The sequence below is a fragment of the Anastrepha ludens genome, chromosome 3 (assembly GCF_028408465.1).
Source record: "Anastrepha ludens isolate Willacy chromosome 3, idAnaLude1.1, whole genome shotgun sequence".
In the NCBI taxonomy this organism is placed as follows: domain Eukaryota; kingdom Metazoa; phylum Arthropoda; class Insecta; order Diptera; family Tephritidae; genus Anastrepha; species Anastrepha ludens.
Window position 1 is genome coordinate 97668969 of NC_071499.1, and position 51966 is coordinate 97720934.

Genomic DNA, 51966 nt, shown 5'->3' on the forward strand with positions numbered 1-51966 from the left:
AATTAAACTTAGTTGTCCATATAGTCACATATATATAAATACGTTTCTTTAAAGTTTTCCTTTATTTATTTCAAAGTTTTATATTATCTAGAAAATGCATGCATACATACATTCATATGTATGTATATTATTCCCTGTAATAAAATGTAAATTGAAAAAAAAATTCGTTTGCCATATACCAAAACACTTGTATGCTCTATGAATTAATTTCGACTCAAAAAATTAGTAAAAATTTTCATCAAATTTGTATAGTTTTAAATTTACTAAAACACACATACCAAAATGTGAGAGGTCGTTTTATAATGTATTTTTTTTTAAATTAAATCAAAACATTAAAGTTACTTTGATTTGAAATGTTGGCGCATATAATAAATTCAAATCATTTTCTTCATTCATCAATCAATTTAGTTGTTTGAAAATACAAATTGAATAAATTTTCGTTTATCAAGGGAACATAAAAATGCACAAGCAAATACTTTACAAAATGCCGTCGGCTTTTCGTCAATTTGATTTCCTACAGAAGCCAAAAACTATGCAGAGCTAATAAACTAAAGAGAGAAATCGCTGTAAACAGCTCTGTTAAAAGTTTCACCACACCCCGGCGGTGGTTAGACTTCATTTTTGACAATTCACACTATTCGTAGCTCGTGACACTTCTCTATACATTAACGTTCTCTGCTATAAGCGCTAATTCATATGCGCGTCAAAACCAAACACGGCTAATATTGAACGAATGTGGTATATCGTGAGCGGAACCTATCAATATCGACTTTTTTCGTCAATCCAAATATCGAAAATGTATTGAACATTTGCATTCACCTTAAGGTTGATGTTAAATTTAATCCAAATTCTGCAATTATTATTCATCAGCTGTAAGTGACAGCGTTGTGTGCAAATTTTTCCCATTGTGGCAGTGAATTATTACATATGTTTTGTTTAAGAATTGATAAAATTGGTTGCAGAGAAATTTAAAATCTATTTGTGACCATCACTTAATTTTCACAAGCGCACACCAATTTTTTAGGTGTCTAGGTGCCGAATACTGGGGGATATGTCTCGAAATTCAAAGAGTGGGCCTGGTCCGATACCAAATCGCTGGCTGCATTGCCCTCGAAAAAGTGAAAAGGTTATTGCTGAACGTTTTTTGGCATTTAAAACACCTTTAAGCAGCGCATTTGACTCGCAGATGTCAATAGAATGCATGTTTCATCCAGAAATGATTTTTGACTATTGCAAATCAATAAAGGTAAGCGAATACACAGGTACCTGCAACGTGTCACCCATACTGCTTACACACTACATTTGTTAATATATATATTTCATATTCATTGGTTTAGCGGTATTCCTTCCGCTTATATCTTAAGGAATTGAGGCATTAATTACTTTCCATTTCAGTTAAAGTTGGGCCTTTGGATCGATTTGACAAACACAAAGCGTTTTTATGATCGCCAAGTGGTTGAATCACGCGATGCTCAGTATGTAAAATTGCAGTGTCGTGGTCATGGGGAGACACCTTCACCAGAGCAAACACAGTCATTTATTGAGATTGTGGACAATTTCATTAATGAACGTCCATTTGATATTGTGGCCGTACATTGTACGCATGGTTTTAATCGTACAGGATTTCTGATTTCTTCATATCTAGTAGAGCGTCTTGATTATTCAATTGAAACTGCGTTAGCCATATTTGCAGAAGCACGCCCACCCGGCATATACAAACAGGACTATATAAATGAACTATTTCGTCGCTACGAGGATGATGAAGATGCTATGATGGCTCCCGAGTTGCCAGGTTGGTGTTTGGAGTACGATGATAGTGATGGTAGCAATGATAATATGTATGATTCGCGTAAGCGGAAAGCATCTGAAGTGGCTTCCAGTTCACAACACTCTGATTTTAATCATGTCAAGGTTGGTCAGGTGGGTGATGAAACCCAAAAAGATTTCAATAAAAACGATCACACAGAAGGCGCTGTCACAAATGCGAGAAGTGGTGAAGTTAATGTGACATGTACTTCCAATGTAAGAGGTCATAAGCGCCGCAAAGAGATTATAATTAAAAATGCAACATTCATGAGCGGTGTGCCAGGCATAGTGCATGTTACAGATGAACTAAAACTGAGTGAATTGCAGTCTAAGCTCCAAGATATGTGCGGTTGGAAGAAGAGTGGGTTCCCAGGGGCTCAACCAGTTTCTATGGACAAAAATAACCTAAAACGTTTATATGAGATACCATATCGTGTATCGTGGAAAGCCGATGGAACACGGTAAGTAAAATGCTTTTATTATAGAGATGCTTATTGAATTATTTGTAACATTTTCTATTACAGGTATATGATGCTTATTAATAAACGTGATGAGATTTACTTTTTCGATCGGAACAATTCATGTTTTCAGGTTGAGAACTTGACTTTCGTTAAAGCTGGAAATTTAAATCAGCATTTAGAAGACACGCTTCTAGATGGGGTAAACTATACAATTTGGATTTCATGAGAAACTATTTAAATTTGTTGTGCTTTTAGGAAATGGTAATTGATAAACTTAATGGTCAATCCATACCGCGTTACCTGATATATGACATAGTTAAGCTTTGCAATATTGACATTGGTTCTCAGCCATTCTTTCCTGACCGGTTGCGTTGCATCAAAGATAAAATAATTGGTATGCTACGGTAGAAGTGAAGTTTTCTTTCAGACAAAATATATCATTTTTATTTTAGATCCCCGCTATGAAGCCATAACAAAGGGTTTGATTAATAGACCGCTAGAACCGTTCAGCATACGCCAAAAAGAATTTTGGGAAATAGAGCAATCTGCCGCTCTACTAGGTGAAAAGTTTGCTAAAAGTTTGTTACATGAGCCAGATGGCTTAATTTTTCAGCCCTCAAAGCAAGTAAGTTCTTTAAGAAGAGAGTATTTCAGCATATAGGTAAATATTAGTTGAGGTATGCACTTAGACACATTTTCTCTTCATATTACTTCTTAAACATATTTCTCAGCTGCCAGCTGTCATTTCGTTGTTTGACAATTCAATATTCATTTGAATGAGAAATTAAAAACATACATTTGACAGAGTTAAGACATCTACAATTAGCAAAAGGTGTAGTTGCGGGGTTACGTTCCCCGTCAACATAACATTATGCTCAGAAGGTAGTTTCTGTCGAGCTACTTACTACACACATCAGAAGTTGTCTCTGTGATCTTAGAGACGAGCTTCAACAATATGACCACTGGACCGAAAATTCCTTAGCACCTTCATGAGCTCTCGCTCCTCGAATATCCTTATGCGTCCAACACTCAGCGCAGATAATGAGTTTTAGCGACATTCACCGGGAGACCGTCACCACCTTCTTAAGCTCCCGTCCTGTGAATGCCGTAATCGGAGTCCAACCACCATCTATAGCAGATGAATAGCTCCAGCTTCCTCGTGAGACACGTGTGACACTGGCACAATTACGTTCTGGATACTGTAGCATGTTAAACTCCTACTTATCCAGAATCGACCCCAACATACCAAACATATGTCCGGCATGTGAAGGCATCCCCCACGACACTAACCATCTTTTCACATGCCCTCTAAAACCGACTCATCTAACACCCCTCTCCCTCTGGACCCAACCTGTCGAAACACAATGTTTCCTGGGCCTACCTTTAGATGAGCTAGACGAAGATGACCGGTGATATGCCCTACACTGGCGGGGCTTCTATTACTGTGAACAAACAAACAAAGTTTTAGCTGTCACATGGAAAACGCGTTACTCTAACAAAATTATGAATTGAGCTAGGGATACTCAATATATGTCCACCATGTGAGGGCACCGCGCATGCCACTAACTATCTCTTCACATGCTCACTTAAATCCGCCCACCCCACCTTTTTCACTCACAGTCTGGGACTATCGTTAGATTAAATGGACGACGACGGCCGATTTCATCATTGCAATTGGCATTGGTTTTTGAACTGCTAAATCCCTGATTTATATCCAGCGAAATACTGTAATTTTGGCAGCATTCGCTGAACATTTATCCTATTTTAATGTTTTTACGACAACCATCTACCGACAAACTGAAAACGATTACTACAATCCTATATTTGCTGTTAGAGCAACAACAACCAAACAGTGCGTTTCGCAGATACTGGCATAACTACGTTCTGGAATGCATCTCTACATAACAAACGTATACCATTCATGAGAAAAATCTTCCCTCTGACTCGGTCCCGTCGAAATAGCGCGTTCCTCGAGTCTACCTATAGATGAGAATGCAACACTTATTGGAACACCCATCTGCGTAGGGTTTCATAAGGTTGCTGTAACAGCAATAATGCGTCGGTTATCGAGTCATAAAACCTATCCATTTGTACATACTATTAATTACACAAATCACTATTATTTCAAAGTATACTGTATTTTTAGCCCTACAAAGCTGGTGTATGTCCGGATGTACTTAAATGGAAACCGTTTCATATGAATTCTATAGATTTTCGACTCAAAATTGCAGTAGAAAGTGGCATGGGGTTAGTAGAGAAATATGTTGGTTAGTAGTAAATGCTTAAAATTGTATTTGTTGCAGAGTGGTAACACAAAAAATAGGCCTATTATATGTTGGCGGATCTGACCAGCCTTACGGAAAAATAAAATGCACTAAGGTCTTGAAGGATTTGGATAATAAGATCATTGAATGCACCATTAATTCGCAGGGGCAGTGGGAATTCATGCGTGAACGTACGGATAAGCTATTGCCAAATAGTTACAATACAGCAGAATGTGAGGAAGTAATGAGTAAAGAAATAATAATGATTTAGTAATTTTTCATCTCTATTATATATTAGCGGTTTTGGAAAGTATACGTCATCCGATAACGAAGTCTATTTTACTGGGCTTTATTGAGAACTATAGATTTCGCGATCATAATAATGTAATGCCGCCACCCCAACAACGTCATTTGCCACCAAACCAACACCACCCACCACCTATGCAGAAACAGCACCAAAACCATCATCAAAAAGAAGAACATCAGCGACTAAAATAAATGAAGTTATTTTAGTTTATATTTAAGACATGCAGTTCGCAAAGCACTTCTATTAAAATTGCGAAAAATTTTGTCAAATACTTAATAGTAGAAACATATTGGGAAAATAGATTTATTTAAATTCATTACGCGTAACTGCCAAGCTATACGCATCCGACAAACTATTAAAAAAGAATCCAAAAAAATTTGTAGGCAGTTATCTTACACTTTTAATATTTTTCTATTTATTTTCAAAACTTGGTGCCCAATTATTACGCTATGGTGAAGAGTAATAATTAATTGCATTGTGGTAAATAAACGTCTGAACGTTTCTGTATTATATATATCAATTTTATAGGAATATATTCAGCGCAATATACTACCGTTCTTAATCAATGCATCTTCAGGTATCACACCTATATCGAGTAGACACACTAGTGCTGCACCTTGTTCAGCCTGTTTTTTATTTTTTTCCCAAAATGAACTTGCATATCTTTTTCCGTCAAAACTGCAAATTGCACGGAATAGTTTGTCAATACATTGCGTTTCGTATAGCGGAATATCCTTTCTTTTACGACCAGCATAAGAGTACAGCATTGTTTTTGGTAGTTGAGTATCTGTTTTAAAAATAAACTGTACGCTAATAGATATGTAAAGGTTATTACTAACCAATGCTATAGTTCGAGCGAAGAAAAGCGATGTTATGTTGTATAACATCTGCATCCAATGGCGGGGCGTCTACCTTTCGTCGCTTCATTTCTGGGCCATCCGCAGTATCGTCATCAGGTATCACACCAGGCGCCACCTCACGTCTACCGAAGTTACCAAGATCTTTCAACTCTAATTGTTTGCGATAACAATAACTGCCAAGCGACCAGATTTCACTGCGATAAGAAAGTTTTACTTCCAAGAAAATTATTATTGAAACTAAATTAGAGTCTTACCACATTTGTTGAAGCGTTTGACATTGTAAGAACTGTTTACCTCGTGGCGTCTCTTGCAACTCTTTTAGTATATTTTGCACACAGTATTTAGTATTGTGAGCTGCATTGTCATAGTCGACGCAAAGTTTCAAATACTTCACAATAATATTATCCATTGGGAGCATGCCTTACGTGTGTTAATGTTACTTTATATTGTAATTGAATTGAAAATATATAATACGTAATGAAAAAAGGCTCACCTTCTTTCCGAAAAATGGAAACGTTTGACTGTGCTGCTCTTCCCACCATAACACTAGTGGCGCCGCACAAATCGCGAAAATTTAATATATCTTTATATTTTTGAAACTCCCTGGAACCACCATTCGCAATCACTGGTATATCAACAGCCTTCGCAATTTCACGTATAAAATCTGTTAAAAGTGAATTTATGATTCGAAGCTCTGTAAAATATCAGTAGGTCTTCAGGAAAACTCATTTTCTACTCACCTGGATGAGGCGGGTTTTGTGGTCGCTCGTCGCGGGTACGTGCATGCACCGCAATTGCAGCGATTCCAGTGGCAGCAAAACGTTGTACCAATTTGATCGTATTATTCAAGTCCGGTAATATTCTGCAAAAATGCTTGGAATATATTTTTATTCATGTCTTCGCTTTTAAACTCAAAGCTCACCTAATTTTGCAGGTTACTGGAACGGATAGGTTTTTGCATAACGTAGATAAAATATGTACCGCCTTATCTGGTTGCCCGAGAAGCGCTACACCCATACCACCTTTTATGGAGAACTCTTTCGGACAGCCCATATTTATGTCTAATCCTCCAATATCATACTGCACCAACTTTCCTACGGTTAAGGCACGTTCTGCATCACTAGTTCCTAATTGTAGTACGACTTGTTGACGTTCTTTTGCGCAAGTACGAAATACAATTGTGCCATCGCTACGATCTATAAAATCGACGGTACTCAATGCAGCTACAAAGTTAGGTAAATATTAAACGTGAATTAGACTACTTCACTATTCCTTTACCATTAAAACGCCTTTTGCAACGTATCAGCTTCAAGTCGATTAATTCCTCTGTATAGACAAGGTCGGCACCGAATTCAAGAGCCAGCAAACGCATTGGTAGTGTTCCTACTCGAACCATTGGCGCCAATATCACCTTATTGCGGTAATCCAAAGCTGCGTTCTTTCCTTCCACTGTCATTTTAGACATAAACAAAGCACGCTTTTAAAGTTCATTTACCTCAGTTGTAAATCATTGAAATTTATATTCCGTGTCAAATAAATCAAATTTGCTCCCCTACTGCATGTCTTTTGAATAAACAGCTGACCACCCTATGTAAATATGTACAAAGAACGTAGAAGGCACAATCCCGGCCCGTTCCTCATTTTGGGCTCTAACAAAACACGGGTAAGAAATTTAACTCTGAAATTACTTCACCACAAGTTAACAGTAGCAAATTAATTAATATGGTTGCCGAAGAGAAATGAGAGGTGATACGCAAGTGTGAAAAAATGTAGTTTACATTAGCTTACATTTGCTTGCGTACAGAATAGATTTCTTCATTTGATATGTCCATATATGATCATGAATACATATACAGTGGCACAGTAAAGTCTACATACCCCATTGAAAAGCGAGGTTTGGAGATTTCTGTGAACATTGTAGCATTAGAATATATTCCAAACAAATCCAATCTAACAACAAACAATAAATTTTAACAAAAAAATTTTAATCCAAAAATATTTATTAACAAAAACAAACAAAATTCATTTTCCAAACACAGAAAAGTCTGCATACTTTGTAAAAAGAATGTGTTTCACTTAAAAGGGAATAAAAAGACAACAGAATTAATACTTGGTGGGTGCGCCACGACTTTCTAGAACAGCATTTAATCTATTTTGCATGTCATTTACCAATACTTTTGTGTAATTATTCGAAATTAAATTCCACTCTTCAAGTAAAGCATTTTTGAGGTCCTGTTTATTTTTAATTGTCCTTTTCCTAATGCGACGATCCAATTCATCCCATAAATTCTCTATGGGGTTCAAATCCGGCGACTGGGGTGGGGAATGAAGTTGATGGGGCACATTTAGCCATTCTTTGACAACACCAGCGGTATGTTTTGGGTCGTTATCTTGCTGAAAGTACCAACCCGCCGTAAGACCCAGTTTACTCGCGGATTGCTTCAAATTATCTTTGAGAATGTCCAAATATACCATGCGATCCATATTAATATCAATAAATGTTAAATTACCCACCCCAGCTGCTGACATGCAGCCCCAAACCATTATGGAGCCACCACCGTGCTTCACCGTAGGAAGCAAGTTTTTGGGCAATAATGCTTCATTATTTCGACGCCATACTTTTTGTTTGCCATCATAGCCAAACAAGTTGAACTTGCTTTCGTCACTAAATAAAACATTAGCCCAAAAATCTTCGTATGCATCAATATATTTCTTAGCAAATTCGACTCGTTTCTCCATATTTATTTTGCTGATGAATGGCTTCTTTCGAGGCACACGGTTGTGGATTCCATTGCTTCTCAATAAATGTCTCACCGTTTCTGGATGCACTGAAGCAATATCCTGATTTTTCAGGGTTTTTGCAATTTCTATTGCTGTTATTCTTGGATTTTCTTGCACGTCTAACAATATTTTTAGCTTAGCACGAGGAGTCAGTTTAGGTGGGCGACCACTTCTTGGTTTGTTTCCTACACTATTAGTGTGATTATATTTCCGAATAATTCTTTGAATGCTTGATTTTGGATGTCCGACCAGTTCTCCAATCTCTCTTAAAGATTTTTTTCCTTATAATATTTCACAATTAGCTCACGTACTTTAACACAGATTTCTTTACCCATTTTGGTTAAATTAACACAGCTACAATATTAATATCGAAGAACTAAACTTCTTTCTAACTAACGGTATCTAGTAAAGATCCCTGAAGTGATTGGTAGCACTGTTTGAGTACAGAACTGCATTTTGTGTACTCCACTAGAAAGCCGTATGCAGACTTTTCTGTGTTTGGAAAATAAATTTTGTTTGTTTTTGTTAATAAATATTTTTGGATTATAATTTTTTTGTTAAAATTTATTGTTTGTTGTTAGATTGGATTTGTTTGGAATATATTCTAATGCTGCAATGTTCACAGAAATCTCCAAACCTCGCTTTTCAATGGGGTATGTAGACTTTACTGTGCCACTGTACATATGCATGACATATTAGATTTGTTCTTTTTGGTTTTTTTATGACATAAATAAAAAATATTACCATACATTTTTCGTTCATCTATCTATATATATAAAAATGAAATGATGTTCGTTTGTACGCATTTTTTTGGGCTGATACGAGGCCAATTTTATTCGTTCTTTTTTCATATTATAGGGATCCACTAGGGGAAGGTTTTTAGCAAAAAAAAATTTCTTTTAAATATTTTCTTCATATAAAAAAAAGAAAAAATCAAAATATTGTACAAAACAAAACTTGCTCGATTCTTAGATTATAGTAAGTTTCGAATCGACATTCATTTTATGTGTACAATTTTTTTTTAATTTTTCGTTATTGTATTTTCACAAAAATATATGTATTAGAAAAAAAAATATTATAGTTTTTCAAAACATTTCATTTTCAACTATTAACAAAGAAGACATTTCATTTAGGTTGAATTGAATTCACGTTGAACAAAAATTTATTAGTGTGTGCATCGACAACAATACATACATATTTGCTGTGAAATTATCTTCGCTGTTGCTTTGTGAGATTACATTAATGTACTATTCAATATTTTCGTTATTATAGTATTTATTGATGCTTTTTAATGTTCCTTATTGCGAACAGGTGAACATTTTGAAAGTGTGGTTTTCGACGATTTTTAAAAATGCCGAACGAAATGAAGAGACTGCAGAGCAACGAAGTCAGCATAATGAGCAAAGTAGACAACGTATGGACAGATCACGTTCTGCTCATTCGAATGAAAAACGGGAAACAAGTAATAATAATGATCGTGAAAGAATGAGAAGAAATCGTGCAGTGCAAGGTCAACAAAATACGAACATGAATCAGCGTATTAGGAGACAGAGGTCAATTGTACAAAATCGCAACAGAGCAGCGTTTGCATATAATCATTTGTATGACTATAGTTTGCACAATTCTGTTGTAATTGGAACCATGCCTAATGTTTGCAAACATTGTAAGGCACTGAAATTTCAAAATGAAACCGATAGTCTTTGTTGTTCCGGTGGAAAAGTTAAACTACCGGAATTAAAACTTCCCCCTGAACCATTACGTTCATTTGTATCGGGAACAACACCATTATCAATTCATTTTTTTGAAAAAAATTCAAACGTATAGTTCCTGTTTTCAAATGACATCGTTCGGTGCTTCGAAAATAATCACAGAGAATTTGACGTCCTTATTTTTCCCATACAAATATTGCGCTTTCGTGTGTGTGCGTGTTCGCGTTGGAGGATCTAATGCATTTACACAAAAGTGATAATATCGTGAACCCGACCAAATTGAAAAGTCAAAAAATGTAAGAGCTATATATTTGATTGGCCTCCCGAGACATCACCATGATAGGGCGGTGTGTGAGGGTCAGCAGAGTAAAAACATCTTAAGGTCGAAATATAAACTGCCACATTCAAAATCTATTTGACAGAACGAAGTCTGTCGGGTCCGCTAGTATATGTATAATAATAAATTAATAATAAAAATCTTAAAATATCTGGTATTATTAACAATTTGTCGTCACTAATTATAAATTAGGTAAGTATGATGATGATACAATTGGTTTTATTTTAAATTCTTCAAGCATATCTAATTAATAATCCCCATAGAGAAATGATTCAGGCACACAGGAAGATGGCAAATGCAAATACAACTATGTGAATTTATATGTATTCATATGCGCATATATACATATATGATGTGTGTATGTATGTGTACTTGCCACAGCAAAAATATTACGATTCCCTAAAACTTCTCACCAAAAACCGCGGCGCATTCATAGGCACAGCCTTGTATGCACAGCTACCTTCAAATATGTACAGTAATCTTCAAATGCTCTGATTTCAGAGTAAGTTTCTAACCTTGCAGATATATGCATATGTTTTTGTGTACTTTTTATCAATTGAAGAACTGCGACCATTCGAAATGACAAAAATTCACGACTTACCAAATATTGGCAAATAATTCAACGCGAAATATCCCAATCATAGGCACAGCCTTGTATGCACAGCTACCTTCAAATATGTACAGTAATCTTCAAATGCTCTGATTTCAGAGTAAGTTTCTAACCTTGCAGATATATGCATATGTTTTTGTGTACTTTTTATCAATTGAAGAACTGCGACCATTCGAAATGACAAAAATTCACGACTTACCAAATATTGGCAAATAATTCAACGCGAAATATCCCAATATTGACTATTTTCAAATGGTCGAGAAAATTGGCATATGGGCGGCTCGTTTTATGAATGAAATGAACTTGTTTTTGTTGGGCTTTTTAATATTTGAAACTGTTAAGCGCCGACGCGGGTAAATAATCACAGCCGCTACAGCTGCCTATAAATGCATTTTGTTCTTGTAGTCGCTAGGCTTAGAATTTTAGTTTTGGAAGCATACGCATGTAGAGGCATAAAGTATATACATACATATGTATGTATATACGAATATGCATACATACATATGTATATGTAAACGCATACGGTTTAGAGAGAGAGATGAGATTTTTGCATACATATATATTAGAAATATGTTTGCATATGTTTGTCTATTTGCTCTTGAATTTTTTATATGTAGATGCATATGAGCTGTGTTATAAGGCAAGTCAAGATTTTTTTCTGCCCACATAAATATGGATGGTAGATGTTATATGTATTCAACACTTTGTAGTATATGAATATACATACAGTTTGTCAAGAATATCTTTGCACAGTGAAGAAAAATTTAAAATTTTAGCTTTGAATTCCAACAACAAATAAAAAAGCAAACAAAAAATGTATACACACATTCCATTACTGTACTTGTATACGACTATTAGGCGCCAACAGTTATTAAATAAACACACACATTACAAAAACAACAAAAAAAATGTTTACTCTATTTAAAAAGTGTCAAAAAAATCTTTGCATAACTGATGAAAACAACAAAAAAAGCAGTTATTTTCCGCGAATTTCATTAATTTGGGTTTTTTGCAAATGGTATGGAATGTAAAAGGGGTAAGAAATTATTTAGTTATAAGTTTAGTTGTCTTCAGTGCTACAAGTGATCTTAAATTTGAATAAAAAAAATGCCAGGAAAACGAGTTTCAAAAAATATTATTCAATTAGTGTATTTCAATCACTACAAAGGCAAATCAGCCAGAGAAATCGCCGATATGTTCTCCCTCAAAATTAGAACTGTATATAATATAATAAACCGTGCTGAAAATGAAGAAAGACTCGAGTTGAAAGGATCTACAGGCAGATCAAAAAAAGTGACGCAGCGAATTGAACGTAAAATTATTAAAACTATTTATATTAATCCGCAAAGCAGTACAAGAGGATTAGCTCTTCAAGTGGAAAAAGACTACGGGTTAAGAGTTTCTCATGAAACTGTTCGAAAAGTATTGCAAAAACACAAATATTCTTCAAGAGTGGTTAGGAAAAAACCCCTGATATCAGCACAAAACGTTGATAAAAGATTGCGATGTGCCACCGAGCACATATCACTTCCCACAGAGTACTGCGAAGACGTTATTTTCTCAGATGAGATGAAAATGATGCTCTACTACCATGATAGACCCCAGAGAGTTTAGCGTAAGCCTCTCACAGCACTACAAAACAAAAATATTAGCTCTACGGTAAAGTTTGGAAAGCTGTCAGTAATGGTTTGGGGTTGTGTATCAACAATGGCAGTGGGTGAAATCAAAATTTTGGACGAAATAATGGCCAAGGAAGTATATCTATTTTAAAAAACGAATTGACTTCCAGTATTAGAAAATTCGGCTTTGTTGACCCGGCAAATTCGAACACATTTAAATACAAATACTATCAAGATACTGATCCCAAACATAAATCTTATTTATGCAGGTCCTGGTTACTCCACAACTGCACCCAAGTTATTGATACTCCCGCCGAAAGTCCCGACATTAACCCAATCGAAAATTTGTGGGTTCATTTAAAAATAAAAGTAGGAAAAAGATCGCCAACTAAAAGAACTGAATTAATAAGATTCATCAGAGAAGAGTGGGGAAAAATAGCATTGGAATATGATATTCCGAAACTAATTAAATCAACTAAATAATTGTTCACCCCTTTCACATTCCATACCATTTGCAAAAAAAAAACCCAAATGAATGAAATTTGCGGAAAATAACTACATTTTTTGTTGTTTTCATCAGTTATGCAAAGTTTTTTTTGAAACTTTTAAAATAGAGTAAACGTCTTTTTGTTTTTGTAATGTGTGTTTTTATTTAATAACTGTTGGAGCCTAATAGTCGTAGACAAATAGAGTAATGGAATGTGTGTAATTTTTTGTTTGCTTTTTTATTTGCTGTTGGAATTCTCGATAAAAGCTAGAATTTAAAATTTTTCTTCACTATGCAAAGATATTCTTGATAAACTGTATATAATAATTTAAAAAGTACAACACATTGTTGAATAATTACCCTTGATGTAAATGAATGGTTTACAAAATTAATTTTTTATGTGGATATTTTGAAATAATTTTGATAATACACGTAATATCAATACAATTTAGTTAATTAGATACTTAAAATTTCACATTAATGCATGCATATACTTAGAATTAATTTATTCATCTCACAGGAAATAATACATTTGCGCATGCAAAATGCCGACGGCAAATAAGCATGAAAGAAAAATGTACAAGACTGCTGTTATTTTCTTTTGCCTAACACCAAATCATGCCACTTTACATTTCAATCCAAACGCTATATTTAATTCTGTTGACTACGCTCCGCTATGATTTGACCTTATCAGTGTGGCTTTAGACCTGGAAAGTCCACCATCGACCAAATATTTACAGTACGCCAAATCTTGGAAAAGAACCATGAAAGGAGAATCGACACACACCATATTTTCATCGATTTCAAAGCTGCATTCGACAGTACGGGAAGGAGTTACTTGTATGCCGGGATGTCTGAATTTGGTATCCCCTCAAAACTAATACGGTTATGCAAGATGACGTTGCTCAACACCAGCAGCGGCGTCAGAATTGAGAAGGACCTCTCCGAGCCGTTTGATACCAAACGAGGTTTCAGACAGGGTGACTCGCTATCGTGCGACTTCTTTAACCTGATGTTGGAGATCATCGTACGAGCCGCAGAACTTAATCGCTCAGGCACATTTTTTTATAAGAGCGTATTATTGTTGGCATATGCCGATGATATCGATATCATCGGCCTTAACAACCGCCCTGTTAGTTCTCCAAACTGGATAAAGAGGCAAAGCGAATGGGTTTGGTGGTGAACGCGGACAAAACGAAGTACCTCCTGTCTTCAAACAAACAGTCGGCGCACTTGCGTATCGGAACCCACGTCACTGTAGACAGGTATAATTTCGCGGTTGTAAAAGAATTCGTTTATTTAGGAACCAGCATTAACACCGATAACAATGTCAGCCTTGAAATTCAACGTAGAATCTCTCTTGCCAACAAGTGCTACTTTGGACTAAGTAGGCAACTGAGCAATAAAGTCCTCTCTCGACGAACAAAACTAACGGTCTACAAGGCTCTCAACAGGCCCGTCCTAACGTATGGCGCAGAAGCTTGGACGATGACAACATCCGATGAAGCGACGCTTGGAGTGGAAACAATCAAACACAAGAAATTATACAAAAAATTCTTGTCACGGCGTCATCCGCATAAAAACACAAACGAACTGCATTTGGAGGCTATATTTGTTTTCACATCAACACATGACACTTCGTTTTCATCAGTTTCTTTAGTTAAAATCTTACAAATCACAATATTACCAAACCATTCACTGAATTTTCACAAACACGTAATTTCTCCTCCTTTTGTTTGTTGTGTATTGGTAAGACAGACTTCTCAAAATAGCGAAAAATAAAGTAAAGATTTGACAATACGCCACCTATAGTACTCAATTCGTCGTGGTTATGGGTCAAGAAACTGAAATAACCAAGGCGCATTTATTAAAGGTGGTGGCACTAGACCAACAACAATGCTTTGCACGTTTGATTGTCACGGAAAGTATTGGAAAAGTAGAAAACAAAAAATTAATTCGCTTTGCTTTATTCTGTGCTTACAGCTGCATGGACAGAGAGAAAGAAAAAAAATAAACAAATCAGCTGATTTACCTTGGTTCTAACCACTACAAGGCGTATATATTCAAGATGATGGCAGTTGTACAAAAACACACGGAGACATCCGGAAGGGTGACACTGGAAATTCTCTTTTCATGTCTCATTCGCGGCCACACGGGCAAAATTGTTTTCGGCAACATTTTGACGTTTACTACTTTAGCATCTTCTGTTTCGAATATATTCTACAACCCGCTAACATGTAAAGCGGAAAACGTTCGTCAATAATTTCTTAAATATATGAATGAAAAATGCAAACTGGTTAAATAATAAAGAATTTGTTGTTTTTTTATTGAAATATATTTATAAATTGTTGTACTTGAATAAAAAATATTAAATTAAAAATACTTCATATATAAATAATAAACTTAAAATTAACTTAAGTATCTAGAAATGCGGGGAAAAATTAGAATTCAACATAAACATAACCCATAACTATTTTAAATTATACCTACTTTACTAGGAAAAATACATTTCCCAAGCAGTGTTCGGATTTTTATCATCGTTGTTATCTTCCGTTTGATTGAAAACCAACACATAACTCAGAACTTTCTCCCACAAAAGAAGAAAACAAATGAAGCAACTGCCAAAAATTGCTTTAAGATAAGAAATACGAACAAGAAGCACAAAGCGTGTCGCCAGTACAGGAGACAACTTCCCTTCTCTCTGCCGCGGCCGTCCTTTTCCCTGGAACAAAATGTTTCCCTTCCAAACGTGTCCGTGTGTAAATGGGCACTTAGAAGAACATTTGTAATAATAGCATTTTAATAGAATTTGTAGTATTATTTAGTAAAAATAGTTTAAATCGAATCTTCAATTAATAAAGAGTGTTTATAAGTGAATACTGATCCTTTTCTGTGTTTATATTTAAGTAAAATAAGCGTGTGTAATAGGGCATTTTTGCATGCTTATGCAAAAAAGATGCATTTTTAACGATATATTATAATAAATTTATAAAAAGTACAATAAATCAAAAGGCTGATATAGTGACTACATTTGCGTATTATAATTTTTAAATTCGGTCCATGCACTTAGACGTTATAAACAATTTTATCGTGATAGAAATGGAAAGCCAAAACAAATATCTAAACAAAGCGAGTTTATTTTGGCAGTTTATTTCCAGCGCTGACAAGGTATGGTTATTTATACCAGTTGCTCCATCTATGCGCTACTTGCTAATGCCAGGCGAAATGAAGAGGCCTTAAGGCAAGAAACAATTACCCATCTATTAAAAAGAACTCAGCAGTAATCGAATTCTATCGAAATGCCAATATAAGAATAAATAAATACAATATCATCACTAGTTTTTCAAAGCCATTCAAATAAACCTACATATAACAAACCAAAACCAAAAGTAAAGGATTCACACAATTGGAGTTTTCGTTTTAGCGATTAAGCTGGCCGAATAGGTCTTCAATCCTTCCAGAGAAACATTGAAGCAACCTTTAATAGAAGAGGAGAAAATGGAAAGTATTCTGTTGTCGAATATCGCGGCCATTATAGTCAAAGATATTTTAATAGATAATAATACGAAGAACAAGCCTCATGAATGTGAAACAAATGATTTTCCTCTGCTGTCAAGAGATACTGAAGATGAAGCACTTGTTTATTTTTTTAAGCGGAAGCGTAAGAAACCTCAACGAAGCTCTGTAGAATCGGAAATGCAGACTACTTCTAAATCAAGACAGTATATTTCTATAAAGGACGCTGCGAGCAATAGTACACATACACACATAACACAGTACGAGCCCAGCAATCGCCGTATGCCACTCGAAATTAATTTGATTAATGAATTTAATAGTACTATTTTTGAGGGATATTTACACATGAGCAAAATGACTTTCTTGGTAAGCTCTACATATAAAAACAAAGACAATGTTATGGTTAACAAAACTTTTTTTTAACTTGCAGCGCATTTTTAAGAGATTGCGGCAATATTTACCCTACAACCATTATCCCACCGCAGCGCCGCCACAGTCAATTTTCTCACTCGCACTCTGGAAATTGTCCACCAACGAGCATTTCGAAGATATTAGTCGTAAGTTTAGCATTACGAAGCATGTATGCCAACAAGTCATACGTTTGTTTTGGCGACGTATTTCCGCACAGTACGAAGCGTTAATAGTGTGGCCAAGTACGCCAGAAAAGCGCAATTACACTATAAAAAACTTCCAGTCACATCAACAGTTACAAAGGTTTAACCAAATATTCGGAATTATTGCCATAAAACAGTTAGATGTATTCCTCACAGCTGAAAACGAAGAGCGACAAGTTATATTACAAATCATTTGCGACGCGGATAAAAAAGTCATTGATTGCTTTTTTGTGCTTGCCAGCGAATACTCGTTCGACGCTTCTCCAATAGGACAAACATTGGCGCTTAACGTGCAAACAATGCCAGCAGGCAGTTATCTAATTGGAGATCAAAACTTTCCACTAAAACCTTATCTAATGCGCCCAATAGGGGCGCCTAGTGATGACAGTGAGAGGGCGTTTAATGCTGCATTACTGCCGGCTTTACAGATTGGCGAACAAGTATTAGACGCTATGGCAACACGTTTTAACGTTTTGTATTCATTGGAAGCGCGTAACTTACACGAAGCCCGTAAAATTATAGATACCATTTGTGCTTTGCATAATCTGTGCGTAGAAATGGAGGACGATTATGTTGATCGCAAACTGAAGGACATTCAATTTAATTGGGCAAAAGTGGCGGTTGGAGTAATCAAGAAAACGGAGGTCGAAGAAGACACGCAAGGCAGGCAGAAGCGAAATGCTCTAATGGAATATTACTAATTTACCCCTAATTTACTATTAGTCACCCCGGAAATTTTTAATACATCAAATAAAGAGGGATCTTAATTATCTATATGCATTCCTAAATTATTTCTTTCGCGTAAAATATGCACTGAATTTAGTTTTTGTCTGACAACTTTTGTTGTTGTAATTTATTTTTTTGTTGTTTTCTAGTGATTAGTAGAGAATCAAATACTAATTTAAAAAACATGAAATTAAAATATATTGTTTTGTTATAAAAGACTGAAATAAAATCCATATTGTAACAAAATGCTTTGTACACTTTATTTTGACGCTCACAGTAATTTTAGACAGCTCCATTGCAGCGCTGCCAAGATATTGTTACGAATTTTCTAGCGATAAAATTCAAATAAATCTCTTTCAATAACTCTCTGACTTCGATCATTGGATTGTTGAATAAAATTTTGTATTGTTTTCATTTAATTTAAGTTTGTTTATTTTTAATCATTTGGTGACTTCGTCTCATCAGCTATTATTTTATTTTTACATTGCTCCTCACTTTCTCCTTTGTTGATTTTATTGACAGAATAATAGCAAGGGAGTCAAAAGTGGTGGTTAAATTAGAAGTAAGTTTGAAATTCATGTACATACTTATCGAGGTGGATTTATTAAGGTGATGGCAACCACCCAGCTGAATTTTTCGCCGTAGATATGAACAACGTCAAAATTACGTATTGTTTGTATTTGTGTGCTTACATTCGTGTGTTTGCAAATTTCCACGTATTAATAGTTTATCTATTTTTATTACACAAATGATGTCACTGGTTCAAAATTGATGTTACCTGTCATGTCCGACCGACTGTCGCAGTTCCTTCTGTCACTAAGCAGAGGGGACTGTAGGAGGCTGGTTGGGCTGATGACGGGCCACTTTCTATGGGCAAAGCACATGGAAAAGGTGGGCATCTCAGACAGTGCACTTTTCCCGCTTTTATTTCGTTTTTAGAAAAAACCTTTTATATCCTTTGGTGTTTCATGCACACACAGGGTTCCGAACCCAGCTCATAACTCATTTGGCTATGGCGGCTGCTATACTTCTACCAAAAGTTAGAAAATTTGTATGAGAAACAGAATTTCAACAGTTAAAAACACCCATGAATGACGTACGATATCGGGTTTGTTAATTTAGTAATACGTAATGTTGATAATGTTTAAAGAGTCTCAATCAGCCTGTCTCCTCCTTTCTTAAGCATTGCTGGATATATTCCGTCAGGTCCAGGGGTCTTAAAGTTTTCAAAGGAAGATAAGGAAACACTTATCGATTCTTTTGCCACTATCCACCAGCAATATACCAGCTGTTCCTAGAGGTTCCACCGGAAAATGGGTTTTGGGTAGAGTATTAAACGTTTCCGATTCGGAAATGATGTATGAATCATCAGGTTTTCGAATGGAATCAAGCCTTACTGAGAGGTCTAGAAGAAAAACCTTACAAAGTCTCGCTATTTCCCTCATTCGTCTACTTTGCCTCAAAGCAATTGATTAAAGTGACTTCTAATTTCTCGCAGCATCTTCAATCATTTCTATTGATTTGAGTTTTTTCAGGTTTGGTAATCGCTCTCTTACGAGCTCCACATTCTGAGGATTCCCACCGCAAGGTATTGATATTGTATCAATCCCCAGTCGGAATTCGATAAAACGATGATCAGAAAGAAAATCCTCTTCCAAAACCCACCATCGGTTTAATTTCCAACTGACCTATTATACTCGTATATATATAATTGGCGCGTACAATTCTGTTAAGTGTTTGGTCGAGCTTTACCTCCAATTTGTCGCGTGCATCTTGGTGTTGTTCCACAAATGGGGGGACCTACAGTTTCAAACCGACTCCGAGGGGCGACCGCTATTAGAAAAACCTCTTCTCAATTTTGGTGTTTCACCGAGACTCGAACCTACGTTCTCTCTGAATTTAGAATGATAGTCACGCACCAACCCATTCGGCTACTGCAGCCGCCTATTGGTAAGTGTTAAATCCATCATCTCTTGTCTCCTTTTGGTCACAAAAGTTGGTTTGTTACCAGTGTATTAAATGACCAAATCAGATGACAGGATAAAATCCAGTAACTTGAGAGCTCTGGGGTTGCATTTGCTGCTTCCCCATACAATGTTCTGTGAATTTTCATCACAGCCCACTATAAGCAGCAAATTATTGGATTTTACATACTTGACTACTTTCTTAGCTCCTTCGAAAGAGGTGTCGGTAAAGAGTCGTAAGGTAATTAGACTATGATAGCTTTGGCACTGTTTCCACTCTACCAGTACTTTATTTTTGCAACAACGATATCTTCGGAGCATAGCTCTTTTAACATCGTGTGTTCGATCAACCTTGCCATGATAATACATGCTTGTGGACTCACATTCCTTTCGCAATGAAGAATTTGTCCCACGACATAGCATCTAGACCACAGATACGCTTGTGACACACCCATAGTTCATGTATTAGTATTATGTGTGGGTTTGTTGCAGTTTTGCATGCGTACCGCACCGGAGAGTCGTAGACGCTTTGCTATGCTGCAGATGTATCTACGTAAATGTTACTTCAGTCCTGAGACTGACTATATTTACACTAAGTCTCTTCTTTTCACGTCTTTCCCAAATGATTGGCGCGGACGGTTCCTGTAGCTACCGTCCCTTGACGGTGACGCAGATTAACTTGCAGCATTCCAAAGCCGCTACCACACTGCTAAGTAGAAGACTTACCCAGCTGCACACATTACTCCACATAACAACAGTGCAAGAGCCCTGGGTCTTTAGGAGCCGCTTCTGTGGCTTAAGCACGTTGAAAGGGGCCACGTTGTTATATGACAGGAGTTCGAGTAGACCTAGCATCAACCCATCTCACTGTGACGGATCTTGAGCAATTCTGTTTCCAAGACCTGGTAGCGGCTGAGGTGTATTACAGACGTAGACGCGGATGGTCGAAGTTTGTGATACCACCTGGGCAGACCACTAGTCTCGTGAGGTTCTGTGAGCGGTGCAATCTAGGCTTCATCCTATGTTGCGATACTAATGCCCAGCATACAATTTGGACAGCAAAAAGTGCAATGGACGGGACTCTCGACTATTCGAATTTATCGCGTCCTCTTGCCTAGACATACATAAGAAGGTGGTGAGGGTTTCCCGATTAATGTCGTTTATGGTCTGTCTGTACACTGTCCGATCCAATAGCTGTCTGTCTGTTTTGTCTTGGATCTCGTCCGAGTAGTTGGGGAAATATCTCCTGACGTGCCTGGGAGGTGGATCAGGCTCCAGCAGGTGTCTGCATGAGTGAGGCCTGCGGTAACACCCTAGCAGAAACTACTTGCTGAGCAGTTCGTTATGCTCCTTCACAGGCAGCATATGGACCTCATCGTGTAGGTGTTGTATCGATGACATCATAAGACATCCTCTCGCAGTCGTTAATGCTGTATTTTGGCAGATCGTTCGTTCACTGCGAATCACTGGTTCCAGGCGACCAGACAGGCGCTGCATAGTTTAGCACCGCTCGGCCTATTGCCGTGTAAGTCAACAGCAACATTTCCTTGCCTTTGCCCCAAGTTCTGCCAGCAAACGACTTGAGGGCCTTGTTGCGATTCTGTACTTTAGTTGCAGTAGCGGTTGTATGTGCTGAGAAGGAGAGCAAGCTGTCAAAGGTAACTTCCAGTATTTTGGGGTTTTCAACCGTCAGAGTTTGTGTGTCATCGACTTTTACCTTGAGTTGTAGCTTGATCTCCTTTGTCCAGGTGGGGAAAAGGGTCGCCGTGGATTTAGTGGGGATCCCGATCCGACGAAGCACGACCGTTGAAGGTGATATCCACCTTGTTGTTATGCTTCGTCGGGTTCGACAGGGACCTTACGGTGCTCACACCAGAGGTGAAGTTGCAGGACTTCAGATGGTCTTCCCATTTAGAGTGCTTATATCGGGTTACCAGTTGCCGAATCTCCGAATTGAGATCCTTTATCCGAGGATCCCCGGGATCGGCCTGGTGTAGGAGATCACGCTCGTTCGCCAGAACAGCTGCTTCAGCTGGGAAATTGGGACGTATGCCCCGGATCCTTCCAGCGAGTATGAAGCGAGCAACGGCGGCTGTGATCACCTTGTGAAATGCGCGTTCGTCTGCGCGCATATCGGTGGGAATGGGGAAACCAAAGATGTCTTCAGTAAATTCCGCGAATCTGGTCCAATCAGCTTTGTTAAAGTTGATGTATGACCGGTGATCCGCGGAAACAAAGCCGGCAGGTTTCTCGATCGAGATGATAATAAAATAATAATCACCTACTACCAAACGGTTTTCACCCCTGATGAGCGCACAAATATCAGGGTGATATCCTGCCGGGCAGCATGTGACAGGGGGTATGTAAATATTATAAATTTCGAGTTCAGCATCGCCTGACCGGACAGCTATCCCTTGACATTCTAAGGTGGTGCCCCTGCGGTCGATGCCTTCATCGATGACACGCTACTGCACTGTAAGGTGGACTATAAACGCTAGGCCACCACCGTGGTCTCGCTCGCGATCCTTTCTGTGCACTTTATAGCCGTCCCTGGGGATCAGGAAGGAGTTAGCATGCAGTTTTGCCTCTTGGACCGCAGCTATCTTGATACCATGTCGGCTCTTGAAGTCGACTATCTCGTCAATCTTACTCGTAAGTCCGTTGCAGTTCAGTTGTAAGTCGGGAGCGTGATCGTAACTCGGGGAGTGAGGGACGCGTGGTGTTGACTGCGTTGGTCCTGCTGTGCGTTCCGCAAAAGTTGTTGTTGCCTGACGGCCACATGTCCACTCACGGGTGGTGCGCAGGCCAGAACACCTCCGAAAGTGGCACCAGCCATTGCAAAAATTGCACTGGACTGTTGTCAGGTTCCGAGGGACTCTGGTCTGACACACAAAGCAGACTGTGCGGGGGATCAAGAGCTAATGGTTTGTCCCCGCACTGGGATAGGAGCAGGAGGGTTGTGGGTAGGGAAGTTGTGTTGCGCCTGAGGGCTCCTTACCGTTGATGGCGGGAGCAACAAGTGGCCACATACCTTGTGGACCCCTCCCTGTGAGTCTTAAGGCCTGAACAGGTCTTAAGATGGCACCTCCCGCTGCTCTTATTGCATCTAACCGAGGTAGAGTTTGAGTGGAGCCGTTTGTGGCAGATGCAGCATTAAAATACCTCTGGTCCAGGGTTGGGTTCAACGCCAGCCCTGAAGAGAAGTATTTGGAGCAAACGTGCTGCAAGGGATTGCTCCTGTGACGAGAGATTGGGGGTGGGATACGGTACACTAGACAGGGCTAGTTTACAGGGGCGGCAGCCCTTGGTCGAGGAAAACCCGAGCCATTCCGGCAACGTAGAACCGGCTGCCATGGGAATGGCTGAACTATGTCGGTAGATATAATAGCCTGATGCTAACATGGGTCCCGGGACTCGTGGGTATCGCGGGAAACGAGATCTCCGACTCTTTAGCCAGAATGGGCTCTGAGGCAAGCTTTTTTGGCTCGGAGCCCGTTCTGCCACTCCCTTCTGCAGCCATCAAAGCTACGGTTAACAAACGGGTTACTCTAACCCACAAGCGAGATTGGCAGGCTGAGAGAGGCTGCAGATGGACAAAATTGATGTAACCTGTCATGTCAGAGGGGACTGTAGGAGGCTGGTTGGGCTGATGACGGGTCACTTTCTATGGGCAAAGCACATGGAAAAGGTGGGCATCTCAGACAGTGCACTTTGCCCGCTTTTATTTCGTTTTTAGAAAAAATCTTTTATATCCTTTGGTGTTTCATGCACACACAGGGTTCCGAACCCAGCTCATAACTCATTTGGCTATGGCGGCCGCTATACTTCTACCAAAAGTTAGAAAATTTGTATGAGAAACAGAATTTCAACAGTTAAAAACACCCATGAATGACATACGATATCGGGTTTGTTAATTTAGTAATACGTAATGTTGATAATGTTTCACAAATGTATGCGGTGGTAATTTATATTTGCCCCATACTGTATATTATAATTTAGCATATTATTTTTAATTATTCGACTTTATTAATATTAAATTTATTTGTCCGTTAGGCTGTACAAATAACTCTAAGAAAAACTTTTTTTTTTTAATTTTTATAAGAAATAAGTATCTAATCTAGTAACTTTATCAATATATAATAAATTATAAAATTATATATATATACATGTAATTGGCGCTTACACTCTTTTTGGGTGTTTGGCCGAGCTCCTCCTCCTATTTGTGGTGTGCGTCTTGATGTTGTTCCACAAATGGAGGGAGCTACTATTTTAAGCCGACTCCGACTAAAAATGTGTATGCAATTTTGCATCTCATTCAAATTTTGGTATATTATGCTAGTTTAAAGTGCCTTCTTCCATATAACGAATGCTCGAAATGTTTTTTATTAACAAGGCCAACAGTAAAAAAAAAAATCAAAAATAAATGCGATTTCGAGCTAATTACAACTTTTCCTAAATATTTTGAATAAAAAGTTTGAAAATGTCTGATTTTTTTAATACTTTGTACAAAGCATGAAGCTTTAAGTTATATGGTTATATAGTCAAAACGATGCAATATGTTGCGCTGCTTTCATTGTAAACACAGGTCTATATGCGTATATTCATCTTTATAGGAGACATGTTTTTAAAATATTTCATATTAATTATATAATGTATCGTATGATCTTTATGAGATATGTTTCTAAAATATTTCGAGATTCAATAAAGACAAGTTTTCAGTTAAAGTACAATTCGAGTTATAAAATTATTGTGAAATTGGATAAAAAATTATTTCTAATATTTATCAGCAACAGCAAACAGTTGTAAATTTTATCGGAAAAACGTCGCCTATAATAGTTATTAGATGACAAAAATATTTTTAATTCGCCAATAAAAATGATATTTCGACGTTTATTTCTTCTTCTGTTGCTTGATAACTGTTATATAAGTGAAATAATTTTTTCGTTGCCAGTAAGATCATGATGTCTGATAACAGTTATTACCCAACGTTTATTGTTTCCGTTACCTAATTACTTATATACAGGAGTTTTCGTTATTAACCATTATCAATAATATTAAGTGTAAAATTTAAATAACCCTATGTCATAATAACATATATTTATCAGCTACATAGCACTTAACTCGGCACATTTTACTCTCTTCTTCGATCTAATTCAATCTTATCTCTGAGTTCAACTATTGAGTAACAATATCATGGAGTCACTATCTCAGTATTTGCACTCCATCGAACTTAATCTAGCACTAATTCGTCCAGTTTGTCTTGTTTGTTTGTTAACAGTAATAGTAGTCCCGCTACTGTCGGGCATATCACCGGTTATCTTCGTCTAGCTCATCTAGGGGTAGGCCCAGGAAACATGCTGTTTGGACGGGATGGGTCCAGAGGGAGAGGGGTGTTAGATGAGTCGGTTTTAGGGGCATGCGAAAAGGTGGTTAGTGTCCTGGGGGGTACTTTCACATGCCGGATATATGTTTGGTATGTCGGGGTCGATTCTGGATAGGTAGGAGTTTAACCTGCTACAATATCCAGAACGTGATTGTGCCAGTGTTACACGTGTCTCACGAGGAAGCTGGAGCTCTTCATCTGCTGTAGGTGGTGGTTGGACTCCGATTACGGCATTCACAGGACGGGAGCTTAAGAAGGTGGTGACGGTCGCCCGGTGAATGTCGTTTATTGACTGTCTAAATACTGGCAGGTCCAGTAGATTGCGGACAGTTTTGTCCTGGATTTCGTCAGGGTAGTCTAAGAGATGTCTCCTGACGTGCCTGGGAGGCGGCTCGGGCTCAAGCAGGTGTCTGCAGGGGTGAAACCTGCGGTAACATCCCAGCAGGAACTGCTTGCTGAGCAGTTTGTTATGCTCCATTACTGGAAGCATTTGTCCCTCGTTGTGTAGGTGTTGAACTGGAGACATCAGAAGGCAACCGGTCGCTGTCCGAATGGCAGTATTTTGGCATGTCTGTAGCTTTGTCTACTGCGTGTCACTAGTTCCAGGCGACCAGACAGGCGCTGCATAGTTTAGAACCGGCCGACCAATTGCCTTAAATGTCGATAGCAACAGTTCTTTGTCTTTGCCCCAAGTGCTGCCGGCAAGCGATTTGAGGACCTTGTTGCGGTTTTGGACTTGAGTGGCAATTGCGGTTGTGTGCGCTGAGAAGGAGAGCAAACTGTCAAAGGTTACACCCAAGATTTTGGGGTTGTTTACCGTCGGAATTGGTGTGTCGTCGACTTTTACCTTAAGGGACAGATTGACCTCCTTTGTCCAAGTAAAGAGGGTCACCGTGGATTTAGTGGGGGAAATTTAGAGATTCCTCGCAGTGAAAAAGCGAGAAAGGTCGGTGAGGTAATTGTTCACTTTGGAACACATGCCATCGATGTCATTGCCCGACGCCATTATCGTACAGTCGTCAGCGTATGAGACCAGGGAAACTCCCACTGGTGGTTTGGGGAGCTTCGAGATGTAAAAGTTGAACAGCAGAGGAGAAAGGACACCACCCTGCGGTACACCTTGCTTTATCTTCCTCTGTTTTGATGTTTGATCTCGAAAAATCTCTGACGAGTGAGTAGCGTGGAATGGCCGACTGTGCCCTGTCTAGTGAACAGTATATCCAGTTTGTCTCATTTATTTCGATTTTTCATTTTTGAAAATCGAACGAACGGTGCAAAAAATGCCTTTGCATATTATATACTATATGTATATAGATATGGATACAGATTGACAACGGAAAAATATTAGTTATAAGCAACGTAAACAAATATTGGGAAATAACTCTTATCGGCAACGGAAAAATATTTTTCATCAAATAGCTTTTATTAAAAACTTTTTTGTTAAACTTCAGAATTCGGGTAACGCTCAATTTGTAAATTTGAAATAACTATTATTTTTGGTCTCTGGCAATAACAATAGTTAAAGTAAGTTAACTTAGCTTTCATTCTTGATAATGCAGAGGAATTTTTGGAGAAATTAACCCAGTAATCTATTTAGAACTAATTTTAATTAATTGTTTGTGCTACTTGTACTTAAATTTAGATTATTGCCATTACCAACGCTACTGTTGTTGGCACCTAATAACTGTAATAACTTCTGCCTAGTACGTTTGTCACTCACGCAAACGCAATGTATGAGATTTGTAAGTTGCTTTGTGGAGTACTGCTCTAGATTACGTTGTTCGTTAACCCATTCTTTAAATTGTTCATTTGAGTAGTAGTACGCTTTTATAAAACTATCAACATAAATGCGGTGATGCGTATATTTTTGATTGGATATCAACTCAAGTATGGACATAAAATTTGTAAAGTCTAGTTGCATTAGTGCCCGACCTCCTGCCGAGCACTTTTTCACATTCGAGAAACTAGAAAAAATAGTTATTAGCAAATATTGACACTAATTTATTTAAGAAGAATTACCCTTCTATTAGTAAATGAGTCGCGACATGAGCCATTGAATTCCATATAGATTCCGCAGGCACATTTATTTCTTTGGCGATTTCTTCCAGACGCATTGCAAAGCTTTGAATATTCTGGCATAATAAGAAAGGAATTAAATATTACCTTATGACGAAACACCTTTGTAAATCTCACTGATGTTTTATATCTTTTTTCTCTTTCCTTCTTTTATTCCCTTCCACTTACCCGATTCATTATATCAATATAATTATTATGATGGAAGCTGACGTGATTAACATCCCACTTTACCTTGGCCATCATAGAAAGAACTGTTTGCAGATCTATGACCCGTGCAGTAACACACGTGTATACGGGACGTTCAATATCGGCCATAAATTCGATGTAATTAAAGTAGGCAGTTAGCATTGGTCGCTCCTGTGGCGGCAATAAGTGATTGAGGTAATTATGAAGCGTTTGGAATTGTTGCATCATGCAATGCCCACTCTCTACCGCACCTATGCGCTGCGATAGTCCATACAGTGTATCCGGATTTGCAAGTTCATTATTGATCTGAAATTAAAGACAATACATATATAAAATATTAGATTACGCTAATAATTGATTATAACTCATACTAGTGACGAAAAGTTTAAAGGCCAAATTTTAATTTTTGTTACAACGTTCTGCAGAATAGCTTGTAGTTTTTGCTCCAGGCGCGCCTTGTAATATTTTTCCATTGTCACGGGCTGAAAAAAAAGAGTTCGATTGGCATATCTTGAACATTTTTTAATTATTAAACCTACAGCATCTCTACCAAAGATTTCATGTACCGCATAACCATAGAAATCCATCAATTCCAACATACTCGCAATAATTTTGGGTGAAATACAGTGCAACAACTTACACATTTGTAAGTAACGACCAATGCAACGAAATATATTTAATGTTGTGTTGTTTACAACAACTTGCCTACACAAGAAAAAACCTTACTACCTTGTTTCACAAAGTACATATGTTAAATACATAAAGAAACGTACACATTAACACCTTCATCATATTTGCTTTGTATACTTTTTTGTTCGTCGTCACTTTCCTCCGAGAAGTAACAAGATGCTTCGTCCACAATCCCGGACAATATATCCTCTTCAAGCATAGCCACATCTAGACCACCGTCGAAAGGTGAACTCTTTTCAGAGAAACGTAAAAAGTAACCATAGGAATCGTAAATGGAACTACCACCATCTTGCGAATGCACTGACACTAACTCATCACAATTATTATTGCTAATGGGCGAGTTATTTACCGATGATGCTGAGATGAGTACGGGAGCAGCCGGAGGTGATTTATGTCGCCGCAGTGTATTGCGAACGGATTGAAACTCCTATACAAATTAATTTTAGATTAAAATTTCTCGATACTTTAACTTATCTCACCGGTAGTTGAAGTATATTTACAAAAGATCCCACCATCCTCCACGATTCGTTATCAAGAAAGAGGCATATTTCTTCCAGGCATGTGATGTGATAAAGTTGAAAAAACTCTTGACTTTGAGTTTGCATTGTTTCAATAAGCTTCTCCGACTGTTCGCCACAAAATTCAAGGCCAATTTTCTTCAACCTCTGAGCTACGGATAGTACCTGTATGAACTGATCATACTTAAGAGTTTTCAATTTAGGGCTTTGCAAGAATATACAAATCTTTGTAAGAACATCATTCCAAATTCGAGACTGCCCCTTCTTTAGTTTCTCCTCTATATAAATATCCGGGGAGTCCTTCGTATCTAGAGGATATAGTTTATAATTTTGATGCCATACAACTATTTGATAGTAAGACGCCAATATAGTCCAGAATGTTTTGCATAAGCTGATTAAGCAGGAAATGTATTTGTCCACAGTTACCTGCTCACACAGTTGCTCGTAAAGAAATTTCATGTTTTCATCAATATTTGGATCATTATAAGCTCGCAATACTGAATTTACTGAAGAGTGAATAGCTGAAATGAAGTTGATGTGCAGCTGGAATAGAAAAACGTATAAACGAAATTCTAATCTCATTGATCAATTTGAATTGATTTGTCTTACCTGATCCATAGCAATCAACGATTTATTTAGCAATTTGTAGGCTTCTTGCAGTTTTGCATACTTTCGCATATCAAAATTTAAAATCATCTGTAAAATTTTGTTAAGGTATTAGAGAGACATTTTATAATTGTTTTTCTATCATAGGTACCTCATTGAGCACTGTATCTAATTGAAACTCTGTTAATAAAAGGGTTTCTGCAAGCTTCTTATTCAATGATTGCACGCAATGGTATTGCAAATACTTCGCGGCAAAATCTTTACACTTAAGCAATAAACCTATTGCTCCGGAATAATTATAGTCAGAAAGAAATTTTTGCACTTCTACATCAGTCGATTTCTACAAAAGAGGCAATAAAATACTAGTTCTTGGTTAAATGAAATACTATAAATAAAAAAACTGACCAATTCTTTGATCGCTTGCAAAGTGTTCAAAAGATCCTTAAGTATTTCACGTTTCCGATATGATGCTAATATCTCCAAGCTTGTAGTGGTCAGATTGACTTTTGCAAAATTCAAATATGAACGCGCTTTTCGGCACGTCCATAAGGATTCTTCTAGTTCTTTTTGGATGTCATTGATGGTAGAAAATTCCTCATTGCATGCACTACGTTGCTCCAATATATTCTGCAACACTTGCTTGGACAAAACTTTATGTTGTGTGCGCAGTTGAGCAATGGTGTCATCAATTAATTGGAAATTGACGCCATCACTAAGTACTTTCTGCAAAAAGCAGTGAAGAAATGGTAATTAAATGAAAAGGAAATCTGGAGAATGGTTTAAATACATAGAAAACTGTTTTTTTACACAAACAACTGAATTGATGCAAATCTAGTTAATCTAACTTGCCTGTAATTCGTATTGGCCGTGTAAATTACATTCCTCCCCGTCTTCAGTTTCAAAAAAAATTTTTTCGATACTCTCCAGTATTTCTGGGTCAGACTTTAGTGGGTGGATATCAGTTTCAGGAGGACTACAACCAGAGCTTGTACTCTCACCCGCAGGTATGACACATTCGACAGTTCCACATTTTACCTTGCTTGCAACAACACCCGTGGGCTCTGATGATACGCTTTGAATGAAATAATCGGAGAAACCCATTGCTGGTATTTTTACTTGTCTATTGGTCTGTCAATTAGATATAAAATATTAATTGAAACCTTAAGTATAACTTAAGTATTTACCTGTTTGTGTAGCAAGTCCATAAACTTAGCTTTAAATTCATCTATTTTTGCCCTGTGATGATACATTTTTCTGCTAACTCCTTCGGAAGGAGAATTTACGACTATTTAACAATAAAAATGACAGCAACAAAATTGAACGGTTGCATTGGCCGTACTTCAATATATGTATGTTTGATTAGTGATCGAATATTTTTCTTTCAAATTATTCACACGATTTAAGATGATGTCCACATATGGGAAATTACTGAATCAGATTACGATAATAATCTACCCGTTTCAGACTTCAAATTACCTGTCAAGTTGTGTACGTGTTTTACATGGAGATTCGTGTTGGTTAATTCCACGATGTAGATAATACAAAGGTACTATGTTGCTGAAAATATGTATGCTCTGTCACTCATTTGCAAATATTTAGTGAATATTGTAATGAAAACGAATGTTGCGTGTTAAATTATGAAAGCACGAACGATAAGGCTTCCAAATGCATTTTTTCCTGCCGATGACACTGAGGAAGATTGAATGACTAGAATCCGATTTAATAATAATTAAATCAAGGATTACCGAAGATGGATTGGGATAGTGTTGGCGAATAGTTTTACCAGAATTCAGCAAGACATATTTAAAAAATGCAATTGTTCCCTAAAATTATAACAAAACTAACATTGTAAATGAAATAGTTTTCAGTAAGCTTGAAACAAGTATTGATTGAAGAAAATACTGTTTCGCGAAATTTTTATAGCACCACTGTCTAAATTTGCGCACAAGTAGTTTTCTGTACTTCAATGTGTTGGTTGCTCTACCGTGGAGTAAGACTTATGTGGTGGTTAAGTCCCCTCGAGAACCTAATCAACCACGAACTAAGAGGACAGTTGGTTTTACGTCACCACACCAGCCGGTTCTGCGTAACCGTAATGACCCGGATTTGTATTCGACCAAGGAGGGTCAATCCAACAAAAACAACAGGACATCTCCGTATATCGATTGGCTGACTACCGGGAGCGGGTTTCTGACCCCAGCAATCGTCTCCTGGTATTTGCTGGTTGTTGTTATTGATGTGGCAGTTAACTTTGCCCTGTCAGTGTAGTGTAAATCACCGGTTGTCTTTAGCTCATCTAACGGTAGGCCCAGGAAACTTGCTGTTTCGACAGGTTTGGTTAGATGAGTGGGTTTGATGGGGCATGTGAAAAGGTGGTTGGTGTTGTTGTTGTTGTTGTAGCAGCATAAACATTCCTCATATTTACATACGGGGAATGCTGCTGGAGTGACAGTCCTTGGCCGGATATAAATCCGGGTCGTTTCGGTAACGTAGAACCGACTGCCGTTGGTGTCGTACGGGGTGCCTTCACATGGCGGACATATGTTTAGTGTGTTGGGGTCAATGCTGGATAGGTAGGAAATTCATCTGCTACAGTATCCAGAACGTAGTTGTGCAAAGGTTACGCGGGACTCTCGGCGAAGTTAGAGCTCTTCGTCTGCAATGGGTAGTGGTTCGACTCCGATAATGGCATTCGGTGGTCGGGAGCTTAAGAAGGTGGTAAGAGGCTCTCGATGAATGTGGTTAATTGTATGTCTGTACACTGTCCGACCCAGTAATTCTCGGTCTAATTTGTCCTGGATCGCGTCATCGGAATTGAGGAGATGCCTCCTGAGTGTCTGGGAGGCGGCTCTAACTCAAGCAGGTGTCTGCATGGTGCTCAGCAGTTTAGAGGTAGTCGTTTACATTGGCGCATAGGCCATCAATGTCATTGCCCGACGCAATTATTCTACAGTCGTCGGCGAGATATAGAAGTTAAAAAGCAAGGGTGAAAGGACACCTGCGGAAATCATTGCTTTATTTTCCTCTGTTTAAAGATTTGGTCTCGAAATAGCACCCACGAATGACGACCACTCAGGTAGTTAGCGGTTCATCTCTTCAGCCCTGGCAGGAGTGTCGACAATATACTGTCATCTAGTAACGTGGAATGGCTGACTGCGTCGAAAGCCTTTTTTAGGTCCAACGCTACTAAGACAGTCCTCTAGCAGAGGTGGTTTTGGTTGAGCCCGCGGTTAATCTGTGTGTTTATGACGGTGAGCGCTGTGGTGATACTGTGCACTCTTAGCAAGCCATGCTGGTGTGAGGCTGGGGTCAGGTATTTCGTGTAGAGTCGGAGTAGAAGTGTTTCAAGAGTCTTCACTACTGGGGAAAGGAGAGTTATAGGCCGATAAGAATCCCCTTGGTGGGAGCGTTTCCTGATTTCTACTTGTCAGGAATAATGATAGTGGCCATGGACATAGTGAAAGCCCTTGTGAGGTAATTACTGGTCTTCCGCGACTTCGGCCTCCTTAGGGGTTCCAGTCAATTGTGGCACTTGTTAAGGCCCTCGCCTCATTTGAAATGGTGTTTTCTGGGTGTTTCTTTAAAAGCGTCTAAAACAGTTACTTTATTTTTCGCGATTTTGACAAGTCTGGCGTCAGCTCCCTTCGCAATAAAAAATAAACGAAGAAATGGGTTGGTAATATTGTGATTTGTGAGATTAAAACTTAACAAACTAATGAAAACGAAGTGCCGTGTGTTAAATTGTGAAAGCGCAAATTAATATAAAGGCTCCAACTTTGCCTAATAATACGTTCACATATAAGTCGATGATCTACTTTTTCGCGCTTAACTCAAAATCCGTAATTAAAAAGCGCGATTTCCCAAACTAAAGGAAAAGAAAACAGCTTTGTAGACATAGTTCTAATAAAATGTTTGTAAGGTATTGTTGCGCGTATTTTTCAAGTGCGGCAGTCGTATTATTTTAAATTAAAAGACACATTTTTAACAGCGTCCATGCGCTTTAAAACTTTTTGTATTTCTGTTCTTATTTTTTACGACTTCTCCGATTTACACCAAGGACACATATTTATGGCTAGTCAGAGTGGCCTGATATTACAGTTAGATTTAGTAAATATGTAATAGAAAACAATAGAATGCATGTTACTGCAATTATGCTTACTGTATGTATATATGCAAATAATGAGAGATGCTCATAACATAACAGAAATAAAGTGCAAGTGAGAAAGAATGCGAATGTGAGAATAATGGCAACATACAAAAATAAGAGAATGAATGATATTTACTTTTCGTCGGTAACAGGTATTATTAATTATACATTCATATAACAGAAAATCTGCCATATGTGAACGGGTTGATTAATTTTGTTAATTTATTATTAATTTTGTGGATTTATTATTATTAATTAATGGATATGTGGGAGTAGTTAATGCTGCTGAACCTTACCTTGAGTTCGCTTAACTTAGTATCGAAAAACTTAGTATCGTTCACACACAAGAATTTTGAAATTGGTTTTAGTGCGAGTCGGAAACTAGTTCATGCTCTTGTGAAAAAGTTGTTATATTTCAAAACATGCATGTTTTTGGACAACCCAGATTATTAAAATATTTATTTTGAATAACATTACATCAAATACATATACCTTCAATCTATTTTCTTTATATTACTCAAAAATTAAATTAGGGTAATATTGTATATATCTCTTATAAATAAAAATATTAATAAAATACTATTTTATTCGATGAGAAAAACGCCCCGTTTTCATGCTCTAACTTGTAGCAGATATAAAGATACTGTAGTTTATTGTAGAAATGTGGAGATTAGTGCTTGTTCAAACAACAGTTCCGAATAGTTTAGTGCAAATAATGCTCAATGAACACTTTTCTGCACAGTGTTCAAAGAGTACTTAATGTATTTATCGAATAGACTCAATATTAAATTTTACATTTTTATCGACCTTATTACATTTACCAATCGATTAAGGATGGTTAAGAATAATCGATTATATCATAAAGTAATTATTAACACAATGGTATTTGTTTATCAATTATTGTAAAACACTTAAGCTTCTTTTAGCTCGAATATGTTTTCGAACAATTAATAAGTAAAAATGACAGATTTTCCAGTCGTCGATATTAATACCGATATGGATTTTCCAGCCCTGCTAGCAAATTTGAAAAGGGCTTGTGATCTATGGTTCCGTAATGAACATACTGCGTCGAAAGAACTAGGTGGAGAAAACTCGTACTGTTCCTCCTATGACAACATCACGACAACCATTACCGAGATATTGCGTCATGGATTGCGTTTAAAGTTAAATAATGCTATGATGGTGGGTATATTATATTTTTTTTACTTTTCTAAAAAAAAAATTGGCTAAATTTCCATTATGGCCACAAAGCACTTCGATGGTGAGAGGAGGCGTCTCACCGTCTATAACTCCCATAGGAAACAGCATGGATTCACCATTATAATTATAAAAATACTAACCCCTTAGGATCCACATGGAACTCTAGGGAACCGATATCATTACTTTGAAGTTTTAAACTAGAATAACAACTCATTGGAATTACCAATAATATAATATTAGAATGCCAGATGCCTGCCGGAGTTGGATTGATGATGTGTATTTTTTGATGGCTGCCCACTACTTAAAAATAATGCGAATTTAAAAGCGGCCTTCAAGTAAACATATGTATTTGTAAAATTCAAAGGAACCTGTATACGAAGTTCATTTTACTCTGGTGTCTGGTAGCCCTAAATTACACGACTTAAATAACAAAATGTTTAAAAACAATGAGCCTCCGAAATTAGCTGTTTTCATTTTTCGGATCGAGACACACCACTTTATCTAAAAAAAATTATTATTTATGTTATCTTAGAAAAAAGGGCCGAAGACGAAAATTTTAAATATTAAAATATTCTCATATATATGTACATTTTAATCCTGAAATTGAAATGCCGCTATCGTCCGAGGATCATAATCCTCAAGCAATAGAGTTCTATTTTCTGTTATGGCAGTTTAATGCAACACAATTCTTTCTCTTACCGATGTTGTTGTTGTTGTGGTAGTAGTTTACTAAATCCTGTAGTGCGGTGAAGTCACCGGTCGTCTTCGTCTAACTCATCTAGTTGTAGGCCCAGAAAAGTGCGGTTTTGGCAGGTTCGGTCCAGAGGAAGAGGGGTGAATAGGTTTGATAGAGCATGTGAATAGATGGTTAGTGTTGTGGGATGTGCCTTCACATGCTGGTCATATATGGGATATGTCTGTGTCGATTCTGTATAAGAAGGAGTTAAACAACTACAATCTCCAGAACTAAAGTTAAATAGATAGTTTGTTTAACAAATAATAAGACGCAATAAGTGACTTAAATAGAGGCCTTGGCATCGCAAAATCAAGATCAAGACTTCTAGGAAGCCGGTTAAACTCTACAAGTCAAATTGTAAGAGGGGCGAAATTAAGGTAATTAGATCTGAGAACTTCAACATAAAATAGGATATAAGAGCGAAGTACTCTATTAGGAACATTGAAACTTATTTGGCCAAGTAGATCTGAACAGTCAATGGTACCAGATATTATATTATATTGTATATAAACATTAAACTTTGAACAAGTCGTCGGATCTCAAGTGATAAAACATTGATAAGCATGCATCTAGCGCTGTAGAGTGGCAAGGGTTATAAACTTACGCTGAACTTTAAGTCATTCAGAGCATTCAAATCTTCCTGCAATCCTAACAATGTATCCGATAGGGAGCAGATTTTGCGAAAAAGTTTCAAATCATCAGCATAGAGTAAATATACCGACCAACGTCATTAATGAAAAGTATACGCGGGGGCCGCCGTAGTCGAATGTGTTTGTGCGTGAATACCACTCGGAGTTCAGAGAGAACGTAGGTTCGAATCTCGGTGAAACACCAAAATGAACAAAAACATTTTTCTAATAGCGGTCACCCATCGGCAGGCAATGGCAAACCTCCGAGTGTATTTCTGCCATAAAAAAGCTCCTCATAAAAAAACATCTGCCGTTCGGAGTCGGCTTGAAACTATAGGTCCCTCATTTGTGGAACAACATCAAGACGCACGCCACAATTATATATATAAACAAGCTAAGACCAAGACTACTTTGTTACCTTGTTGTACTCCAGTAATTGACACAAATGTGTAGAATTTAGTATTCCCAATTTGAACAAATGAGATTCTATTTGACAGAAAAGCTGAGTGGAAGCCTAGATTTTGAAGTTTTCAGAGGAGGATTTGGTGTGAGACCGTGTCAAATGCTTTCGAAAAATCGGTGTATATGGTGTCAACTTCAGACTTACTATTAAACTCAGAGACACAGAACTGAGGGGAAAAAACAGTTGAATTTCCTCCAACATACCCTTGCTGACAAGATTCAATTAATCTTTTGATAGCATATGCTAGCTTGTCCTTTACCACTTTCTCAAAAAGTTTGGAACAAGCCAATAATTTCTACATAGTCCTATAATTTATCACTTCATTCTTATTACCAGTTTTGAATATTCCAACGGTCAATGAAAACACCAGTAGATAGTGAAATATTGAAGATATAGTTTAATGGTGAACAAAGTGAATAACTACACTTTTCTATCAATGTCTCGTTTCAAGGCGGATCGTAAAGATGAAATATCATTGATAATACATTGTTCAGATAACGTCAATGGCCCAAAGTCTAAGGTTTTGGGTGCGTCAATACAAAAATCATAGTTGGTGTTTTCTTAGACCACGACATAATTGGATTTGCAAAAGGTTTACAGAGCCAGCCAAACTCTCTGAAAAAGTGCCATTAAATTTCACTCTGGTTGGAATATTAGAACATTCCTTTTTCGAATTGATGTATTTCCAGAACATTTTTGTGTTTCCTTTTAACCCTATTTATTATACAAAAATTTGCCCAGGACATTGAACTGGGCGATATAATCGATATATTTATGTTGAAAGGCAATATTTTTAGTCTCCTTAACTTTTCAACTTCCTAGTATACCAGGGCAGTTTATGTATTTTACCTGGAAGTGGAGAGAGATTCCTGCTAAATATGTCAAACAACTTATGCAAGAACACTTCAAAACAACTTCCAATCAACTTCAGAAATTTGGGAGTTTAGAGAGTTAAAATTAGCATTATTGAAGTTATGAGAGCGAGTGTTTAGATTAAAATTGACATTATATGCTAGTTCAAAAGGTTCTAAGGATAATGATAAGGGTACATGACACATGCCCGATTTGTAAATTGGAGAATGACATTCAGTTAAATGGGGAATCAAATTGTTATCTATAAAAATAAGATCCAAGATATTATTCAGCTTTTGTACAAACGAATTAATCTGAATTAAATTAACTCTAAAAAGGCTGTTTAGGAAGTTAATTTCATGAGCGTAGTTAAAGTTGTTTGGAGTTAAGGTATGGTCGTTTAGTAAATTAGACCAGACAATTTTATTTAGATTAAAATCACTTAATATACAAAAGTGACTATTTACATTATTTTCATACATAGTACGTCAGTATGTTATTTACATGAACGCAATACAGTGAATACAGTGACTACTAGGAGGGATATGTGACGCACAAATGAAGAGTTTCTAAATGAGCCGCACAAGCAAACACAAATCTGATCAAGGAGTGAATCACTATTTGATAGTTGATAAAGCGACGAAAAAAGGGAACACCTAACGTTAGTCAGCGAAACTACCATTCGGGAGTGCGTAGGTTCGAATCTCCGTGCATGAACATCAAATAATACAACAAGTTTTTTCTAATAGCGATCGACCCTCGGCAGGCAATGGCAAACCTCTGTCATGAAAAAGCTCCTCATAAAAACCATTTGCCGTTCGGATTCGACTTAAAACTGTAGGTCAAGACGCACACCACAAATAGGAGGAGGAGCTCGGCCAACACCTAACAGAAGTGTGCGCGCCAATTAATTATTTTTATTTTTTACTTACGCCATTAATAGCGATGATGTATGTTATTATAAACTGTACTAAGTTGTTAGCAGCTTGCACATTTGATAATTTTTAATATTCGATGTCTTTAAAAAAGATTAGCCTGTTTTTTCGTTATTGTATAAAAATTATTTATTTGTTTTAAATGGAATATTTTTTATCACTAAATAACAAAAACATGTTAAATTATATTTATTCTACTTTAAGCCTAACAGTATATCTCCCGGTGGTATGACGAGAAACAATATTTGTCTAGCTATTAACGACGATTTCAAACAACTGGTGGACAATTTTGAATGGATTTGTAGGTCAGCACAAAATCGTACTTCATTTGCAACCGAATCGACTATACTATCTCCTTTGCCATTTATAAACGAATCGTTTGATACGTCATCTACAATGCAACATGCCGTTACATCTTTCCTTCGTTCCTGGGTGCAACGTAATTTGAAAGCAAAGTGTATGAATGCTTGTCTTCAAATGCTGTTCGCGGAAAAACAGTTACTAGAGGCATATTATAAGGAAGACGCTTTTTTGCGAAATGAGGCGTATTCAACAGCACTTCTTATATCTTTGTCAGCTGTAGAATTGAATCAATACAGCCTGTTGAGTCAAATCGAAACCAAACTTTATAGTCCGGAATTCGGTGTAGCTGCACTTTCTGCTGTACCGAGTACTATCCGAAGACGTACCACTTATCATCACATACTTTCAATTTCGCCACCTAGGAATAGAAATGTTGGCAAGATAGGCGTCGTAAATACGCAGGAAATGAGAATTGGAAACATAAGCGACTGCTCCACCAACCAGAAGGTAAATAAAATACTTCTAATAGTAGGTAGAACTAAAATATTTTAAATTTTTAGACTGCTTTCAAAAAGACTTCTCCGAAATCGAGCTTTGCTACTACATTTCGCAGAACTAAAAGCCTACCAGCATTACAGCACAATCCCTGCGAACCTTTTTTATTGTTTCAAGAAAAGCTAAGACCGCGATCTAAAACAGCTAATAACAATTTAAAAACTGGTTCTCAACGCAACATAAATGCCTTAAACGTAACTAATTTCGCAGGTTTTTCCGATTCAAATACAAACTCTACCACCACAACTGACTCCTCATACTCTGAAAACAATTTTTTGGATCTGGGGCTACCTTCAACATCTCTGCAAAGCCGACAGCAAATGCGTACAGGTTCCATTTCTTCTTCAAACGCGGGAACTCCTTCTTGTCGCATTGAATTAATTAACTGTGACGATATTAAAATTTGGACCGACACTTCCTATGATCATATTCGGAACCAGCGAAAGGAAGCGACAGCAACTGAGCCGTGTCCCATCCCTCACAATTTGGAGCCACTGAAACAGGTTAGAATTGTTTTTAAATATAAAACACATGCATTCATGTATTTTACAAATACATCTCAATTTACAGAAAGCGAAGAGCTCAAGTCCTATTGGTAGTTTTTTATGCAACCTTTTCAGCACTCCACCAACATATACGCATTGGTCAATACTCAACCAAAGCGGTAGCAGCTATGACGTCAGTTTAGACAACGGGGAAGGTAATACTGCAATCGCTATGTTTCCCTGTAATACAATACAATCAGCAGATTATGCAGTGAGTTCCACTAGCGGGGTTTTGAACGCATTTATGCCTGTTTGTGGAAAAAAGTTACGTTCCCGTAACTCCCAAAACTTATTCGAGGACGGAATTAGCACGCTTGATTATAAAAATACCATCAATGACTCATCGAAAGCAGCCACAGAAGAAAATTGTATCAAATTATCAGAAGCGCCTAAACAGTTACCAAAACATCAGCAGAGTTTAACAGATTTTTTGCAAACGTCGCAAATGTCGCGAAATAACACCGACTTGGAAAAGGAGAATGCACATTTTCGAGTATCTGAAGCGATAATATCAGCAATAGAACACATAAAGTGGGATAATAGTACAGATCCAGTGAAAAAATGGCGGCGGAGAAAAGGTAATCCGATCTACCTAAAGTACATAAATTATATCAGTACCAAAAAAATCCGTAGCACTTACATTCCATTGAAAAAGCAGAACACTCATATACGAGCATTGTCGCTAAATTTTCCATATATATTGTGTTTATTTATTTTTATGTTATATATCAAATATTTAAATTTTAGAAGCAACTCGATCAACATTAGCAACAACTGCCACAGATTGCTTGGCCACAGACGGTACACATAAAAATAGATTTCCAGCGAAATTCGAAAGTGAGGTATTTGCAGTTTTATAATGTAAATGGCATATTTACACACACTAAAAAATACAAAACTTATATTATTTAGTCTTGCGACGAATCCACTGAGCACATTTCTTATGCAGAACTAGGCGAAAGTTGTCTTGATTTACTTTCCGCAGAAGTTGTCGGCCTCTCATTAATTTCAAAATTTAACGATAAGCATCTACCGAAAGTATCAGAATTGAAATGGCTAGTTTCGGAGGAAGATACGCCACAGCAACTCTTGCCCATGCCTGATAATAGTTCAGCGAATCCTGACGATAATATAATACATCCAATGACACGAGGTACAAGGTACTGGGCGCCACCACGTCAACAAATCATTTTCACGGATCATCCATCCACAAGGTAGTTACAGTTGGGTGTACCTAATAATATATATAGTTGCTAACACGAAACTAGCAGTACCAAAAAAATATTAGATTTTTTTTTTTTAATTTTCATCTATCATGTGATTAGAAATTTTTCATTATTATTTTGAAATATGATTATATTCTTTAACTGAACACATTTTATAACAAAAAACATAACCTTTTATATTAAAAGATAGACATTAAGGGTTAACATTAAAATAGCATTGGTCTACAAGAAACATATTTTGGCCAAGTTTATAAAAAAATTAAAGAGAAACTGCATTGGCAAAGTTTGCTGATACAAAGTTATAATTAATATTTAGTTGAATTACGGCAGCACAACGGCGGGGTATTAAGTCCACCAATTGATCACATCCCTGGGGATGTTGCTGTTGTTGTTGTAGCAGCATAAACATTCCCCATGTTTACATATGGGAATCTTCAGCCAACGTTTGTAACAGCTAGAAGGCAGGAGGTGATTGATCTAACCCTATCAAACTCAAAACTTGGGTGGTCAATCAAGAACTGGAGAGTCCTTGCCGAAGATTCGTGCTCGGACCACAGGTACATTGAGTTTCAGTGTGGCGAGGAGGCACAAATGCCATTGCCCTCTAGAAACCCAAGAAAAACAGACTGGCAGAAGTTTAGGGAGGCGTTGCGGGACCTTGACGTTACGCCACCAAGACTTCGAAAAGAACAGGCCATTGAGGCGGCTGTTGAGAAACTCAACGCTGCCCTAACCGAATGTTTTGAGCCAGCCAGTCCAATTCGACCTCTCCCTAGCTGGACTCCCGTTCCTTGGTGGAATCGAGAGCTCCAGATGTTGAGGCGTGAGTCGAGAAAACTTCTAAACCGGGCCCTCAAGACTAACCTTGCAGGGGACTGGGAGCGATACCGTGATGTTCAGAAGAACTACTCTTATCTACGAAGGTTAAATGTTAGATTTGGTATTGAAATTTTCTTTTCTATGATTTATAGGAAAAAAATAAATGGCTTCAAAATAATTGTTTAAGGGTACTGCTATTTTATGTTCACAGCTGTATATGACTGGCATGTACACTTCAGTTATGTGTTTGACCGAGCTCCTCATCCAATTTGTGGTGCATGGCCTGATGTTCCTTCACAAATGGTAGATGGTTTTTTATGAGAAGCTTTTTCCCGTCAGGAGAAAAAAATTATTAAAAATTAAACATAAATTTTGAGCAATTTCAAACTTGCGCTTTGTTATACTAAAATTTAATGGGTTAAAAAACTACATGAATAAATTGTACAAGTTTAATAAGCGCAAGTGGAAAGTGTTAGAAAATGCTCGTTTGATATTTTTTTCCTTACTGTCTCCCTTTTTTCCCGATGACAAATACATGGTAATTTTTTAATAAAAGAATTTTTTTCTAAAAATTCTGAATTAAAAAATTTGTATTTTAATGTACTTTTTTCTTTTTAAATTTTTTAAATACTTGTGGATTTTGTACAAAGTTTTAATATGTGACATTTGTTTTAGAAATAATTATATTCTTGTAAAAATTAAAAACAAGAGTTTTCAAAGCTGGCTAAAATATCGCATTGACAATTAGGTGAAGACAGTTGCACGTTTGTTTACAACTTGAATCAGCCCCATTTATATATTTATTTCAGTCGCAAGGAGTTGATACGAAAGCAGAATAATCGTTGTGCGGGCTGTGGAATGCGAGTTTCTCGGCAGTATGTCAATAGCTTTCGGTATTGTACGTATCTCGGCAAGTTTCATTGCACTGGATGTCATCGAAATCAAATATCACCCATTCCTGCCAAAATTTTACAAACGTAAGTGGAATTAAGAAAAGTCGAGCGAAATCCTTAACTTTTTTTTATTTCAGTGGAGAAAACTATATAATTATTAATGTTATTTCTTTTCCCCAATTTGTAGTTGGGACTTCAAGTGCTATCCGGTTAGCGTTTTCTCGTATCGTTTATTGGAACAGATGTACCTATATCCGCTATTTTATGTGCCGGATTTAAATCCTGCTCTCTATATAGATAACAAAGCGCTACTTTCTGCTCGAAAAAAACGTGCCCATTTAAAATTTGTTAAAGATTTTATAAAGTGTTGTCGATTTGCAGTCAGGTGTGAATAAAATTTGACACCCAACTTTATTTTAAAAATCAACTCATTAAGTATTTCCTATTTTTTAGAGAGCAAGTATACTTTGAAAGCATACCAGATCATATTACGAACGATTCGGATATTTGGTCACTCTCAGACTTCATTGATGTCCACAACAAGAGTATGCAGCGCTCAATTGACCAGCTAATCGAGAAATGCGAGCATCACATCTTTAATTGTGTGGTGCGTATCAAGAGCAACAACAAAAATTTGAATTCGAATTAGTTAAAAAAAAATACTCATAATATTTCAAAATTATTTTTAACCAGCTCTGTACCGCCCGGGGCTTCCATTGTCAGTATTGTCATAAGGATCAGGTGATTTATCCATGGCAGCAAAAAGTATTTCGTTGTGATGGGTGCGGCTCATGTTTCCATCTCAGCTGCTGGAACTCAATGTTAAGTATGTGCTGTAGATGCCAAAGAATCAACAAAAGACGGGAAATTGCGGTTACTTGAGGTACAACTCAATTGCCAGTTAGGAAAATGTGAAGATAGTGTAATGTGCTTAATTGCACCACAGCTCTGTTGCGTATTCAATATAACTTCGCCAAATTTATTGTTAACTTCAAAAATCAATTATTTGCGCATTTAGCCTATAACGTCAAAGCATACATTTTATAGCGCCACTATAAACATGTTTATTACAAGTATATTTCAAATATCATTAAATGTAAAATTTGCATTTTTGAGCTTAATTACAAATTGGCGATATTTTCATCTTACTTGCTTTAAGGTGGTGCGCTAAGACATATTATATTCTATGAGTATCTATTGTATAAATAAATCGAATTTTTATATGTTGTTCGCGTGGCAAATAACGTGGACAAATTGCGTTCGTTTACTCGAAAAGCATGCAAGGAGAGAGCGCAATTTGGTATTTAATTTTAAGGGGAAGTTGGAAATTCGTGATGCGAAAACTTTAGCTAGCAAGAACTTGGCAAACGGTTAAAATTTTTTCAACACAACAATTTTATAAATTTATGATGAAATTCAGAAACAAGATTGTTGCTACCGCCATTATGACTCTAATGGTCTTTTCATCATCCGACAGTAATCATAATGAAGAAAAGTAAATGTTCGAATTTAACCCACCTGCCCAATGTTAGCCGTTTCGTATACTGGACATAAAAAATATGATTGGCTATGCAGGGTTGGAAGAAAAAACAAAGATCTAATAGTGTAAGCTTTGACGTTGTGTAAAAATAAAACTAAAAATTGAAGTAAACACAATATGGCGAAAACAGGCCAGACTTCTATGGAAAAAGTTCTGAAGCAAGTTTTCGTATTTTAAAAAGCCTTTTCGGAGTTATTAGCCAAAAACTGTTGTATGGCGAATTTTAATATAATTATATATATTGTATATATACATATAATATAATTTCTATAATCCACATAAGAAAATTAGTTGTCCCTTATTTCACATTTTTAAATGTTTTGTCAATCGTCGCAACCATCTGTTGTAACTATCGCAATCAGTTGTCATAAAAATTTGTAAGTTTCTGCAACTTTTGCGTACGCATACAAATTTGCACTAACTTTCTTTGACAGAGAATAATTCAAAACTCGTAACAATGCCAAGTTCAAAGTTAAATATTACGAAATATTAATATTAATTTGTTCCGCATAACCGAATTTTAACAGACCGACTCATGTTAACAGTATACTTTCGGCGAAATTGGGACTTGTGCCTTTTTTCTCCGTAGTCCTGATATGTATACTCTTTGTTAAATAATTATTATTTTACATATGCTAAGCCGATAGAACAATTAGTACAGAAAACATAATATAATTTGTATACATATATCCTTTTTAGGAGATGTTAAAGTTATAAAATTACAAAGGAATAAATAAGAGTAATTGAATAACACAATAAGTAAGCGAATTCAATCAATTTTTTAGTTAATTTCATCGATTTAATTACTACAAATACCTGTTAATTCCTGTATATTTGCATTCTTCTCTATTTAGGAGTGTAAGGTTCTTTACTCTCTGAACTTCTCGCCTTTGCTCATTCTTGCTGGCTTTTTTTGACTAACTCTCCTAATGGTTTAGGCAACAAATAATGTAGAAGTTTGTTCAGCTTATGCGTCCATGTTATTCATTATAACTAAACGTATTAATTTTCTTCAATCCTAGATAAACCATTTTTCATTACAAAATCTTACTGGCAACAAGTAAGGAAGTGTTAAATTTAATCCGGATCAAACTTTATATACCCACCCATATTTTAGTCAAATTTAATTTGTAATCATAATTCACAATCACCCTTCTTTACAACTAAGTGCGGGTATAAAACCGTCGAAAAACTTAAAACCCAAATAAAACTTTTGCTTTCCTTTTATTTAACAATTTTTCACGTTCGTATAGCTTGAATAGCTGGCGGCCGCCGTAGCCGAATGGGTTGGTGCGCGATTACCATTCGGAATTCACAGAGAGAACGTCGGTTCGAATCTCGGCGAAAACACCAAAATTAAGAAAAACATTTTTCTAATAGCGGTCGCCTCTCGGCAGGCAATGGCAAACCTCCGAGTGTATCTGCCGTTCGGAGTCGGCTTGAAACTGTGTGGAACAACATCAAGACGCACACCACAAATAGGAGGAGGAGCTCGGCCAAACACCCAAAAAGGGTGTACGGGCCAATTATATATATAGCTTGAATTTTATTTGATATTCGCTTAAAAAAAAAAAAAAAAACGAGGTAAATATGTGCAATCTTGGCAACAAATACTTTAAAAGATCTTATTGTTTCGGCAATTAATGGAAGAGAAATTCATGGAAGCTAATGAAATTGCAACATTTCAAAAATATAAGTCATCGGGGTACTCTCCATTGCATTCCGATGCTTTTTGCATTAAAATAACGACACATATAATATTGATTCAATAATAAAAGGTTCCGCATTCAAGCAGCTTTCTCGCTTCCACAGAAAAAATAGGATTCTTAGTTGATCAACGATGTAGTATTTCTTTTATTAAGATTAGTAAAAGATTTACAATAATAAAGGCAATACATCTAATAAACTGAATAAATGTTTTTCTTAATGATTTATGGGGTAAAATTAGCTTCTTATAATGTTATCTTTCTACTTAAATGGGAAGAAATTTAAAGAAAGACATGGATTGAATCGTGCGGCAACTTCGTTAAGCCTGGTGAAAAAGCATGTACGCTAGTAGTATGTATTTCCCAGGTTCCAGCGTGATGACAAAATTTTAACATTTTTTGTCATTTTAGTTGATATTTTTTAACTAGCCGCCCCCCTGAAAATACGCGTTAAGAATATTTAAAATTTTAATGATAGTTAATTCAATATTTAATATGAAATGCGTCATTAAAAGAATTTTTAACATGTACGGACAATCCGTCAATGTTTTATTTTGGATAATTTATTGTTATTTTTAATTTATAATTTTTAATTTTAAATTGACAATTTTTAAATTTATATTTTTTATTTTTAAAATCTATTATGATTATGTTTTTATCATCAAAATATTAACTATTTTTATATTTTATTTTAAAATTTATAATTTTTAATTTAATAAAGATGAATAAAAAAACATTGACGAACAATCCGTCAATGTGGTATTTTGGATAATCTATTGTTGTTTTTTAATTTTTAATTTATAATTTTTTAATTTTTAATTTAATAAAGATGAATAAAAAACATGTTTAAAGTGTTAAAGCTAAAATAGTACAAGTAAGTAATTTGTGAAAATTAAGTTAATTTTTAAATTACAAAAAAAAAACTTCATTTTTGTAAGTACCTTTCAAAAAAAAAAACGGAGACTCTCCAAAAAGGAGAGTCGTTGGTTAACCGATTCGATCTCGCAACAAAAATCATTGTTACAATTCCAACCGCTTAACCAACTCATCTAAACGGCACATATAGAAGTAATGTAATTATCTCTGAAATAAGAAACATGCATAGTTATTCAAAATTTAGTATTGTTTTAAGTTCTTCAGAGTTTTTTGACTTGACGAGCTTGCCATCAGCTGTCTAAGTGAATTCTGATGACTATAATTTTGAAAATTAACATGCAAAGACAAAAACCGAAATATGGTTATACGAGTATGTTATATAGGGTTATTCAATAGGTGCGCTTCAACTTTTTTTCGATAGGGAGGGCGAACGACGCAATATTTTTTATTTTTCGCTTGTCATTTGTAAACTTCATTAATATACATTTCATCATGGAACGGTACACACTTGAGAAACGATTGCAAATCGTGCAAATTTTTTATGAAAATAATCGTTCTGTTGCTGCTACTTTAAGAGCATTACGGCCATTTTACGGTCCATTTAACAAGCCGTCCCGTTTTGGGGTTTTGTGAAGTCATTGGTCTACAGTAACAAGCCGGCGACGATTTGTGAGCTCAGAGCCAATATTGAACGCGAAATTGCTGGAATTTCGGCCGATTTATGCAAAAGAGTGGTCGAAAATTGGGTTCAACGATTGGACTTCGTAAAACGTGCACGCGGTGGTCATGCAAAAGAAATCGAATTTCATACTTAAATGTATATGTTCAAACTCGATAATAAAAAAAATTAGTTAAAAAAGTCAAACCGTTTGTGTTTTATTCGAAAAAGTTCAAAAGTTGAAGCGCTCTTACTGAAAAACCCTAAGCATTTGTCCGCGCGAACCTTAAAATTTTTTTTTTTTTTTAAATGGAAATACTTTATTTGCAATCTATCTTAGAATACAGATATTCAGCAAAAGAGATCTTATTACCTAATGACAGCATTTACACTGGTGAAAAACTACATAGAAAACTATAGAATTTTTTCTTTTTACAATTCTTATGCATATTTTATGTTATTCGATTAAATTTTTACTCAAAAATTGTATAACTTACTTCATGTATAACTTATACGAGTATTAGAATTTACAAATTTATTGCAGCATTTTAACAATTTCATATTTAGCTCTTGGTTTTTTTTTTTTTTTAATTATTATTATTAAATTGACAAATTTAAAGGAATGGCAAGTCTAAGACATGATTGCGCTTTAATCGTCTAATTTCATTGGTTGTGTCCAACAAGCAAATAGCATTTGTGTTTAATTGATGTGACAATCGTTCAATGTATCTGTTAGAATATACTGAGATTTCTCTCTTAACAAATTGAATACCTAGATCCATGTGTATGGCTTCGTTTGTGATAAACCAAGGTGCATTAACAAGTGTTCGTAAGGTCTTTGACTGGTAGCGTAGCAAAATCTCCACTTTGGACTTACTAGCAGTTCCCCAAAGCTGTATACCGTAGGTCCATATAGGCTTCAATATAGCTTTATACAATCTAACCTTGTTTTCTAGACTAAGTTGAGATTTGCCACCAAGTAGCCAGTACATTCTTTTGGTTATATTTTTAAGCTGTTGATGCTTAGCTTTAATATGATTTTTCCATGTGAGGCGTCGATCAAGATGCATTCCCAAGTACTTCACTGTGTCGCTAGTAGGAATTTGATGACCATTTAAATACACTGGAGGACATTGTTCTCTTCTTAGTGTAAATGTAACATGAATAGACTTTTCATGATTAATATTAATTTTCCATATATTGAGCCAAGTTTCGAAAGTGTGCAAGTGATTTTGTAGCAGAGAGGAGGCCTCTGCAGGGGACTCACTAGATGCGATGAAGGCTGTATCATCAGCAAAAGTCGCCACTTCTACCTTTTCTGTTGTCGGCATGTCGTAAGTAAATATCGTATACAAGACTGGGCCTAAAACGCTACCATGAGGCACACCTGCGTTGATACTATGTATTTCAGATGACGCATCTTGGTGCTTTACATAAAAGTGCCTGTCGCTTAGATAAGATTTAAGCACTAAGTAAGAATGTGCTGGTAAAAGTTTTTTAATTTTAAAGAGTAGTCCCATATGCCAAACTCTGTCGAATGCTTGTTGTGCGTCAAGAAAGGTTGCAGAACAGTAACTAAAAAAATGAAATGTTTAAATTTATTGAATAGTTTTTTGTAATTCTTTTTTATAAATTTTCGTAGAAAACTTAAAATTTGAACTCTCTGGAGTTCAAATTTATAAAATTTACCTAATATTGGTTCATAATTTAAATGTCTTATTAAATATGTTATTGGATTAGAAGGATAAATTTTACAAATATAAAATATTGTTTAACATTTTTAGAAAAAACTAATTTGAGTGATAAAACCAAAAATGATGTAACCAAAAAATTAATATTATATAAAAACAATTAATAAAAATCTAATTCAAACAACAACTCAAACATTTTTTTGTATCTACCATCATTAGTTTCTTGTTCTTTATCTATTACTAAAAAACTAAACTGTTCTTTCCAACATTGAATACACAATACTGCTTTTTAAAATATCATAATCAATATCATTACAATGATCATTAAATATATGCTTCAGATTAGTCTTATCTTGTTTAAATAAAATTATATAGTTAGCATTATCTCTTATCAGTTGTTTAGGAATTTTTGAATATGTTTGACATAACTAAAAACAAGAAATGTTATTGTGTCTACCATAAGCAAAATAATTGGCAATATTATCTTGCTGTTCTGTAGAGATATCATTAAATATTATTACAGAATATGGTTTAACATTTTCAGGTGTTGGTAGAGATTGAATTGATAAACATTTTATGTTTTTAGATTTCAAATCATTTTTAATACACAATTTATTAAATTGGATTATCATATCTTCTAAAAATTTATATTTTTCTTGATAGCAAGTTATTGAACAAATTATTATATCAGAATAATAAATCTTTGATAATATATTTAATAATACATTTGTTTTTCCACAATTACTTGGTCCACATATAATTGCTCTTATAATATTTGGAAATAATTCATTTAATCTTTTTATAGGTTTATGAGTAAATTTTTAATAGTTAATTTAGTTTTATAATCTAATTTGGTAACTTTTAAATGACCTTCCATATATTTATTTTGCGAATCGATTAGAAACTTGTAAATTTTAGATAGATTTTTTAATTATTAATATAATTAATTACATATCTATTTAAATTAGTTTTTAGTTAATTAAAATTTTAAAACATTTAAAAAACAAGTCAAGCATGCATTACTTGATTTGTTAATGGATTATACGAATAACTATCATCACTAATAATTAAACAATGAACAGCTGTTCTTGCAAGAACATTTTCTGTCCATTTAAATTCAATTTTAATATCAATAGCAGCCTCTTTAATTACCTCATTTTATTTAGATGTATCAATGCATATTATTGGATATTCTTTTAAAAATTTATCATAACCATAATATGAATTTTTAAAATCTAGAAACATATTATATAATGTATCAAATTATAATTATAGTTAATAGATAGTTGCATATCATAGTTTGGATATCTATTTGTATTTAATTTAACTACAACATTTTCTAAATTACAATGGTGAAATTTTTCTATTGTCTTTATAATTATTCTGATTTCTTAATGTTTGGAATGTAATAAGAAAATATCTAGGTTTAGCACTAGATGATGTTATATTCCAAGTATAAGTCTTAACAGCTGGAATTGCAGTAGTACAATAATATCTCCAAATCCTAAAATACATTTGAAAATTTGTATTATTTGAAATATTTTATTAATTTCATGATCAACTTCAACCGAAAATTTAACATGAGGCATTCTCCATATCACTTGATTAATATCAATAGAAAAAGTATGACCACTTAAACTACTATCAATAATTAAACAATTTGTATCATCATTTGATCTTATTAATTCTAATTTTTGATTAATTCTAAAAATGAAATTTTTGTAATCATCAAAAAACCCTATTAATATACACAAAGGAATGCTAACAGAAAAATAGCCTTTCTTATTACAAACACTACCTTTATCTACAATTTGCCAGCCAGCATTATTTAATGATAGATCATTAGAAAAAGATGCTAATCCTTTAATTTTTGTTGTTATTCCAGAATTTTCAATTTTGTAAATTTCAAAATTACAAAATTTATTTATTTTATTAGGATTAAGTTTACCTAATATTTTACCATCTTTATCTTTGACAATAATTTGACCTCTAATATGTATTAAGCAAACTTTTTGATGGTAATGTTTTAATGTCTTGATTATTAATATTTATTTCTATCGGTCTTCCATATTCATTTAATAGTGTAGAATTAGATGGTAAATGTTCATAAAAGTCATAAGATTCGATACCTTTTTCTTCTTTTATTTATTTAACTAAATGGATGCTGTACATATCGATGGTTTTCGAGAAAAGTGACATAATTCAAAAATACAAAATACTGAGTTGGGTCAGTTTTCTAGATAAGTGTCGCAGAATTGCTTCAAGATTCGCTTATGACGCTTTTCCAGATAAAAATATATAATCTCTGTAGTTGATTTTTGCTTTTAACGGCAAAACTCCGAATTTGAGTTAATTTTGAGTTGTGTCGCTTTTCTCGAAAACCATCGATATATACTAAATCTATTTGAAAAACAATATCCAAGAAATTTTGATATCGATATCTTTTAAACTAGCTGCCTAGGGCAAAACATGTTTTTGATTTTTGTTCGATAACTTTGGAAAATTATCATGGACGCAAAATACATAATTTCCAAATTTTCCTTTCTATACAGAGAACTTTGCCTACGTTACGTGAATAAACCAAATTGTAAGTATACATACATACCTACATATAGGTATTGGGGAAAAACTTTTGGTAAAAAAATCCTCCCTAGAAATATGTCTGCTCCTGG

At 35.9% G+C, this 51966-nt stretch overlaps 5 protein-coding genes across 9 annotated transcripts; 3 read left to right on the plus strand and 2 right to left on the minus strand.

Annotated features, from left to right (window-relative positions):
- Positions 1-750: 750 nt before the first annotated feature.
- LOC128858541 (mRNA-capping enzyme) lies at positions 751-5150 on the plus strand. 3 transcript variants are annotated; one of them, XM_054094915.1, is made up of 9 exons: positions 756-872; positions 1025-1246; positions 1396-2267; positions 2331-2466; positions 2523-2661; positions 2720-2892; positions 4414-4514; positions 4571-4764; positions 4830-5150. In XM_054094915.1, the coding sequence occupies exons 2-9, from the start codon at positions 1052-1054 to the stop codon at positions 5027-5029; spliced, it is 2010 nt and encodes a 669-aa protein (XP_053950890.1). In that variant the 5' UTR covers positions 756-872; positions 1025-1051; the 3' UTR covers positions 5030-5150. The 3 variants fall into 3 exon arrangements, with proteins under 3 accessions (XP_053950891.1, XP_053950890.1, XP_053950889.1); XM_054094916.1 differs by having other exon boundaries at positions 751-1246; positions 4571-4772; positions 4830-4952; XM_054094914.1 differs by having other exon boundaries at positions 756-1246.
- Positions 5022-7289, minus strand: LOC128858543 (tRNA-dihydrouridine(20) synthase [NAD(P)+]-like). Of its 2 annotated transcripts, none has more exons than XM_054094918.1 (7): positions 6977-7289; positions 6621-6894; positions 6439-6560; positions 6192-6362; positions 5953-6118; positions 5678-5892; positions 5022-5625 (listed from the first exon to the last, which is right to left on the minus strand). In XM_054094918.1, the coding sequence occupies exons 1-7, from the start codon at positions 7161-7163 to the stop codon at positions 5375-5377; spliced, it is 1386 nt and encodes a 461-aa protein (XP_053950893.1). In that variant the 5' UTR covers positions 7164-7289; the 3' UTR covers positions 5022-5374. The 2 variants fall into 2 exon arrangements, with proteins under 2 accessions (XP_053950893.1, XP_053950892.1); XM_054094917.1 differs by having other exon boundaries at positions 6621-6921.
- An 8944-nt stretch (positions 7290-16233) lies between these two features.
- LOC128856642 (uncharacterized) lies at positions 16234-18252 on the plus strand. Its single transcript, XM_054091955.1, has 2 exons — positions 16234-17123; positions 17188-18252. Exons 1-2 carry the CDS (start codon positions 16740-16742, stop codon positions 18070-18072), a joined length of 1269 nt encoding a protein of 422 aa, XP_053947930.1. The 5' UTR covers positions 16234-16739; the 3' UTR covers positions 18073-18252.
- Positions 18253-26463: 8211 nt separating this feature from the next.
- On the minus strand, positions 26464-31013 carry LOC128858544 (syndetin). Its single transcript, XM_054094919.1, has 13 exons — positions 30997-31013; positions 30705-30805; positions 30370-30648; positions 29926-30243; positions 29672-29860; positions 29524-29610; positions 28876-29457; positions 28480-28823; positions 28246-28411; positions 28078-28188; positions 27689-28012; positions 27464-27576; positions 26464-27408 (listed from the first exon to the last, which is right to left on the minus strand). Exons 2-13 carry the CDS (start codon positions 30768-30770, stop codon positions 27054-27056), a joined length of 2934 nt encoding a protein of 977 aa, XP_053950894.1. The 5' UTR covers positions 30771-30805; positions 30997-31013; the 3' UTR covers positions 26464-27053.
- A 3506-nt stretch (positions 31014-34519) lies between these two features.
- Positions 34520-44119, plus strand: LOC128858545 (uncharacterized). 2 transcript variants are annotated; one of them, XM_054094922.1, is made up of 11 exons: positions 34520-34849; positions 38687-39292; positions 39346-39843; positions 39911-40040; positions 40098-40463; positions 40633-40727; positions 40798-41099; positions 42740-42907; positions 43011-43208; positions 43277-43430; positions 43517-44119. In XM_054094922.1, exons 1-11 carry the CDS (start codon positions 34628-34630, stop codon positions 43703-43705), a joined length of 2928 nt encoding a protein of 975 aa, XP_053950897.1. In that variant the 5' UTR covers positions 34520-34627; the 3' UTR covers positions 43706-44119. The 2 variants fall into 2 exon arrangements, with proteins under 2 accessions (XP_053950897.1, XP_053950896.1); XM_054094921.1 differs by having other exon boundaries at positions 39911-40463.
- Positions 44120-51966: the final 7847 nt, after the last annotated feature.

Bases quoted from the DNA above. Each gene is read 5' to 3' on its own strand.
- LOC128858541 (XM_054094914.1), top strand. From the start codon at position 1,052: ATGTCTCGAAATTCAAAGAGTGGGCCTGGTCCGATACCAAATCGCTGG. The intron at 1,247-1,395 runs GTAAGCGAATAC...TTTCCATTTCAG, and splicing joins ACTATTGCAAATCAATAAAG to TTAAAGTTGGGCCTTTGGAT. The intron at 2,893-4,413 runs GTAAGTTCTTTA...CTGTATTTTTAG, and splicing joins TTTTTCAGCCCTCAAAGCAA to CCCTACAAAGCTGGTGTATG.
- LOC128858543 (XM_054094917.1), bottom strand. From the start codon at position 7,163: ATGTCTAAAATGACAGTGGAAGGAAAGAACGCAGCTTTGGATTACCGC. The intron at 6,119-6,191 runs GTGAGCCTTTTT...AACACACGTAAG, and splicing joins TTCCATTTTTCGGAAAGAAG to GCATGCTCCCAATGGATAAT. The intron at 5,626-5,677 runs GTTAGTAATAAC...TTTTTAAAACAG, and splicing joins TCGCTCGAACTATAGCATTG to ATACTCAACTACCAAAAACA.
- LOC128856642 (XM_054091955.1), top strand. From the start codon at position 16,740: ATGGAAAGTATTCTGTTGTCGAATATCGCGGCCATTATAGTCAAAGAT. The intron at 17,124-17,187 runs GTAAGCTCTACA...TTTAACTTGCAG, and splicing joins TGAGCAAAATGACTTTCTTG to CGCATTTTTAAGAGATTGCG.
- LOC128858544 (XM_054094919.1), bottom strand. From the start codon at position 30,770: ATGTATCATCACAGGGCAAAAATAGATGAATTTAAAGCTAAGTTTATG. The intron at 29,458-29,523 runs GTAAGACAAATC...TTTCTATTCCAG, and splicing joins CGTTGATTGCTATGGATCAG to CTGCACATCAACTTCATTTC. The intron at 28,013-28,077 runs GTATGAGTTATA...CTTTAATTTCAG, and splicing joins CTTTAAACTTTTCGTCACTA to ATCAATAATGAACTTGCAAA.
- LOC128858545 (XM_054094921.1), top strand. From the start codon at position 34,628: ATGACAGATTTTCCAGTCGTCGATATTAATACCGATATGGATTTTCCA. The intron at 39,844-39,910 runs GTTAGAATTGTT...CTCAATTTACAG, and splicing joins ATTTGGAGCCACTGAAACAG to AAAGCGAAGAGCTCAAGTCC. The intron at 43,431-43,516 runs GTGCGTATCAAG...ATTTTTAACCAG, and splicing joins ATCACATCTTTAATTGTGTG to CTCTGTACCGCCCGGGGCTT.